This window comes from Strigops habroptila, chromosome 4 (genome assembly GCF_004027225.2).
Source record: "Strigops habroptila isolate Jane chromosome 4, bStrHab1.2.pri, whole genome shotgun sequence".
Taxonomy (NCBI): domain Eukaryota; kingdom Metazoa; phylum Chordata; class Aves; order Psittaciformes; family Psittacidae; genus Strigops; species Strigops habroptila.
The window spans coordinates 25926086-25998174 of NC_046358.1; the positions used below are offsets into that span (position 1 = coordinate 25926086).

At 38.0% G+C, this 72089-nt stretch overlaps 1 long non-coding RNA gene across 1 annotated transcript; it reads right to left on the minus strand.

The window, feature by feature from the left end:
- Positions 1 to 4742: 4742 nt before the first annotated feature.
- LOC115607248 lies at positions 4743 to 48265 on the minus strand. The gene is made up of 4 exons (XR_003991151.1): positions 48075 to 48265; positions 7188 to 7404; positions 6011 to 6180; positions 4743 to 4811 (listed from the first exon to the last, which is right to left on the minus strand). It is a non-coding gene; the product is annotated as an uncharacterized LOC115607248 (long non-coding RNA).
- Positions 48266 to 72089: the final 23824 nt, after the last annotated feature.

Here is a 72089-nt window from a genome sequence, read left to right on the forward strand (position 1 = left end):
CAATAATTATAATGCTAGATCATGATTGAGTAAGACATCAGGTGGACTGCAAAATATAGCATGACACTGCCCGACTGTTAAGCTTTAATTAGTTAAGGCAGCATGGAGCCTCCCTGGAACAAGATGCTCATATTTCTTAGAAACGCAGATACTCTTTTATAGACATATGAATTAAGAATAACTGGTTTTTATATGCAAGGTGAAGGCAGGGGAGGGAATTAGGGCATGAAATCCTCACAGGACAGTTCATGAGCTTTTTCTTCTGGGTGGTATTTGAAACATAAATACTCCCTGAAGAACAGCAAGAAGTAATAGTGTAGATACAAAAGTATAAGTACCAGGAAGTACTGTACCCTATATAACACAAGTGCAGTGTGCACAACAGGAAATAGGAGAAAGATTAAAATTGCTTGAGTTTTACTCTTTCCTGCCTCTGCCACTGACGATCTGTGAGACCTTTAGTGATGCATTTCACTTGTTACCAAAACTGAAAATAAAATATGTGTGCCATAAAGGTACTGCAGGTTTTAACTATCAGCAAAAGCATTCTGATATGTGGATTAAAAAGCCATAAAAGAAATTGAATCTCAGGGCTGAATACAGGAGAAACACTGGGGGGAGGAAGGGGAGGGGAAACCAACCCCAAAACAAAACACATAAACATTGACTTGCCTAATTATGAGAATGTCTCCTGCAGCAAACTGGCAGTGGCGACATGGCCCTGCCTCAGACAACAAGGAGCACTGCATAAAAATTATTGACCAATAATGTTATGGCAAGAAGTGTTAATACATTCTTACAGCAAAATGTTGTATCAAGTTTCTGTATGGAATTTGAAGTCTATGGATTTGCAGAAACGAACAATTTCCAATGAACAGCGGAGTTTATCCTAAGTATAGTCACTTCAGTTAAAAAATGAATGGGTTTGCAGGCATATGGTGGAGAATAGTTAAAAATGACTGGAGTGCTCTTCAGATTATTGAAGCAATCTAGGAAATCTAAATTGATCTGCAGTGCCCATGCCCAGAGCACCCTATTCACTTCCAAAATGAAGTGCTCTTAAAAAAAAAAAAAAAAAAGAAAAAGTGAAACATTGCATTTGGAAAGGATGGAGCACTTCAGTTTCTTTCAGACACTTCTTTTTGGAAGCAAATCAAAAAGCATTCTATCATTGTAGGCAAACTCGTGAATGATTTAAAAATTGTGAAAATTGAACCCTATTTAAAACAAAAGAAGGAGAAATATTGAAAATAATAACACTAAGCCACTCCTACCCTGAAACCCACTGAAAGTGAAAGGGAGATGGAGAAAAAAGTAGGCAAGAGAAGAAAAAATCCATACCTTCAAGTGATTAAAAAGAATTGTAGGGATATTTCTGACCTGGTCTGTATGCTTTGCAGAGATACACAAATCAATACACTGCTGGAGCAGTAGAAGAGTCTTGGGAATAGATGATGGTGACCCTATCTCCTCACCTTTGGCTACATGAACTTCCTCCACATCACAGAAAATGCTTCTCCTCCTTCCTGGTTGTAACTGAGTGCTTGCTCCCTTAACAGTCGCATTTGCACAGGACTCCTTAACAACTTTTTTTGTATGGATTTTTCTTTGTCTGTTAAGAGACATCTTGCACAGGCCGATTCTACAGATTTTGTTGCTATTTAGTCAGGGTTAAAGCTCCAGATCTTCAGTGTGTAGAACTAGGGAGAATTTCAGCTTTCATTTAACATAAGAGTGTGTTTTCTAGCCCCTATAGTTGATGATAAAAACTTGGAAATGTGTCCCCAGGAAACTATAGACTCCAAATCTCAGCAGGCAAATAGAAAGATCTCCCCTTTCTCATCCTTCCCCACGCAAACCATATTATTTTTAAAGCTCAGTATTTAGAAACTATCTTTGCAACTATGGAACATTTGGGTCTGGCAATCTCCCTTCGCTTTGCCTTCCTCCTGGTATGCAAAAGTTTCCTTGTGAGCTAAGATTAAACCAAGAACCAGGAGAGGGTCCCAGTTTGACCTACACTGCATTGAAGGCAGTGAGACAAGCCTGGAGCTGGGAACTCAGCCTCCTCGAGCATCAAGGCAGAGGCGTTGCCCCTCCTGGAGTGGCTGCCAGAGCGAACGTACAAGCTGGCAGCACTCCGCCACACTGGGAGAAATCCAGGGAGGGCTTATGTCTGTGGGACCAAGGAAGGCTGCAGGCCCCGCTCCGAGGAAAGAAGGAGAGTCAGGTTTGCTGCCAACAAAATTAGGGCTCTATTCCAGCATTCAGAAACGTACATACATTTATATATTTGCCACATGGTTTTTCTGTGCAGCAGCACATGTGTTGTGGCTGCGCAACGCTGAGTGAAAAGAGCACCCAAACTGAGGATCATTGCGGGTGGGGAGGTGGCACTGGGTGGCACTGGGCGGATGGTTGTACCTGAGGTTGGGGGTGACACCAAGAAACGCTCATCTTCTGCCTGCCAAAGAAAAGGTTTACACCTGCTCACCTTTGTGCAAGAGCAGGAGACCCATTACTGATCAAAGGTTCTTGGGAAGCTCTAGTCTTTCTTTCCCTGATTTTGTTATTGTCCGTATGTGCCCGGTGTTGCTGTCTGCAGCACAAAAACCTTAATGGCGACCAGGCCCCATTGAACCCAGCAACAAAACTGTAGGAGATAATTGTAAAGAGCTTACATTGAAATCTGAAAAGAGGGGCAAAGGGCAGAGGGAATGAAACATTATTATTCCAATCTCAGGTCCTCTAAGTCCCACACCAGTGTCTTAACTATAAAAGATATCCCTCCTCCTATGACTTCAGTCAACAGGGGAGCAACCATTAAAAAATCAGACCCTGTTTTCCCACTGCTCTCCTGAAAACAATCCACAGTATAATTTCCTGCATACATCTGTGCTTAGAAAGAAAAATTCTATAAAAGGGGACATTCTTGACAAACATGCCTATGGTTCATCAGTAGCCTTGGAAAAAAAGGAGGCAGTTTAGATAGAACCAGTTATGAATGCAAAAGAAGGTTTTCCTTGCTATGACCACAGCCAGTATTTGCTCAGTAGAGAAGCAGGTGACACGAGATAATCTGCATGCAGCCGAAGGCTGATGGAAAGCTTGTTTGTGCTCAGTGTGCTAGAGAAGTTGTTCGGGAACAGTTACGTAAAGATTAGCCCTGTAACACTGCCAAATAGTTTGTGTTATTATGTGCTGTGTTTGTGCCAGGCAGCCCCACATGTCAGAGCTGCCTCATAGGGCAGTTTTAACATGCACACCCACATTTTCAGAGCTCTCAGAAGAATAAAAAAGCCACAGAGGAACCAACTCTGACCTCATTCGCATGGTTGCTGCTGCCTATTCCCGTCAGCTTGTACCTGCCTGAGTGCAACCAGCGTAGAGCTGGAAAGGCACGTCCACCACATTTTGGAGATGGCTGTCCTCACCTCCCCTCCTCCCCCTGACCCATCATGTTCCCTCAGAGAATCCCAGCTGTATGGATAAAAAAAAGTAGCAACTCAGTCATGTGGGAGCATACAAATTTAATGTTGGCTAAATAGGAAGGCTGTCTAAATAACACAATGATTGGAGTTATGCAGGTCATAAGTCTAGGGAGTAAGGAGCTCACAGTGTTCCTTTTCTTTTCTCCCTTGCTCTGTTTTCTTCACAAAAGTTCATTAAACAATGATTCTTTCTCCCTTAAAAATTTGTGAATGAATGTTGTTTTCACGAAAATGAGAGAGCAAAAAGCGCTGGCCATAGGCACGCACAGCATAGTCTGGCACTCTGCAACCTCCCCCATGTGCCCTCCTCTCCCAATGTACACCCAGCCTGACCCAAAATGCTGCTCCCCATGATGCCCACAACCTCATGGAGGGAGACACTTCCCAATGAAGCGTACGGGTATTACATGTGTGGGACCTACCTGTCCTGGCAGGGAGTGGACATGGAGCCCAAGACCCAGAGGAAAATGGTATTTCATCAGTCCAGAAAACTCTTTTCATTTGTACTACACAGGTCTCAGTTACAAGGATGTCACAGCCACAAAGGAAAATAAGTCTGTCTGCAAGCATAAATATAGACCTCTTTATCTAAAATGGTATCAAAAGTGGCACCATCCTCTTCCAAGGCCTGGACATCAGTGTAGCTTGCCTGATGAGAAAGGGGCAACAAATAACCAACAGTAATGACAGGTTTTAATGTAGCCCTTTGTATGGGAAGATTACCAGTACTTTACAAGATAGAAAACTGCCCTTAGTTTCCCTCTCATATTCTCTCTCCATCTCCATAGAATAGCTTTCTCTTTTTTTTTTAATTTTTTTTATTTTTAATATATTTTCTACACTTATTGGGCCTTCCTTTTAGTTTTTTACTTTTCTTTTTCATCCTCTTTATTCTCACTTATCTTCAGTTTTGGACTTCTTCATTTTAAGTATCTCTCCAGTTTTTCTAATTTTCTACATCTTTTCACTACTTTGCATTTCTGTGTCTCCTCCTCTCTATTCTTTGCCTATCTGCTTGCCTTTTCCCTACATCTCTTTCTCTTTATCCATTGCCTTTTCAGAATCACCGTCACAGGGGATTGAGATAGGGCCTGGCTGGCAATGGAAATGTTAGGATTAGCTTGTCATTGCAGTAAACTGGGAAAACAGCTTTTGGCTCCAAGGGCAGTCTGTCCTGGAGTCTGCAGAGAAGGGTCCACACAACAACATGATCCTATGGAGAAAGCCAACTCATTTATTATAAAGGTACTTGCCAGTAGCTTGAAAGGGCACAAACTCCTCCAACAGCAATAATTCTTCCACAGTAAGGTTGTCAGGTGACTGTAGAGAGAAAACAAGCATACTCTAGCAGGACTCTTCCTTAGCATTGTTCTCAAGATGAAAACTATAAGTGAATATATATGGGCATGCCTGGCACAGAAGACTCTACCACAATAAGGATAATCCACACTGGGACAGGGGACAAAATTATTCAGAACACCTCATGCCTGAAGAATGGCAGATTTTTTTGAGTACTTTTAACAGAGTAAGTCTGGGTTGCGATGAGAGTATTTCTAGCCACTTCTCGTCTGTGGTTAGGTACAGTTGTATGGAAACCCTCTAACCCTCTACTTGCTTCCACTTGCCTTGTACTGAATTATCTGAGCGTATTCAGATAGCAAACTTTGGCCTTAGAAGGCTTAACTTTTTTGTGGATTTTTATATCTTTGAGAAACTGAGCCACAGAGCTTTGCTGGATGGGAATAGTATCCAGGACCTCAACAGAAGGGACAGCACCTGCTTCTTTCTAGAAGGGTAAAATGTAGACAATGATTAGTTGTACCACTGCCAAAGGAACCCCAGGTAACCAGGGCAGGTTGAACTTCCCTTACTCTGACAGACTGCATTGTGTGCCGTAACTAAGAGAGGTCTTCAATCTAGAGGGCTGTGAAAGCCAGAGGAACGAAACGAAAAAAGGAAGAGGTTGTAGTGACATAAGGAAAAAAGTGGCTGCAGGAACACTGAAATAAGGCAGGAAGAGAGAGGGAAGAGAGAAGCAGAGAGCAGAATGAAATTGAGAGTAATACAGCTGTTTAAAAAAACGCTACTTATGGAAAAATTATCAAAAAGCTGGTGTACAGTTACTGGGCTTTTTCTCTTAATCTCTCCTTCTTCCCTTTTTGGAGGCAAATGGGTCTTAACCCATCAGTGTAAGCTTGTCAGGTCTCTGGCCATGTACACAGTTATGACATTTTGGACAGAAGAGCAAATAACTGATATATATTACACCAACTTTTATGTTTTCAGTCACCAATATCTCTCCCAGGCTTGTTCTATCTGCAGGTGCATGTTATATTTGCTTGGCTTCTTCCACATGCTTCCATTCTTTTTTGTAACGAATCATGGACATTTAAACCCTTTCCACACAAATCTGGGAGGATAAATCAGAGGCTTCAGCCAAATCTACACTGTCTGGCCAGTAGCAAAGAAAGTTTTTTTGATATCGCAATTTTCTTTCCTGCAGCATGTGTGAGTTTTACCTGGGAATTTTGAAGGTCATAAACATCTTGGGGAGCAGATCCACAGTCATCCCACAAACCAGAACAATAGGAAGACTGTTTGTTTTGTTTGTGAGGAGAAAGATTTTATACTGATGCAACAGTGTTTGATGCCACTAGCAGGGATATGTATTCATGCTGCGCATCCTTAGCTGTATAAAAAATAGATCAAGAGGGGCTATTTTATTATTTTGGAAAGAGAAGAGAGAAAAAGAATGAAATTTAATATGTTTGAAATGTTTCTAAATTTTTAAACATAAAACCCATTTAAAAAAAAAACCCAACATTTTAAACATAAAAATCCCTATCAGCCTGTAGCTCAAATTATTAACTTAGCATACAAAATTAAAAGAACAGTTATTATTTCACCCAGGAAATAGGGACACATGGGAAAAGTGAAGGAAATTAAAGGGGAAAGACTATTATTTTCATGTATTCAAGTTCTTACATAAAAATGGGGATTTTTTTCTGTTAAATGTTGATGTGCACAAAATCAGCCTGGTCTAAATGTCTTAGTCATGGCAGGGGGTTAAAAAAGAGAATATTTGAGAATAATGTGAATTAAAAAGGCAAGTTAGTCTAAATTTCTCTGTGGTAGGGCCTGAGGCCTACAACTCCAATGGGAATACACTGTAGCCGGAGGGCTGATGAATGCCCCTAATGAAGTTGGACAACCTGGAATACATGCATAAAATGACTTTAAATATTGATATGATGTCATTGTGTGTCTGAAGATATTGAAATGTTCATTTTCAGAGCCAGACAGGCTGTGTCTAATTTATTATGGGGAGGGGAATGAATATTTACATTTTTTAATGTAGCAATAAAACAATTATGGGATTTAGGGAGAGAAAATATTCATGCTTCTTGGAGAGCAAAAAAGCATGTAGCAATGGAAATTACTTAGAGGAGGTTATACCAGCAGATATTAAGAAATACCCTTTCCTTTTTTCCTTCCTGATAATTCAAGTAATACATTCATAAAGTATGTAAAGTAAAAGGACCCTTTGACCAATGTTAATTATATTTAACCTGTTATATGTACAGTAGAAGGAACAGTTTAAATATGTCAGCAAGGATGACTAACTTACCCATATATTCTGAATGTGCCTATTATAACATTTCCATGACATTGCCTGGTTTTCAGAGCAATTCTTACCATGAAGAAAAGGAGACGTGGTGTTATAATGGTACGTTCAGTTCCGTTGTGATATGAAAGTTTTTACGGAGAATGCCTCAGGGCACCTGTCTGCCTTGTGTGTTCAGTATTATGGATGTATAACACACAGGGGTGGAAGAGTATTAAAGGCAGAGCCATTGCAGTCTGCTGGAGGTTGTTGGTGCTAAGGTCCAATCCTGATGATCCCCAGACCAACCTAAAAAGAAAAAAAAAAAAAAAAATCCTTTGCAAAAATTGCCTAGGGTACTTCTTTCACTTGTTCTTTTGTTCCTGGCTGACACTCATCCCTACCTGCAAAGAAAAAACACTTAGATTACATTTCAGTTCTAGTGCAAATTGGAGCAGCTCCCTTATACATAGAGGTGTTTGGGGGGTGATTTTCTGTTTCTATAAAGCAGAAGTTTGACATTGTCTGCACTTATGATATGTACTAGCAAGCAGGAATGAAAACTTTCACATCTCTCTGGTCCCATGTGCACCTTTCAATCAGTGGTTTAAACCAATTTGGAAAGTTAAGCACATGCCTAACTCAAAGCATCTCACTGAGGCTGAAGATATGTAACTTCATGCTGAATCATGACCTGTATGATTACGGACACAGCTTAACATCAAACAGGTCCTTTAAAGGAGACACACACTGCACTGTATTGTTCTACTTAACATATCACAGACACTAGAAATACTGCCTATGATATGGGCAGAGCTCCTGCTCTGTCCAGTCTTGAGGTAAACTCCAGAATGGGCAAAATACTTTCAGGAATACAATGGCAAAATGGCCAGAGAAGCCCTCCTCCACTGAACACCCTTCCTCTTCCTGCAACATCTATATCGGCAATGACTGGATGGGAAAATGAGGCAGAGGGAGATAAACTTGAACAATATGCCTGGACCCAGTCATTAAATATATAAAAGGGATAGAAAAGTTGGAGGGAAGGGCAGCATGGCTGAGAACAAAGGATATGTGAGAAATTCACATTTTTTTTTAGTGAGCAAGATAGATAACTGAGAAGGACTGGACAGAGATGTGTAAGGTCACACACTGCCCAGCAGAAGCATGCACGCATTGATTACTCCTCTTCCCACAATATCAGAAGGAAGGGGCACCCAATGTAATGAGCAAGCACCACCTTTACAATGGAAGCCAGTTTTTGCACAGAACACATAATTGTGCAAATTTTCTGCTGCAAGATGATTATAAGAGACAAAAAAATACTAATAGATTTGAAAGATTAGACAAATTCATAAAGGATAGCTTCTTACATCTGGATATAACCTCTGATTCAGGAAATTGCTAAACCATTGATTGTCAGGAAAAAAAATCACTTTATATGTCTCCTGTTTCCTCTGCTTTTCCCCTGTTAATGCCAGATAGTAAACAGTGCTAGAAACTCATATGAACAAGGTACATACAACCTGTGGATGCGTATTAGTTCATCTCCACTGGCTAACCACCGGAAAGCGAGCTGATTCCTGTCATTCTTGACCCATTTCATCCAAACAGAAACAACTGTCAATAGAGAATGAGTTACCGACCAAGAACACCACAGACAGGGAAGTCTCTACCGGCCCGCTTTTGGTGCATGTGTGTGTGAACCCCCACGTGCACGAGTTTAGCCCAATGCCCAGTTCTTGTTCGTGCATCCTCGGCTTTCCTGAACTACCATATTTCACACCATGTCTCAGCAACTATTTTTTTGTTGGGTTTTACATCATACGTGTTACAGATATTTAAAACTAATTTCAATTAAGGAATGGATCAGACCTCATGATGATTCCAGCTACCCTCTTTTCTGAAGTGATTGCCCTGGAAGGAGAGTGTCTGGATCTCAATTTGGTAATCAAATAGCCAAACTATGTGATTAGACTATATTAAATTAGTGACCGTCCACCAGCTGACACCCCCAGCTAATGCCTCCTGCCACTAATTGACTTTATTTCCACTTCCTTTAATGTGGGCTACCTGTTTTGAAGCTGTTAACTGGATTTACATGCCTTACAGCCTGGTCTTTCTGATAAACATCCTGCCTCTTTCCTGCTCTTCACCTATCCCCACCAGCATCAGCCCTCTCACCTTCCAACCCTTTTTTCTCTTTTTTGTTTCATACACTTCTCTTTTTAAGCTGCAGGTCTCAAATAAACAAGCAGCATCGTTATGGCCGGTATACAGTGACACACTGTGAAAATTCAGTGTCAGAAGGCAGGTCAGCGCTGCCTTTGAGTACAAAGCTGTCCCCAAAACAAAGAAAGAAACGTGGACTGGCTGAATGGTCTTAGCATAAGGTCAGGATTCTTTGACTGCAGGGAGCTTCCTAAACTTTACCCACTCAGGCTTGACGGGCAGAGCATGGCCAGCAACAGGAAATCATGCCTGAGCCTTGCACATCCTCAATTCAGCCTCATTTAACGTGGCCGCTCAAAAATACCACCTCTCCTATGCCTGCCCCTTGCACTGCCTATGCACATGGGGCAGGTGCAAGGCAACGCAGAGAAGGCAACCTCAGCGGGCACACAGCACTCCTGCCCCATGGGGTGCTGGCAGCACTTTCCTCTGTGGGAACATACAATACGCTACAGCTTTGCCCAGCTTCCATGGTATATGCTCCGGGTTATACAGCACAAACCAGAGCAACCCCCTGGCAGCTGTAAATGGTGAGAGCAGAGCTGAGAGTGCTACACTCTTCTCCAAGTTGTGCTGAGTACAGAACAGCCTTTGACCTCTCTGCTTGTAAGTGACAGATTGGCCACATACACAGTCTCTATCAGGCTGCCCCCCCAGATTTGGCTTAAGACTATTTAGGTTAATGAATATCACTTACCATTCATAGGAAGTTTGACTATACAATACAGATTGCCAAGAAAAACAACTGTATGTTAGCATCATTCACTGCTAATATGGGTCACAAAGGAATTTTAAAAGACCTTCATCCATGACAGCTTTTCCTGGGAAAAGCATAAGCATGGTAAGAAGCCAGTTTAAAAAAAAAACAAAAACAAAACACCTTTAATATGTTCCTAAATATCAATATTATTTTAAAATACTGTAACACTCCTAGAATAGAAATGTGATCTTAGCTGTGTAAAATTGCATTCACGAAACAGAAAGTAGCATTATTTTAATGCTCTTAAAATTGAAGTACTAAACTTTAATTCATTTTTTCAGCTGAAAAAATTATCTGAATATAATTATCAATTGTAATTCAAAGTGAAAACATGTTTCAATTCATGTTTAAATTTTTGACACTTTTGTATTGTAACATATACAATTCCAAAATCATTTAGTGTATTCTTCTTTTACAAGACAACTGAAAAGCTTTCTACAATATGGGTCAAAGCAAAATTCTCATTCCTAAAGGATTGTGTTCACTCAGCTTATCTTTTTTATGCGTGTAAAAATCACCACTTTGTTTTCTGCTAATCAGCAATCATCATTAGAAATGATGGACAATAGGATTTGTCTGAAGATCTGTAAAATTTTTAGAATACATTTGCAAGGCTGATTTAAAAATCACATAGTAGAATACATATTACAACATATTGCCTTGGCCACCTTAGAAGAAATCATTGATACAACTGAGTAAGCCAGCACTGGCCTTGATAGAATAGCATTGGCACAAAAGAAATAATGCAGTATTGCACTCCCAAGAATTGAGAGCTAATAGAGAGCAACATAATGGATATTGCCCAGGATGTAATACACTTATTCTCATACATACCACTTCATTTTAAGCTCAGAAGAGAACCTGTGGAAGAAAAAGGGGAGGATGAGGGACAAGGGTTTGTCTGTGAACAGAGGAATCTGATTCACCTATAAAACCTCTGAAGCCTAAGCACAAGGCGCAGGTTCAGTGACACTAGGTGTGAATTTTAAGGAACTCTCTCAAGCTAACCAGTTTTCCAGCATTCCAGACCTGCCCTTGAGTTTTGTTCCTCCTCTATGACTACCTTCTCATCTTGAGCAGGAAAGTCGCATACTGGTAAATGTCTGAGGGCAGTAACCCTAGAGACGGATCTGAATTGTTTCAAACAACTGTTGTTCACTCCTGAGAAATTTGGCTGGATCTGGATAATTTAGCAAAAGAATCTTTGGGGAGTTTTTAGTCACATTTGTTACTTACTTGTGTTGCTCTTGCGCAGCAGCCCCACCATGCTATAATTTCATGGGAGCGTGATAGTCCCTACCCCAGAGCTTGCAGCAAGTGCTCCTGGCCAAGAAATGCAACTGAAAGAGGGAAAGGCAGGTTTCTTGGCCTCTGTAAATTCCTACATTTTGCTTAGTGTTTTGCCTCCCAACATCCGTCCCGTAAAAAACTCAGATTTCTGAATCAATGACTCCAGAATCTTAATTTAAAATTGTCAGTCATTTACCACCCTTTCACAGCAACAGTTCCTTTGTGTGGGTGTGGGTGTGAGTGCTCATATCCCCCACTTGCTATGATCTGAATCTCTTTACATTGTAGGACAGAGGTCTGCATCTCTGTTGTCCTGCATCTTCAGGCAGGCATTTACATCACCAGGATGCACATGCTAAACATTACTATTGTTATCAGGCACTGCCCACACTGCATTCACCTAAACAGCTACATAAGACACACAGCAAAGGGCAATCAGCCTCCAGGTTTCTGGGCAAAGTACATAACTCTTGATTCTGCCATTGATTTGTCAGGAGATGTATACTCAAGCAGATGGTTCAGAAGAGGATCCTTTAGGAAGAGTGTGGTCAGATTGACCTCACTTTCACTGAGCTGACAGCCTGGTGGAGAAAGTTAAACTGAATATCAAAATCATCAGCAAAAAACTCTTCTTTCTTTGATTGTACAGTTTAAGAGGAGCCATTCGAGCTCAATTTATTCTCTACACAGGAACTTCATTGATTATCTCAGACATTCATGCAGGAAGGAAGATGAGATAAGAAGAAAGTTCTATTTTTTTTTTTAAGTGATTGCAAGATGGAGAAAACTGCTTTGTGAGTGTAATATATACCATAAAGTTCCCTTTGTGTAATCTGCTACTGAAAAGTGAGAAGAGTTTACCTTTTCTGAACAAAAGAAACATTAGAGATGGGCTGATGATTACTGAGGGCAGAGATATGAATACTAAGATTAGGGTATATATTCAGATATAAGATTATCATACAAAAAAAAAAAGTTTTCTTGGGTAAAACATTGTGGAGGTTCTCCCATTGTCTTGTACTGTCAATCAGGAGCACTGAGAAGAGAGACTAATCACTATTCATTTTTTTCCACAGGATATTCTGGTTTGATCTCAGGCTATCAACCATAATGGGGATTTCCACTGAATTTGAGAGGAATCAATCCTGATTCAAGACTGCTGCCATGAATGGAGATAGGTGTTCAGCTATGTTCTACCAAAGACAAACGGACACTCCACCAGTCTTGCTCTGGTGGGAAATGTGGGACTGCAAGCCCAAACTCCGGAAACACACAGAGGCACCACATCACTGCTTCACATGCTTGCGGGTTATTGGAAAGGATGAGAAAGCAGTGTATGTTTTATCTGAACTTTGGCGGTTGTAGTAGGAATTGAATGGATTACTTATAAACATACCCTGGGAGGGGCTCTGCTCTCAAATGAGTTGCTTGAATGCAGTTATCCCCTTCACTGAAAACATTGTACTTCCTAAGGAATCAGGCAAGCACTTTCACATGAGGGTAGTTCTTGTGTGTTGACTGATGCAGAAACTTTAAGTTTATAAATTTCTCAGGTCCATTTACACAGTACTAAAAAATCTTCAAAGGCAACCTCTTATGCAGGCAACGTTTTATAGGCACACGCTTTGAAACAGTTGCTTCAACCGAGGACAACTAGTCATCATATGGGAAGAAACTGGAGGGGACAGCAAGGCTCAGTCAGAATGCTTTTGCGCTTTTTTGATCTTGGGATTGCTCTGTGTCAGTCCAGTCCTCTGGCACAAGCCAAAGTGACATGTGAAATGTATCAGTTGTGAGTGGCACTAAAAAGATGTTATGATTTGTGCTTTTATTCATAACACTCTGCTGACAGCAGCTGAGTACTGGAATGGGAGCCCCTAGAATAGCTGCACCAGCAAAACAGCTACACAACAGCCCTCCTAGCTCAGCCCTAGCTGAGCAACCTTTCAATCTCCTTTACAAAACACCTGGAAAGAGAGATTAATCTCACCCATATCTTTAAACAAAGAGCATCTCTACTGTCCCAGCTAGACAAATATGAACTAAACCAGCAAAAATATTCTTACTTCACAGGTCGCTTCAACAGGGTCACAGCAGAGCTGGCTGTAGGTACTTCAAGAATTAAGAGCTGCAAAAGCAACTGGAAGCATGCCTCACGGAGGAGCTAAGCAGATCAGTATGCATACTATCTCTTCTATATCTGCTTATACTGGTGTTAGATTTTGGTGTAAGTATAGGCTATAGAGCACAGGAGTGACTCTTGAATTCTAAAATCCTCTCTTACATCAATCCCCTTGGCCTTGGGCAAATCTAAGTTTTTTGACTCCTATCATTTATCTTCGCAAATGCAAATAAAACTATATAGCCTATGTTATATTAGTGCTGAATGTTAGTATACTACTACTGATTTTAACCACATATTTATGCAGAAAAGTAGTATTTACCAGAAAGAGCTTGTAGAGAAGCTGTATCATGACACACCTTTTGAAAGCTCAGTACAAGGCAGAATATTCACGTTTTGTATTTCTCTGGCACATGCATGCAGGGTGGGATGTTTTCTAATATTTATTGTCTCCCAAACACTCTGAAGCTGGCAAATCAAGCATTATTAAGTAGACACTTAAAAAAAATTACTCAGCTGCTAAACCAATCACTGTAGGTTGTAGCTCAAAATGAAGTTGGAAATCTGCACCTTTTAATAAAACAATCTGCTTGAGAGCTGATGATATTTGGTTATGGAATTTATCTGTAAATATAATTAAAAATTCAACGAGAGAGTGCTCTGAACTGAGGGGTAAATATTCAGCACGATGCAGAGTGCTCAAGCTACATGATTCCCATTATCGTTAATGGGAGTCCTACAGCTAAATCCCTAAGCATGACGCTAAAAATTTACCCCCTAGTGTTTGCAGATGGAACAAAAGGATTATTGTACATACCAGCAGAAAATAAAGTTACCACTGACATTTTGACCAGAAAGCTTCCATCAGGATTGATCAGAGAAAGATTTAGCCTACTAATTCCCCTGCAGACTGTTTCTTCGGGGTTTCTTCCATCTGAACAGGCACTCTGGATTTTTATTTAATTCATTTCTATTTACTGGCTTTCATGTCATTATATCTCTCAAATTTCTTTCCTTCTGGCTTTCTACCAGAACACTTCTCTCTGCTTCACATCAGGCTTCCTGGCTTCAGTGTGCACAATTTCAGGTTCCTGAACCTTAAACATAATGGAAGTAAGGACAGAAGAAAAGTACATATGCCAATGACCTTTCAGCTGAGTTGGCCAAGTGTGCAAATTTACTCAGCAATAAAATGCTGCAGGGAACTTTGGGGTGATTAAAAAGTTGAGGGGGAGGGGAACACACACAAGCAACTTCATTCTTTCCTGTTTTATACCTTCTGCTCTTCTTGGGTCCGGGCTACCAGCTGTCAGGTGTCCCTACCCCTCTTGAAATCAATGACAATTCACGAGTTTAAGCCTGATCGTGCGAGAAGATTTAACAAGCATCCTCGATTAGGTATGGGCTAGTGCTAAAAAATGCAATCCATTAACTTTTCTATGTGCTTTTTCATAACACTTTCTTAGATAATGGAAACAATGTTTCTGACCCATTTTTTAAAATGTAAATGTATATATATACACACACACATACAAATACCAAAATGAGAGAAAACCTCTAAAAATCTAATTTCCTTTCTTGATTTCACTTATTCTAACTCAAAAATAGCCAAAGGGATTTGTTTATCCTTTGTAGACCTTGCTGCAGTCCTAAGTGAATTTTTATGGGTGAGTTTTAAAGCCCTCAACAATAGGGGCTTATAATGGAAACACTGATAGACCGTTACTATAGTGCTGGTCATAAATACAATGCAATTTCATTTTATACAACATTCTTCATACAAAATATCACAAAATGGTTTACAGTAAACATCAACTTCCAGCTAAAGCAAAGGGAAAAAGAATTTAAATGTGAAATTTCATTGACTTCAGCAAGGGGGAAAGAATTCCTTACAGGGTAACACAAATAAAAGTGCAAGATTTCTCCAGCCAGGCTTTTCTGTAGAAAGCTCTTAAGAGGCTGAGAATACATATATAAAATGTACCTTCTCTCCAAAATTCAAGATTTCAGCTCCTTGTTCCTCTCTTTAACTTTGTATACTCGTGAGGCTCTATTACATACCTCAGCTGGGACATTCGTTAAATATTCCGGCAGGATCAGGCCTAAACTCCTGAAATGTCGTCAATTTCAACAGGGCTAAGGGCACCTGACAGCTTGTAGCCTTGTAGCCCCGACCCAGGAAGAGCAGAAGGTGCAAATCAGTAAAGAATGAAGTTGCTTATGTGAGTTCCCCTCCCCCTCAACTTTTTAATCACCCCCAAAGTCCCCTGCAGCATTTTATTGCTGGGTAAATAATATAATGAAAAAGTGCCCACATAACACAAGCCACATGGGCACAGACAGCTATTAAAACTGAAATGATTTATTTCGTAACAATCCAAGGTAGCACACTTTAACTCTAGGTATAGCAACCCCTCCATTTCTGCTTGCCTCATTTGCATAGGTAATTGACAGCTTGTTAACAGCTCATTAGGAACACTGAAAACCATGTGACAGATACAAACCTAGTGCTAGAGGGGAGAAAATCTGCGAATTACAGTATATTGAAAACTCAATCAGATTCAGAATTACAGGTCACAAAACAAGTTGGTTATTTTATTAGGTTAAAAAAATTAAAAGGTTAACATACCGTTTTTCAACCTGTATTTTTAAGATAGCAGGTCTTACAAGGTAATTAATTAAGAATCTGATTGCGATGTGAGCTATTCTTTGCTGCCATGGGTAGGTTTAGGAACGATACTAGGTTGATACAGAAGGACAAGTAATCATTGCTAAGAATTTTTAAAAACATTGAAAAGACTTGATGTCGTATTCAATTTTGGGTTTGGAATATACCTTTCTGAAAAAAAGTAAGTAACGTACAGGCACTGCAATCTAATATTCTGTAACTGAGAAAAATGTGAAGAATAATTTTATTTTAGTCTATAAAAAGAAGATAAGTGTTCTGATTTGCACACTCTTACTATCCGTAAATTTTGATGACGCTTTTTTTTTTAAAGGACATTTGAATATAAACAGTGCAAATAACAGTTATATCAGCAAATCTACTTTTTGTATTAAAGACACACTATAATCTTGTTTTTCTAGCACTGCTAGCAGAAATACAGGAACCTGTAGAATTACAATCATTTTCTTACATAAACTCTCTCTTTCCTTAAAACATGATATGGATTCTCTGTAACTCATGTGACATTTGCTGTTGAGGACAGAGCTGGCCAACTGCATCTTAATCTGTAGAGGAAACCAGTAAGATGTGTGATTTCAGATCTTGTTTCAGACACCAGTGGTTTATAGATTCTTCCCTCTTCCCTCTGAAAAAACATCAACAAAATATGATCAGATCTAAAACCCTGACTATTTAGCAAAAGGAACAACAATGTTAAAATGAAGGACTATTAAAAACCGTTAGTGTTTGTTCACAAGGAGGATTGTGCTGTTTCAGTTCAAGAGGTACAACTGCGGCAATATGGATGCATAGGTTATTTAGATACGTCCCATGGAAATAATTTCTGATAGAGTTTCTTATTTGAAACCATGGATCTACTTCTGTACTACAAATATAGCCATATGACTACAGCGGTCTGGATGGTGGGGATAAAATCTCCTTGTGTACATGGTTTAAGAATGATTAATGAATCTGTGACCTGCGATACAATGAAAGTCGTACTTGTAAGTCACTTCAGTACTTTTGAAAGCTCCATCTTTAGTCTTCATTATGAATAACGCCAATAGGGCTGTTGTGCCCCCTCTTTTAATTACATTGACTCCTGCACCAGTGAAGTTACGCTGCTGTAACCACAGCAATATAAACTTCTAATGCAGACACGCTCCAACAGTATAAAGAGAGCTTTACACCCAGCACAACTGACCCCAGATTTATACTGAGCTTAGACAAAGCACGATCCACCTACACTGAAGAAAAATTAGCTCATTTTTTGCCCTTGAGCCCATAACAACTGAGGCATTTTGTCCAAAGAAAAAGTCAGTGCATAACTGGTGAGAAACAATCGTGATAGAAGCTCAAGAAGTTCAAGATCATAATCAACCAAGCCATCATATCATAGCAAATAAAAGAGATGATAAATTCACCACAGGTGAGAGTAAGAAATAGATAAAACCTAGGCTCCCAAAGTCAAAATCAATTAATTTTACTTACATGCCCTTGTCTTTGACCATACCAGTACAAACAACAATGCAAATGCTGTGTTTGCCATTAGGTCTTACATCTGAGTACTGAGCCAAAGGTCTCAGGAAAAAGGGCTTGATCTTGGGACTTTCCCCATGCCATATTTCAATCGTGTATATGACTTCACTGGCAATGTTCAATGTTCTTTGAGGCCTGGGCTTTGTTTTTAGCTTTCCCCTCCCCCCCCTTGTTTTTTTACAAGTAAGAATCCCACTTTGATGTGCTTCCTGTAGGGCAAAGATAGATAAACACTGAAAATCAGTAACGAAGCTTTTGTAAGAGGCAGATAACTTTCCAGTTAGCCTGGACTGAATTACAGCTGAAATTCTGGGAATATATTCTTTTTCTGCATTAACCACTCAGTCAACCCTTGTAAGCAGATGACATGATTAAAATGAAGTTTGAACATTTTCTGTAGATTAATTCTCTGACTTATGACAAGAGTCTTCTAGTTTTCATTAACTTAAGTGCCATTTCCTTAGGACTCTTATTTTTACAGTTTCTAATCTACAGCTTTGTAATGACCTGGTCTCAGGAACATATTATGCTATTTCCCTTCCCTCAGTCTTCGAACAAGGAGCATATAGGTTTTCGAGAAAAGGACTGCTTCACTTTGCCTTGCAGCTTCTGAGCCCATAAGATGTTGGATTTTGCTACTGAGAGTGCTTGATGGTCAACCCATAGCTGCAGTCCTCTCACTGGCTTAATGAGCATTCAGGTTTCAGTGTTACCCACAAAAGGTCTCCAGCTTTTTAAAACTTTCCTATTCTTGTAGCACATTCCTACACCCTTCCTTACAGAGTATGCTGCCCATCACTTCACACTGCTATTAACTAAAGGTTCATTTCCAGAGTACCAACCCAATACAAAGAAGGTATTTTGGCATCCACGTGTCCAAGTGCAGTGCTTTATTTGAAGGAACAGAAACGCCTTGCAAGCCTCTTTAGGAAGCACAGGGTAGAGTTTGGGCTTTGCACCTGCGTGGCACAGTTGGTTTGAGCAAAACCAAGTCATTCTTCATCTGCTCACATCATAAGCTCATACAACAGCATCTGTCCTCTAGTATCTTTACATAGCCCTTGCCACAGCAGCAAGTACATTTGCTCACCAGCTTCCTTCTAGTTTTTTTCAATTTCCAACTGTGATCTTAGGATGACCTTACTACAGATAATAAGTATGAGATTAATTTGATTTTTTTATGTCTTTCCTATCAATATACATCCTTTATATGTTTGACTATTGACAGCAAAAATAATTAAAATATATCTGTAAACTTAACTCCTCCTAACTCTTCTAGTGCAGCACTAACCAACAAAAACACTTATATGTAGGCTTATAAAGGACAAAGCTCCCTGCTGCCAGTTTTACAGGATAGTTACTGAAGACACCTTTTTCTGTATGGCTGGAATGTACAAGTAAGAGACATAGTTTATTTTTAGCTCAATGCCCAAAACACTTCCACTTCCAGGTTGCTAAACTATGTCTAAGACAGGAAATCAGAGGAAGAAAAATGCACATTTAGAATAACTGAATTCAATCTTGCAACTCCATTTTTCAGGCACCCAACTTCTCTAAAGTTAGACAGCTTTAGACATCTCATGCTTTCCTAAATCTTCTTCCTGTTTAAACAAATGATGTAAATAGCTGTAATATGTTCAAAGGGTCTCTCGGGGAGTCTGGGTGACATAAAGAGCTTCTTCAAAGCTTGAGAAATAAGACCAGATTCCAATACTGACTGACAAATTGATAACAAACCAAATGAGCCCTTTCTAAGAAGACCTGACCCTCCAAATTTGCAAAAGCCATAAGATATCTTGCAATGTTAGAAGTCACTTTTTTTGGTTTGGGTTTTGTTTTAGGGAAGGGGGAATTCAACTGTGGCACAAGTTTTGCATATGTTCTTTCATAAATTATGACAACATCACATCAGCTTTACAGAGCGATGCCCTACAGGGGGTCCCCATTTCGACTCTGCACCCTGCAAAGTACAGCAATTCTTTCATTAAATCTGAAACGAAAGTGTAACTAGAAATGCTGTGTTCTAGGGATGAGAGCAGTATCTCTCCAATAAATCATTCAAAAACCCTCTTTGAGTTGCTATATTTATATAGGCAATCGGCAGCAGGTAAGTTAAAAACATAATCAAATCCACTAGTGACATTTTCTCTAAACTATTACCTTACTTTCTGCTGCACTTCTACTGGACATTGCTTCCTATTTAAGATTGTTTTACTTATAAGGCTCTGAGAACACAGCATAGGAAAGAACAACAAAAAAAGAAGCAGAAAAAATGCCAGGTTGCAAATAAGCTGCACACAGAGAAGGGCTGTGAAAGCAGATTTATGAAGCAGTCCACCTACAAATATTCGAACATGTTCCTGAAAACATAGATGCACCAGAAATGCCTCTGTTTATACTCACTAACGTAACTGGTTGCATAAATGTATATAAAGAAATAGCCAGGTGTTCAAACATCTTTCCACCCTTTGAAAACATTACCATTCCAGAGAAGCACATTTAGCACATTTAATATATACACAGATTTGGACAAATTTACACATTTTTAATTTTTTTAGTAACTTGCCCTATAGATGCACATTACCGTGTGCACCGTAAGTTAGAGCCAGAACATAATTTGCCTGGTTTTATCCACAAAACTTCTGAACCACTGCACTAAAGTGCCCCATGCCTCACTAAGCACCACAGGGGCATGTAAAACAAAAGCAGATGGAGCAGGCACCACATAGATTTTATATATATTAACACACACAAAAAGATATCCCAACAAGTTTTAGCCTTTTGTGCACTCAAGATGTAAATCAGAAAAGTAACGTAATTCCTGAGATAGATGACATCACTCAGGACAGGCTTCTGCATCTTTACTTCTGTTCTGATCCTAACATATTATCTTTTGTTTTAAGCTCCTTTCCTAACTGGAATTGCAATAACAGAGTGGAATTCACCTTACCAACCTTATCCACTAACTTGAAAAATTCAGAATACATGGATATAACAAAATATCTCAAAAGAACCCTATATTTTTACATTGCCCATGTGTGATGCAGTTATTTGTATGTCTGGCTCTCCCCACACAGACGATTTGATCTTAGGACTCCATTGGTAATAGTTTACTAGTTGCTTTCTTCTGTCAAATATAAGCTTTTATTTCAAGGTATGACTTGTTTACCCATACTAGCTTTAAATGTGTGCATATTTTTAGGAATGAGTATGTTTATGTGGATGCCTATATGAATGTGTGTCTGTATTTCCACACATAAATACACAAAATCTCTGCTTCAGGTACAAAGCTACAGAAAAACACCTTTTTTTGACATCATCTATCTGCACAGTAGGTACCAGACGCAGTTCTCTCAGTTACTTGAACAGCCACAAGCCCTGCCTTGTGACTATGCTGCTGATGGGCTGCCATTTTCTTTTAATTTCCTTCTTTGGCTCAGAAGAATCTGCAACAAAATTCCCAGGCAACCCCTAATGACATTAGTCTCTTTTTAGGCAGTGAATCAAAGGTGTTTCCATAAATGTCATAAATGCTTCTTTTCTCACTTTCCTCCCCTTCTTCCTAAGTCCCCCCAGCCCCCCACCCCCCTTCCTAAATGTTGTCATGCAGGCTTCAAAAGCCACTTATTTAATATGGCAGGTGTGGAAAATCTAAAGCTTCTTCAGTTTCTTGGACATAAAGTTTTTGTCTTGTCATCATTTTCTAATTCAGCTGCAGTGAAGGCGAGGTGTATTACAGAGACCGACCTAAAACTGGAGGATTAGGTCCTATGAACATTTCAGACAGCACAGATCACTGGACTGGGATATCTCCATCAGAATTATTCTTAGCTCCACATATCACAGTTGAAAGTCATAATAGTGCTGTAATAAGGAGTTAGTGCTCATTAATTTTTTTTTTTAATCTCTGCTTTCATTAGGAATATGTCTAATTACAGGCCATTTACCTCCACCTGGAAACCGCTTGTGAATGCCTGAATGAAACAGTTCAAAACTCTATCCTTTTCCGCTTCCATTTCATTCAAGTAACGACAGGGTTAAATTGCTAATAGAGGTTTCATGAGGTCTGCCAGAGCCCACTCTCCAACACTTACATCTGTTCAACAATTATTACAGCATTTTTGTCATAAAAAATTCAACACCCTGAGTGTCGTGCTAGCAAAACCTGAAAATTTATGCAGTGAATAGAATAGCTAATTTCTCTGAGGAAATGCAGGGGGAAAAATTACAGATTTAACTTAAATTCTCAAGTACTGTAGAGCACACATCTGACTCCCTCTTTAGGTTTTGTCACCATGAAGCATAAGTAGGAATACCGTCTATAGTAGATCAAGAAACCTTTGCAAAGCAAATTTATGCCTTCGAAGAAACAACGTTTAAAACTCAGAAGGGGGCTGTACTGGATTCATTGTTTTACCTCACAAAATCTCATTTAAATAATAAATTATTCAGTTTATTCTCAGGATAGGGTTATTCTCTCACTACCTCTTGCTGTTACAGAGTGAACCGCACCCTTCGCAGGGTACAGGTAAACGACACAGATGCATAGGCAAAAAGCCGACAGAAAAACATTCTTTAATCTCATGAACTTTGTGTTGAGCTGCTTGATGTTTTCGATAAAAGGAAAAAGAAAGCAGAACCTGCCTTCCTTCTCCATAAGGTTAGGAATATGGATTTTATGCTAAAACTAACCCTGTCTAGTTAAGACGCCAGTGGACTGGAACAACATGCTAGAGGCTATAGCTTTCTATTCTCAAGGGCCAAACTCTTACTTCCAGTGCTGGTGGTTCAGCCATAACGATAATTGCAGCCACAATGAATGGGGAGCTCTTGCAGTGTCACAAGAGCAACAAATAAGACAAATGATTTGGGAGTTAGGGGGGGTCATTTTCAAAATGTAAGGTGCAAAGAAGACGCTGGCTTAGAAGAGGATGACTACTGCATATTCCCTTTTTTTCAGGCCGTATCCCGCTGCGATGACAAGAGCTGGACAAATGTTGCTGCTGCAGGGGCATTCATATGTAAGTTCAGATAAAACCTGCAGATCAGATCAAAGGATATTTACAGGCATTTTTGTTGTTTTTCACAAACAATATTAGCACAACGAGCTTATGAAATTATATGCTCAACCAAAACTCTGTAGGAGTTGGACCTGCTAGACCAGTCTTTCACTCTATCAGAAACCATGGCCACAACACCCAGTCCTGTCCCTCAGGGAGTTCATAGGGTGCCATTCAGCAGCAGTAGAAAAACTATCCAGAAAAATTTTGATACTGGAATTAAGTGCTGGACCAAGATTTCAAATAGCCAACATACTCAAAAACAAAGTTTGCAATTTTCAAACTGCCAGGTGATCAGATTTCCAATGGTTTTGGGGTATTGCTTGTAAGTAAGTGAAGTTTTACAGAATACTGAGCAGTGTCCAAGCTTCAACTGTTTGCAGCGCCTCAGCTGAAAAGCCACTTCTCAAAATGGATATTGCTTCTAATCCTGCCTGTTTCCCAAATACCAATGAAGTCTGCATAGGAACTGCCAGATTTAGTTCTTACTTACTACTATGTTTTGTCTGATGTCCAGGTTATCGATCTGACCGCAAACAGGAAAAACGTGTATGAAAACCAAACACTTTGCTTAAATAATAATTTTCACCCTGGAAACTAGCAACTAGTGATAGCACAGGATCAGGTCACGTATGCTTTGTGAAGCCTGGGACCTGCAAAAATACCATTTCAATGATTATTGCCACTTACTATGTTATACCTATAAAATCATATGTTCCCAGAATATTATTCAAATACACATTTTGATACTTCCTTATTTTGTAAATAAAAATTGCAAATATGCGTAGCCAAAACAGTTTGCATTTTCAAGTTTCAATTTTAAATTTCTGTGAAAAGTAGCAGTTCATATGAGAAATGATAATTCTCTGCTATCACTCTCCCTTTCCTCCTTTTTTCAGCAGTGGAGTCAGTACCCATGGAGGATGGTTGGACATCACAGGACACAGATGCCAAGTGTTGGCAGATATTATTCCAGTGTCAGAATCTTTTTCCTTGTCAAACTCCCCAAGCACTTGTGTTAATGGCTCTGGAGCTGCCTCTGGGTCTGTCACATGGGGCAGCAACTCATGAGTTGTTTTCTACAGTATCCTCCTGCATGACATCTTCCTTTAACTCATCTTTGGTCCTAAGGAATTTGTCCACTATTACCTACTTGTAAAGAAGCTCCTATAAATTTTGCATTAGGACTATGATTTCTTCACAGATTTGCTTACTGCCCTGGGAGCTTACATGCACACGTTTTCTTCTGTAGCACAGCCTCTCTATGACTCTGAATGCCATGCAGATAATTACACCCGAACCACAAAGAAATATTTGAGCAAATGAAACTATTTACTAAGAATTTGTTTCTCCACACCCTCATAGCCACCCTGTACTCCTTTGCCCCCATTTTGTTAACAACTAGTGAATCATTCTTTGTGAACTGAAGCCAGTCTTCTTCTGTGTTTGTTACATCATTCCATAGGCTAGGAGCAAGAGCTTTCATCTATTAGGTTGCTTATGGACTGGTTATATAGATTATTTGCCATTCATGCTGCATGAGTTAGTCACTTAAATTTCAGGATCTTAATCCTGCAAAGATTAGTTTGAACTCAGATAGGGTGTTCAGAACACATGTAAATCTTTGCTGCACTGCAGCCTTTGAGGACCAGCTCCTATAAAGTCTCTCAGGTATGGAGTCCCAGACCTGAGCTGCCAGATCACCTGAGCTCCCATCCAGCAGAGAACCCCAAGTGTGAGAGTAGCTCTGCTGCAAGAACCAAATCAGGACAAAAGCCCTCAGCAATTTGCACTGGAGGCAGTGAATAGATATCAGTCTCTGAGGAGAGCTTCTACGCTTGACTGCAATACAAATTCTAAATGTAAACAAATATGTAAAGCTAATCCACGTCATACTGTCATTGCTGTTACTCGACTGAAATATTTTAAGAAGGAAAATAACGATTAACAAGAGGCAAATTACACACTCTCATGCAAATTCTGAGAAACATTCATTGCAAAATCTGTGAATCTTTCCATTTTTGCAGGCATTTCAGAAACGCAAGGCAGTTGCCCTACACATTCACAGATAGCAAATTGTGTCTCCTACAAAACAGAATCACCAATTTTATTCACAGTTGATTTGGGGAATATACAGTATAAAATCTGTGTGGTTTGGGGTTTTTCTGGTTGTTGTTGTTTTTCTTTTCCCATTGTTTTTGTTTTGATAACAATCTGTGTAAGCTGGTTTGGGTTCTAATACCTTTCTTTGTAAATTGCAAAGGAAATCCCAGGGAGTCTATAGGAGTAAAGGAATAACCCAGCCTTATAGGAACAGCCTTTGGAAGTCTTTTATTCCTGTTTGTCAGAAAAATCCTGCAACAATCTTTCTGTTTTTCTATTTAAGGGGTGGGGGAGCTTACTTTGATTGCTTACAGGCTTCTCTGATGTGAGCAAGAAGCAGGCTGTGATGATATGCTCTTTTCTTTGGTGGCAAACATGGATTAAAAACAGGCTATGAAAAGAGTCACTTCACAGGGCATTTTCACAATTGGTCTTGCTCAACCTAGAGTGCACTTGCCCTTTTAGCTGTAGATTTATTCTTCATCTGCTAAGAAAAAATCCTAGGTAAGTTAAGTTTTTAAAACACTCTTGTAATGCTCTGGATGAAAAAAAAAAATGCAGTACAGATGAAATACCTGATATGTTCCTGCAAATGAAAACAACAGGGAACTGGCAGATCCTACTTCTACATGCTATCTGCCTTCAACAGTACACCTCTCCAAACCCATGCATAGAACGCCAGTCAGTCAGTTTTCATTCTTTAGTCACATAGCGAAGAAAGTTTTGAGGAAATACCTACAGAGACAGCTAGTAAGGCCATAGGGTCAAGGCTCTTTTGCCCTGAGTTCTCCCTCTTTTTGCATTTCCATCCTTCAGTCCTGCCTGAGCTCTGGAGAATTATACACAACCTATATAGCCAAGATCACTAAGAGGAAATCTATGTTCCTCTTAGTGAAAGTCAGAGAGCAAATAACTACAGTAAAATATAGATTTGAATAAAGCGTATGTATTTTGTATTATTTGAGCTATTCTTCACATCCTTACTCCTCATACTAAATCAGATTTTTAATATTTTTTTTCTTTTTAATTTAATAAAACTCAGTCTTCCTCACTATTACTTGTGATCTAGGAACAGAGAGGCTTGAGTTGTGAGTAAGTGGTTAACAAATTTCTCTCCTTCTACATAGGCCAAAGACAGACTCAGCACTTCCTGTGATAAAGCCATTCCTTAACGCAACAACACAGACCGTCTTAAGAGTAGGACTTCACCAGTTTGACCTCCTGAAACAAAGCCTCAGAAAGGTCATGTTTCCCCAGATACCTTCTGGAGGCTTAAATGCTTCTTTTCTTCTTACTGTTTCAGTAAGTATCCTGAAACTGAAACTATTTAGGCCTGATTCTCAGGTGTATGTCCAGACATGCATGCAGATGTAACAGCACAGATTTCAGTGGGATAACTTCTGCTGCACATCTGCACAAGTGACAGCAGAAACAGGACCATTGTTGGTTTTAAGTTTACCTGGCTTCCCTTCATACTGATGAGTCAGTACAAAGTCACAGCTATCTCTTATCCTCCCAGAGTATGGCTTCGTTTCAAAAACCCAAAATAGCAAAGTCTGCTGCACTGCCAAACAGGAGACCCAGACTAAAGAATTTCAGACAGCAGTCTATCACAAGCCCGTCAAAACCATGTATATCGTGCAAATAGTAATCGGAGAGACAGATCAGGTGACTGAACCAATATAGCAGCGCAATATGTTCGCTACCTTAATTATCCCGACTTTTTTTTTTTGGTGAGAAACCAAAACTATTTGCTTCTTCCCTCCTTATAATGAATTTAGTGTTACTATGCCTATGGTTGTGCAGCTATTTTTTACATATGATTAGGAAAGGAGATTTTTTTTTTTTTTTAAATAGAGCTTTTGCTTAAAAATGTGTATTATTATTGAGTTGGTACTCAAAACTAATCATTTATCCAAAAATAGCCTCTCTCCACTGTTCCTTCTGCTGTCCCCTTTCCTCCCTCTCCCCTGCAGCCCATGAGGCTGTCTTCTACCTTTCACTGAAGAATTAGCAACCAAGACAAACCAGTATACACAAGCAGAAAAACAGTAGTTCAGAACAATCTATTATTCTTTGAAAAATAGTCCTGGCATTATTTTTAATTCTGAGCACAAACAGAAATTTGTAGGTGAATTTGGTTTCAGTTTATAAAATGGTCATTAAGTCCATATCAAACATGTGTGTTTTAGAGTTAAATCCTCTAAGAAAATGAGATGAAATAAGTAATCATATGATAGAAGTAATTATGATGAATTAGATTTGAAAATGTTGGAAAGTCATTCAAGGAAAATCCTTCTTTCACCTTACACTGAAAACATATCATTAGCCTTAATTTAAGTCAAGGTGAGGAGGGGAAGGGGGGCAAGGGGGAGGGAACAGACATTGCAGGAAACTCTTGGGTGACTATTGTTTAATCCCATTTAGGGACACTTTGAACAATGACATATATAATGAGATATTTAAAATTCTTTGGTCAATCTCTAGCTAAAGGCTTTTACTGTGGAAAGAATGAGTAATTCAATATGGACTACACAGCCTTTCACATGCTTTTATTCTTGATTTGTTGGACATGTGCAACATAAATTTCAAAACCAATCTATTAATGACTTAAATTGGAAACTGGTTTCCTTTGCTTTACATACAGCATTTCAGTAACGAGCATAATAACAGGTGGATCAATAGATACTATTTGGTGCAGTATTTGCAGTATGTTAACATTAGTCCTGTATCTCTATTATTGAACATTGTGTCAACAAATTCCTGTTTCAAGGAGGATGGCAAAAATATTTTCCAGTGTCAAGGTTATTTAACCACATGAAATGGTAAGAGTTTTTTGTGCATTTTGTTTCCTACTAACCTTGCCTCTTCCTCCTTCTTCTCCAGATATATCTCCAAACTATTTTTCCATTGAATCTGTCTGCTGTCAACTCAAATTATGTTTTTTCAAATGGACAGTGGTTCTGGGAAGAAAATCAATTTTATTTTTTTTTTCTTTTAGAGAAACAAATGGAAAGAGAAAGACATTAATGTAAACACAAATTTAGAAAGAAACAGAGAGAGAGCACAAATGGTTGAGTTTACCATTTGAAGAAATTTAGCTAGGGAATTATTCCCAACATATAGTTCTCAAGTGCAGCATGAAAAGACAGAAAAATAAAATTTTAGTCATTAGTATTTGACAGCTCCCAGTCATAATATGCTGACATGTGTAACAGGAATTAAGGGGTTCTGCAGGCAGAATGAGCACTAATAATTTTTTAGGCAAATCATTTCTTTCAGCTCCATGAATCATGCAATGTTGGAGGATCACTGGACACTTAGAAATGACAGGTATAACGTAACTGTAGTCTGCTTTGTATTCTTTGTTAAACAGATTTAATCCAGAAGCATTAATTACCACGTAACTGGAACAAAATTTCTATGTCACAAATAACTAAGGCTGCTATGCGATGACCACAGCCACAGCAGGGAACAGCTTGATGGCTGCAAAATCAAGTCTGCAACTTCTTGACACTCACTTATAAACTGAAGGTGTATTTTTTCATCAGCGAAAGAAAACCTCACCTCAGTACGCAATGGATATTTCATGTTTGTCTAGTGACACCCAGGGTATGACTGCACCAGAGTTTCTCAAACTTTGAAGGTGTGAACCTTTCTTGGTTCACTTGATCTTTAAGCAATCCACCAAATACACAACAGTGTTGTAGTCTTACAATGTTGGGTGTACAAGGAAGACAAACACACTTTAGCTACCTAGTGCTACAGATGTGTGTATTATAAAAGGCTACTGAAATTATTTTACTTTTTAAAATAAATATTAAAGATGCCTACTGGCTTTCCGGACACTTTACAATCCTTTCAGAAGAGTGCTTGGAGGTTCTAATCCACAGACTCATAACTCAAAGCCCAAATCCAAACACATATGGCATTCACTTTAACTATATGTTGGGCAACATCTTGGAACACATTTAAAGGGCTCAGGCAGCTGATGAGAGCTGGCTCAAACTGGGAAGGTGAGCTCAATTGGCTTGAGCTATGTGGTATGGCAGCAGCTGAGCAACGGGTAACAACGGCAGAGATACAGCATTGCTTTCACACTTCAACATATGACTCATGCAGAATACGAGTGACTCACATGCAGTATGTCATACCCAACAAAACTGAGCATACTCTGGGAAAACTTGGCTATAGTATGGAGCCTCATGCTCAGGCCCTAATCACCTTGTAGAATTAGCTGGGATATATTCCTGCTGCCTCCTGCTATATTGCTATTAGCTACAAAGAGAAACAAGGATGAACTCAACATGCTGATTTCAGGACATTTCTCTACTAGAATCACTGGCATTTTATGAGCAGTACATCATAAGGCTTGTTTCCAGCAGGTGTAACTTTATAACATCCAGGTCAGGTCTATTAAGCAACAGGGGATGCATTTCTTTGGCAGTAATCTGCCACCGTGGCACCATCAGGGATGAGTATCTGACTCAACAAACAGCTGCTGAAATTCTCCCTTGCCTTTTCTTTCTAAGCAGATGGCACAACCCACCTAGCCTGTACCCTCTGCACTGCACAAGTTCAACAAGCTCTTCAGCCAGTGCAGGACTGGTTTCTAACTCAGAAACATAAAACTGCTAACTTCTCTTTGCATATCCTTGAATCCTGCAGAGATGATAAAAATATCTCTGGAGCTGACAGTCTTTATGTTTCTCCAGTTCTGTGTTGCATAAACCCTGTGAAGTCCAAAAGCCTTGGTTGCCAAGTGTTTCCAGGTAGTAAGGGATGGGCAAGGGCAAAGCAGTACTATTAGAAATGTTTCTGGCACAGTGTCATTTGCTGTTGAGGGCTTCATAACTGTCTGTTAAGACAATCAGAGAGGTTAGTTATACTTCATCTGGAAAGAACTTCTCTTTGCTTCTTGCTTAATATTGAACTCTGTTGACCATAAATAAAATCCTTTGTAAAATCTATTAAAATTTCAAAAGGAGAAGACAGAAGTAGTTCAGAGAAATGAAAAACCACACATCTTGGATCCTGAATTCAGTTACTTTTCCTTCAACCTTCCAAACTTCCTATACTTTTCCGAAGCTTATGTGTATCAAGAATTTGTCCTCCTATCTTTTCTCTTCATTCATATGTTAGCATTCTTTCTTCCAATCTGAATTTTGCCTTCTCAAAATCCATTCCCTTCCTTGGGAGGAGAATTTGCATTCTGTGCTTGGACCTGAGGAATTGCTATGCTCCCTTCTGAAACTTTCAGTTTTTATTTCCATGAGTTCAGTACTAACTCTAAATACAGAACTTAGATGATAATTTAACACATCAAATCTATCTTTTGCCATGCCCTACATGTCTTCCTTTGGATTAACACTTGGAGATGTGCTCACCTCAAAACATACTCCAGACTATCTGCAGTGAGAGAATGAAAAGAATTAATGAATTCTGCTTGAAGTGGCAGTATGTATTATGAAAGAAGTTTTCATTTCAGACAATAAAAGACTGAACCCTATCCTCTAGAGGCCTGTGATAATGAACAGACTCTAATGGTGGCAAACCCCACCTCTCAAAGATACTGCACTGTGTTCATGGGCTCAGCATTGAACCAGCAGTGCCCTTTATATCTTCCTCTTTGGATCTGGCATCCATGTGTCAGTTGAGGTACCCAGAGACAGCACAGATGCCCAAACGTGGGCAGGAAGCCAGGCTGCAGGGCTTACAGTATAAATATATATTTTTTATCTTCATACAGACCCTTTTTCCCAGTAAGTGTGTTAATCGGGCTTAGATGCTCTGTGTTCTTAGCTATTTTAAGAAACCTGAAGGGTGAGAGATGGAGAAGCAGCAGACATGTTGGCAACAAAGATCTCTCCATGAACAGAATGCCAAGAGTAAAAACACCCAGAAAAGAAAAAGAGGAATACCTTTGACTTTTTCTTGCTCTTCTATCTCAGAAAATTGGCTCATCTGAAACTGTTGGATTTTGGCAAAGATTTAATATAAAATGAGAGAAATAGCATGTTCCTGAAGCAAGGTGATTTCCAAAGTGAGGCTAGATGTGCATTCAGCTCCTTCTACTTAGCAGCTATCATGAAGGGCAAAAAGATTTACCAGTTCTCCAAGGGTATTTAACAGGGTTGCCCCAATCTGTCAGGAAGTGTTAGAACTGAGTAAGACTTGAAGTGGGACTTAAAGTTACTGAAGCTCAGATGCTCACAATGTCAGGTGTGGATCCACCCCAATCAAAAAAGAAATAAGAAAAGGAAAAAATGCAGGGAATCCTAAATTGACACAGCCAAGCTTAGCAAGAACACTAAATAAAGAGGGCAAACGAAGAAGTCCTTGCAGTTGCTGTATATCAGCTAGTCTATTGGACGTATCCATAGGAATGACATTTGCCCGCAACAAATATGAAGTAAAGCTGAGTTAGGTTGGCCTGTCATCAAATGGAAGTTACGCATTTTATATATACAGATAGAGAGAGAGAAAGAAAGAAAGGGAATGTTATCCGTAATACCAAGCTTAATGATTTTGGACACTAGCTCACAGTTTATATGAGGAGATGAGGATGAGATACTGGTGGAGGCTTTACATAGTGCTTTTGCATTTGTAACAAAAAGAAAGCTAAGAAATAGCACTGCATAACCTCTACAAAATGGGTCACAACTGGACTAGAAGTAATTGCAGAAGTCTCATTTTGTATAACAACATTTTTCCAACGGATTGTCCAGATTTATGTCTAATCTAATCTATCCATACGCCCATCACTTTGAAAATGACTTGTCATTTTTCACATTTTATTAATCCACATTTGAAATTTCAAAATATTATTCAGAAGCAGGAAATGGCCCTGGGAAGCAAAAATAATAATAATAATAATTAAAAGCACATGCTTAAATCCGCACACTGTCTTACTATGCAAGAGTTAAAATGCATACAGCATCTCAAAGATCTTTTTATTCTTTCAAAGCAAGAACTAATGGAATAAGGGAAGGAAAAGTTTCCACGGCCCAGATATGTCTTTGCTGAATCACTTTGTAAGGTGTGGACAATTGAGTCATAAACTTTCACACTACAGATGGCTGTGTTTCTTTCATAGTGAACCAAGCTCTAAAAGATCTGTGACACTTTATGTTATATGTTAACTAGAGAGGCATATTATGTAAAAAGCACATAGGGTTTCACATGCACTAGGGCTCTCTACACAAGAGAGCATCATTTCCAATATTCACTCAAAGAAACAGCTTCCATTTTTATTTACTAACTTTCTTGTGCAATTGACTGAAGTACATTTGGGTTCGTACATTCATACTGCTATTATACTTATTGGAAATCCTGCTGTGTAGAGCTTCACAGATTCACTAAATGCATCTTTTTATATCCCACACAATTTAAATTTTTTTAACATTAAAAAAATTATCAAATAATATCTTTCTGGATTGTCAGCCAATCGAATGCCACTTTAAGAAATTAAAGACAAGAAACTTGATATATATATATGTGTGTGTTCACACATTATAAAAATGTCCAAATATTTTAGACACATTTTAGAATTTCGGATATAATATGACAATGCAAAAATACTAGCTGCTTATTTTAAACCAAATCTGTCTTCAGTAGAAGGCCTCACAGCAGAAAGGCCAACACCTGTAACTACAGGTGCATAGTTTACAGTTACTGTACACTGACACTGTAAGAGGTTTAAGAGCTCCAGTAAAATTCCTATTTACATTTTGAGTGCAAGCACGCTTCCTATAAACATTAATTTTAAAACCAGATAAAAAAGCTCAAAATGATGCCTCCGCAGCTGACAGGCAGTTCTGTGGCAACGCACCAAAGTGCGATCACTGAAGACAATCAATAGCTGGAATAAGCATTAACACTTTGTTTGTTTGAACAAAGAACATTTTGTTCTCATTTTTCTGAACCAGTGGTACATTGTTAAACACCGTACAAATAGTCTCTAAGGCAATTATGTCCAACTGTATTTTTAAAACTAATTAAAATTAGAGGCAAAAATATTACTACAGTCCACCTCTCAAGATATATCCTCTCCTTTGGACAGGACTGCTTCACACAAACCTATAATTTGTTGTTCAAGAGGAAATCATTTTAATTATAAAAAGGACTGTATTCACTACCACACTTCAAGCCAGACAGGGACTAATGCTGGGGATCAGTCCCTGTATTTTCTGGAATTTTTTCTTCAAAGAGTATGCCGTCTGAGCTTTTCTGGAGATGTAACAGTGTTTCAGGCTGAATTACAAACTACTTATTTCTTAGACCAAGCTGGCTAATCATCTTGACCCAGCAGATAAAAATTTCTTAGAGTTACTGAAGGACCACATTTCAGTCACGTCTTGAGTTGCATGAACTAACGGAAACAGTAAAAATAGGTAGTGGAAAGCAAAGAAAAGACAGATACAATGAAACCAGAAATTTTCAACTAACTTTCACTGTACTTGCAATTAAAGATAACTTCAAACAAACTAAATGCTTCCTCCATGCAGAAGATTGGCTTGATCACTGGTCTAAGGTCTAATGATGTAAAGTTTGCTATTAATACTTTTTCAGTTTGAGGTAAGAATCAGATTTCCTAGTATATAATCTGTAAGGTACTTAATTTTAATATTTTTACAACCATTCCATCACCTTCCTTCTTCTTTCACCAATGTATGAATATATAGTACCATGAGAAAGATTTTTGGTATTCCTTTCAATATCCTGTCATGCTTCTGAAGTGCCAAAACCAGAACAATATCTGTTTTAAGCTAGCTTGGGCTAAATAAACACTGAAAAACTAATTTAACCTGATCCCCAGCATGCCTTCTCAGAGTGGCTGGATTACACAGGGTCCTACTACTTAAACTAGCTGAAAAAAACATTGGTGGTAATCTACCACTATCAATAGGGATAGCAAAGGGTACATAAAACCTACTTCACCACTTTCCCAATTATTTCCAAAAGACAACAAGTATAAACTTGTGATTCAGGCAGCATTGTGTCCCTCCCAGGTTCTGCACAATGGCTGCAGACCTTCGACTCTGGCTCTGTGAAGCAACCATCATCTCACAGCTCTTTTTTCTACTCTTCTACATTTCTTGACAGCAAAAAGACAAACAGTATTGTGAAGGTCCCTGCTAAGTCTGTCTCACAGACACCTTTATTCCCATCCAACTGAAATTTCTCACAAAAGACAAGCTATTGATTTTGCTTATGATCCACTTGTCGTGCCAGTTGGTTCCCAACTAAAGGGTACCATTGCAGGTATGGTGTCTGTTTATACTGCTCTTAGATCTCAGTTCTGCTGTGGTCTTGTAAACATCTTGCAGTATTTAGAGGTAACAGATGAGCCATCTAAGCAATGGAAAATGTATTTTATTATGATGATATAGAATTTGCTGATTATTCTTTCTTAAACTATAAGTCTATAATGCTTGCCACCAGTCTTCACATACATTTGAGCACATTTTGCCCAAATGAACCACCACTGAACTCTTTCCTCTTATCTCCCTTCTGTCACTATGCTGTTTCAGGTATGCACTAAGATCTCCAGCAGTTTTCTGTTTATTGCACATAAGCTCTTTTACGTGTGGCACAACTGGAATTTCAGACACTCACTCATAATAACCTGCTCATTAACTTACTACTACAACCACATCTTTAGACAGATTATGAAGGTCTTGCAGATTAATTTGTCCCACATAATTAGGTCCTGTGAGCTTTGCAATCTACTTTCTTACTATGCTTAAAATTCCAAAGAACCTCTTTGGAGGTAATTTGACACATAAAATGCATGCAGTCCTCAGTATGCTTGCCACATGTTCTGCTGTTTCCTGCTATGTTATTATGGCCTTTCATCATTTCCTCTCACCACATCCTCTTGACTGTGCTTCTTTCACCCCCTCCTCCTTATACTTTCCCTGAGCTATCACTACTCCTCAGAGAGTTTCACTTACAGTGGGAAATACCATCTGTAATAGAACCAGTTGGTTATAATTTAGAGAAGATATTATGGCAAATAATCACAATTTTCAGTTTCATATCTGCATATTTTTAGGGCAACTTTCAGCTTCTGTTTTTACTCTTTTTTCTAGCCACCAGTAACTATTCTCTTGGATGTGTTCATACCAAATTGAACAAGCCCATTGAAATATATTTTACTGGCAAGTTTAGAAAGATTGAAAATGAGTGTTAACAAAATAACACATTTTCAGAGCAAGGGCAGGTTTTGATAGACTTACTCAAGTAGGAAACAATATAATTTCTCAAGGAATAGAGTAACAAAAGGTAGATGTTATATTGGTCCCAGTAGAATCCTTAAGTCCCTTGCCAAAAGACATTTAACATGCAACCATCTCTACTGTAAAACAAATGCTGCAGAGGTGCTGTCAGTGATATTTGCACAGATTCATTCTCATTAAAGGCTTTCATAATAGCATTCACTCTGGTGTAAACTTTTAAAAATTGACTCCTAGATCCATTAATCCCTTTCATCTGCTGCTCATGAGTTTAATGTGTGACATTGTAGCTAAAAGGACTAGCTTGGTCCTTAGATGAATAAACAAGGGAACACACAGTAGAAAAGTTGCGTGTGTTTCTAATAGCAGTGAGACCAGTTCTAGAATTGTTCAAAAGACTTTGGAGCAGGAAAGATTTTAGAGCAACTAAGGGATTGGAGAACAGGACTTAGAGTGAAAGACATAAACAACTATTCAGTTTAGAGAAATGGAAGAGATAACTTGATTATGGTTTAGACATGTCTTTAGAGATAATAGGAACTTAATACTTGGGGAATCTTTATCCATTGTTAAAAAAAAAAAAAATTGCAAAAATCAATAGCTAAAGACTAAAGCTATAAATCAGATGCACAGTTTTAACAGCATTGAAACAGTTCAGTAAGGTTTAAGATGGATTCTCCCCCACTACAACTAGTAAAAGTGTTACTGGACAATTGAATAAGATGATACATATCTTATTCAACTTATCCAACCACAGCTGTTAGTTTTGAAGCAAGAATTCATCCAAGGAAGCTCTATAGCCTGGGATATGTAGATGAAATTTTAGATTTGGTCTCCCCAGCTTCCGAAAAGAATTCTTTAAGTTCCTCCCACACCTGTGGAGAGCACACTTGTGCCCTGTGGCTTTGACACTCTCAACCGAGTCACTGCATAGCCAACATCCCCAGTGCCAGCTTTCTACTTTCTATTAAGAGAAAGAAAGGGAGGGACTCTGAGAGGAATGTAGTCATTGAAGGCCTGCCCAGTAAGACACTACTTCCACTGTTGTTCACCTTCTGGCAGTGTCGAGGATTCCTACATATTCAGTAGAGCTTCCGTAGTATAATTCGGAACACCAGCATTAAAACCTGCACCTTTCTGCGGACTGGTTGAGAAGTCTGGGATCCTGATCATACATGGTGTGATGGCATGAACAGCCATCAAAAAGCACCTAACTTTCAGCCCCTATTCTTTTCCTATAACTATAATGGAAATTTTATGTGAAAGAATGAGAGGAATGCTGCTTCTCTGTTTTCTCCTTATGAAAAAAAAAATCCGCTATGATGTCCTTCCTTTTATTTGTTGTTTCACTTCTCTTGTTTATTCCTCTCCCTCCACATCGTTTGCAGAGTAGACGACTGGACTGTGCGAGGATTTGCTAGGGCCTCTGCCCTCCACTCCTGGGACTATTCTCTACCCTGATGGAGCTGCCCGTAGCTCTGCCTCTGCTGTGGATGTTTCCCAGGGTCTGTACTGGTGCAGCTTGTTCAGGTTTCAGCACTACATGTGATGTTATACATTGGGATAATGCTTCTGTGATGAATGTATACATTGGCCTTGCTGTGTGGGCAAACCAGACAGGATTAAAAGTGTTTTCTAAGGTTCAGCACTGAGCATATAATGACTGTCACAGGGGAGAGCCACTTCCCAAGGTGATGAAAGAGCAACACGCCATTACGCATTATTTAAACACTCTCTGACATCTCCTGCAAATGCAAGGCCATAGTGTAGTGGCAAACTGTGTCTTACAGCACAGCTAAAAAACCACGAGAGTTTACTGCACTGGGGACAAGCATCCTCCAACCACGTCAGGCTGAACTTCATCATTACAGAGATTATGGTTTACCTCCTTGTTTGTCATTAAAACTGCCTTCCTCACTAGATTGCCAGAGGTAAGAACATAAACTGTTCTTCAATACTGAGGAGCTGGAAAGACCACCGTTTTCCTCCCCGGTTTTCAGCAATAATTAGCATACGGGACGTGATTAGCTCAGCACTAGAGGGTGTATTTTTACCAAAAGTGAATTAATTTTGCTCTGCCAAAAGCAGAGGACCTGTTGATAAGAACTGCAAGAGTCTGATGAAGTGGGATGCACCCTGGCACTGTGCCCTAGTACAGAGGTAGACTTTGGTGGGACTTTCCTGAGTTGGTCATCACAAAATTCTATGTGAAGCTGGTAAAGCTGAGTGAAACTTAATGAGGGTAAAAATATCCTCTTGCTTGGAGATTGTGTCTAAGATATTATGAAAATAGCATTTAAGTATGTGGCTCTGATCCCTCTTGTGCACGTACACACAGACCCACCATAAAGACCTGGTTTAGGATATGAGTGTATCTTGACTTGTGGGGCAAAAGATCCCTGAAATCAGCAGGTGCCAGAAAAATACTTATTTAACAGTAGAAACATTCTGTATTTCCCTTCATAGTTAACTCTGAAAATAAGTGGGATTTCAGACTGAAAGGGAAAGTTACACCAGCCAGATATGGATTGTTTTTTCTTAAAAATCATACTTAATTTTTCTAAATGTCAATCTATTTATATACAACATAAATGAGTCATTCTTATTTCACATTAATAAGGAAACTTCTTAATGGCTTATATATAAATATCTTGAAGAACACAGCAATATACAATAAACGCTTCTGTTAAAATTCATGCATAATCAAAACAAATTGAATATCCACTTTTATTTCCATAAATAACTATAAAGATTAATGTGAGACAATGATATTTAATTAAAGCTTATTTACTTTATAAGTACTTCCATGTTTTCAAGAGTAGTCTCCTCTTTTGGAACAGGAAGCTGAAATGCATTTCTGAGCCATCTAACAGTCATAGATGGAGGAAACTAGTTATGATCACAGCACAGTGCTTACAGCAGTACTGACAAACTGTCTAGCAAAAATTTTCACGTTAAAGAATTCTGGTGTTAAAGAGTTTAAATGCATTTTAATTGACTTTTCAAAATTCCATTTTTTATTCACAAACACACCTGAACACAATAACAGGAATTCACTTTTATATGCATTATTCTCTCTGATGACATGTTGTTGTACTGTACACATACTCCTCTCTTCATTTTTGAGACACAAAATAAAAGGTTATGCTCTTATGAGTAATAACTAAATAAGTTTCCTTCCCTTGGGCACTAGTCTACTGCTAATAATCCAGATAGATACTTTTTCTTAATAAACCGTTAACTAGAAGAACTAGTTTGTTTTGAAATGCAGATATTAACATGAGAAACTAAAGGGAGTACAGAACAAAATTGCACAGAATGGCACTCTCATTCTGCTTATTGAGGTTAAAAATTGCAATGGGACTTCAGAACACTGATTTCTAAGTCCAGGTTTAGTTTTAAAATGCAAGAATTGTTGGGATATATGTGGCTGATGATTGTTTCTCATCAGCATGAACACACAACCTCCAAACACAACACTTTCAATAACAGTTGTATTAGTCATCTACAGCTACAAGACTGTTTAAGATACACAAATAAAATAGCTTTATTTGGATTGTAATTAACATGGCAAATATCACAATCTTCTACAAGAAACAAACATTCCAAATCTATGTATTTTATTTCTTCTGACAACTGGAAAACTATATTTTACTGCAGAATGCTATATTGCTTCTTAACTATTCACCCTACACGGTATACATAAAAGCTTAATGAGTGTAGCTGCATAAAAAATAATTTTAATGCTTTTAAAATCAATGGTGAACAAAATGTTGTTTAGATTGTTTTTCAAACAACTATACCACATCTGATCCTTTGAGGAAAAGCAATTACTTCTTGTCATAGCCAATACATTTCTGCATTCTCCTATTTCAGTTGTACCATTCTTAGGGGCCTTTACACCAGTTACCATGCAAACAGTTAAATATTTGAGCAAATATAGAAGAATATTTTTATTAAATATCTAATCGATAAAATGCCACTTCAACTAATAGGCTAACAGTGAGAAGGGCAAGATCAGGAAAACTAAAAGGGTTTTTTGTTCCAAATTAACAAACAATATATGCAAGTTTGGCTAATGAAATACGTCTTCAAGGAAAATTTGCAGAATATAATTTCTACAAAAGGTATACAAAGATCTCTACAACATAGCTGCTATAATCTGAGTTTAGCTCCTGATCCTTTTATCCATTCTGTGAATAAGCATCAGCTTTTTTGTATTTTCTAAGGAAACATCAAATGTAATCATTTTTTGTAAGTTTCAAGTGCTATAAATCATTGGGAACTTATGCACACCTAATTTATGCAATCGTACTGGTAGTGAGGAAATCATCATTCTTTAGTGTTTTGTATCTCTGCCATTCTCTCCCAGAGAATTTTATCATAGCAGGCACCACAATAGTTGAGAGTTTCTGAGCATATATATTAGTGAGACCAATTTTTTAAGGTATGTAACTCAGTCATAAAAACTGAGACCATAGCCTCAAACTGTTTGTGAATTTCCTAAAGGGGGTACACACACATGCACAAAGACATGCACAACACACACACATTTTCTGATTTAAAATGCTTGCTTTTTCTTTCCCCTCACCTGCACTCCTGAAATCTAAAAACACATTCCTCCTTTTTAGCGATTTTGCAGGCCATCAGGCCAGAATACAGACTATCTCTGCTGTACAGTCAAAGGAAAAAATAACAACTAACTACAAACCAAATGGCTGAGGCATTCAGATTCATAAAGCATTCTTAACACACACATAAAAGCCACTTTTCATATGGAGTTGCGATGCATTCTGGAATATATTTCAGAAAAACAAAAATGTACACAATACGCAAATGTGTACTATTGTCATAGACATTGGCTATACACATCTATGAAGTGTGTGCTGAATCCATATTAAGAGTCATACAGAAACATCACTAAACATGCTTCTTCTATACAGCCCACATTCTCCTTTTACTGCAACACAGCCCCTGTTGGCAATGTTAGAAAGAGGCGTTTCTTTAAAAAGTCACGGTTCTGTCAGAAGTTTTGCCTGAGCAAGGACTGCAGTTTCAAGCTCTGCCTTCACCACAATAGAGCAACTGGTTTCAGGGCAGCTTGCTCTTACCGCTGTGAATTAACTCAGGCACTTGGAAAAAGGCTTTTGGGGGACATGTGCTTAACCTCTGTCTATAGCTGCCTGCTCCAGTAAAAATCGACATTACAGGTCTTGTAATTTCTAAGCATAGTTATTTAAGTACCTCTATTGTAATATTTTTTTTTCCTTGGATATGTAAATAATGAGACAGCAATAGAAGCAACAGAACCTGAGCACAAAAATACAGCCCCAGTCATTTCAGTAAGGAATTAAGTAAAAATCAGGAAAAAAAATGAGATTAAATTTAAACTTTGAGGTAATAAAATATGGAGTTGGAGATGCCAATGAAATCTGCCGAAACTAAATTTCAGAAGCATGGCTTTCTCATCTCGAAATGTTACACCCATAAAAGCAGCCTATAAAATTAATCTACCTGGAGATTTTCCATGTTAAATCAGCTCAGAAATAACTTTTAAGCACTTATGGCATTATATCTAAAATACATATTCTCCTGTTGTCCATATATCAAAATCATGTGTATTTTGAAAAATAAGATCTGAGCTGCACTGAAATGTTTGTATTACAAGAAAGAACGGTAATAAAGTATATCACTTTCAGAGAGATTTTACATTTGAAGCATTCTCTAAAAATTTGCATCAGGTTGCAGTATTGGGAGAGCATGCAGTTTAAAGGTTCCCAAATTCACTTTTTTTAAGAGAAGTACATAGAACAGTAAAAGGCAGCAAAAGGAGGCAAAAAGCCAGTGTATCTTTTCAACCTGGATCTGAAAATGAGATTCCTAAAATGTTACCGTTTTCTGTTATCTGGAGTGCAATATGGCCCATTCATACAAACTCTTTTATTCCATTTGCTCAAGGGAAAGAGACGTTCAATATGAGAAAGAGAAAATCAGTGGGGTAATTTCCAGAAATTACTGGAAAGAAAACAAACCTTTACTTGTCTCAGGAAAATAATGTGCTGCTTCAGTTTGCCAGATGTGGAAATAAAGAGCATTTAGGTAACGATCCTTATAGTCTAATAAATTTTTCCAAATTATATTCTTGTAAAATTTAGCATGAACTATATAATAACTTCTGCAAATTCAGGAGTGGATTTTTTTGTTGTGGTTCCTCTTCCCCTCCACCCCCACCCCGCAAAAGCTGTAATAGGCAAAGTAGCTGATACAAGTGGAAAAGGAAAAAAAAAAAAAGAAATAAAAAGATTTGGGTTCTTTCCAAGAACTTTGCCACATTTTGCAGATTCTCATTTTTCAAATAAAGGTGTCTTAGCCCTTGAAATTGTGGAGATATTCCTGCTTCTGTAAATCAATGTATTGTTGCTAGCCAGCCTTGCAGAAATCTGTCTACAGCCAGTCAGACAGAAACAATAGGAGCGACAATTATATGTATTCTTTTCCCTCCCTCCAAAATTAACATGGTTTTGCCTTAAAATTGCAAGGCAATTTTAGTAAAGGATGTGTTAGTGTTCAAAACACTAAGCTGGAATCAAGCAGAGGTTGCATTGTAAAAGCGCATGTAGTTAAAGTGTACAGACTCCTTTTTTTGCTTATACAGTGTCGGTTTGGGTTACTTTTATCAACTCAGCATTGCAGATTAGGCAAGGAGACAAATGAACTCTGTAAGGAAATAAATTTGGGATCAGTATTTGGATTTTATCAGGTCTGGATGTTTGGTCAAATGTGATGTTTCAGGCAAAGTTGTTGAAGAATGGGAGAAAAAAGCCAGTTACAGACTGAATTGTGCCAGCCCGAACCACTGTTAAAGCGCTTTGTGCCAGAAAGAGAGCAACTTCAGAAAATCTCAATTAATGTCATAAAAAAATGTGTTGGTGAAATATCTCTGCATTTCTACCAACACAGCTGAATTCAGGACCTGGTCCAATCCAGGGGTTTTTTTATTTATTCACCTGGAAGTTTCATTAAAATCTATTTTGCCCTCCTGTTTCAGCTGTTTGTAACTTCTCTTACTTCTCCAAAAATCCACCTGAACTTGAATGAAACATTAGGTTCCATAATTTAACAACTGTACAAAGGTGGTGTGGTATAGCATGTTGTTAATGTGCTTTATATTTTTTAGTCTGGAAGCTCTCAGCAAGTTAAACGTGTTCACTCACATTTCTGACACATTTATCTGCAGAATGGGTTCAGAGGTGGACACTCTCTGATGTGAAATCAAGGTGCTCCAGAATTCTGCAGAATCTATAGAAATACCTCCACAGATTTTGCCAAAAAACCTCAGCAGATTTATATTGGCCCTGCCAATGACTTTCTGTTTAACTTGTAATCAAAACAACTCAAACCCAGTTACTGTTTGCATATCTGCCAAGCCTCTCAATTTCAGCAGTAGGCAGCAGACTCTCAGTATGACAGCCTGTCTTTCAGATTCAAGCTGAATCTGCCAAGGCTCCACTACAGAGGCAACTGGTAAATTAAATGCCAACAAGCAAGGACATTCATGTACCTTTACACTCCGCACATGAAGAGACATCACAGGCCTCTTCATTCTAATGGGTGCTTTGTGTGTTTTGGGCTGCAAAGTAAAGAGTGCCTGCTCTTATGCGTAATGAAGCCATTGCATATATATTAGTTTAGCTGTATTGCTTTAATTCTGTGGTCACAAATTACCTAACAGGTTTTCTTGTTACAGAAAAACAGAAAATCCTTTTGAAAATCCACAGAAAACAAGCAGTGAAAGAAAAATCAACTTTTAAGCCCTCTTCTACCTAAAGAGAGCAGATAACATTATCTAGCCAGGTTACAGAAGATTCATTGCCAAGGATACCTTAAAATAGGAAACATCCAAAATTATACTGTCAAATCTTTAATTCTCTTGTTCACAATATAGGCACGCTGTCTGATTCTGAAAAGGGGGATCTTTTTAAAGCCATCAGCACCACTGGTGATTCTTTATAGCAAGCAGAAGACGTTAATTATATTTAGGCAATTATTGACTCTTATTAATACTTACAAGTTGCATGAGACTTTTTGGTTATTGATAGCTGATGCAGTCACTATTGCCAAGTTTAGATTGTATTAACAATTTTGAGTGCACAACCATAATACAACCAGAGATATTAATACAACTGAGCATAAACAACAGTACTTGACAGACTCAAGTGAGGGGAAAAGCAGTAACACTGGTTACTCTAATGGACAGAATAAATGATAGAATCATATAATGAGTTTATGGCAGCCAGGTTTAGTGAAATCTATTTCTGAAGTAAGAATGGGGGAAAGGTATCGGTTTTGGTAACAGAATGAGGGTACAAACACATTAAAAATTAACAGGGTGTTTTCAGATAATTGAAAGAAAAAGCACCGGCATGGGAAACTTAACGGTTGTAACTCACACCGCTCTACAGTGGGCATTATTACTGTTTCCTGCCATGGATCTAATTTGCCATCACACCTATAAATGAAAGAAAGAACTAAGAGCTTCCCAGGAGATCCTACAATAACATGAGAGGGTTGGGGTTTTTTGTTTCTTATTTCTTTTTTTGTTTGTTTGTGGTTTCTTTATTTTATTTTTTTTTTAATAGAGGAAGAGAAATATTCCAATATAAAAGAGGTTACTATTGTGCAAGTATCTTTTTTATATACTGTAATTTGGCAGACACAGCTCTGCAAGACTTCAGAACTAAGAAAGTGGAAACTTTGACGTTCCTTTGACATGAGCTGGTTGAGATGCAGCTTCTTTGTAATTGTAGAGAAATATTATATTCTTGCAGCTGCCTGGTGCTAGCAGTGAACTATGCTTCATTTTATAGCACCGGTTCCTCCCTTCTCCACTTCCCCCCAGCATCAGCAGTACTTACCTTTATCACATCAAGATTTACTTTGGAACTATGTCAGGTGTCCCCAGAAAAATGACAAACTAAAATTAACCTGTAATTGTAATATGAGCCTGAAGGCATGTGCTTAGTGGGAAAGAATTCACCTTTTACAGACACACACACATGGGGCAATGTTAGAGGGATATTTGAAATTCCAGACATCACAATTTCATTAATCAATGAGTAAATCAGTTAGCAACCAGTCATGCTTTTTTGCAATGTGACCTAATCCTTAGCTTGAACTTGCCATTGCCTGGTTGTATGTTATTTCCAGGGCCTGATGCGGTGATTGCTGAAGATACTGGCAAAGCTCCCGTGAACCACGGCAGTGATAGCATCAGGTCCCTGAATCACTCCTTCCCCTTCCACTTATTAACAGAATTTTATAGATATGTAAGTGAAATGTGTCAATATACGAAGTGCCTAAGTGTGGAAGTATAGTCATGAGTCCTTCAAGGTTAAAAAACCACAGCTTCAGAAATCCTTGTAGTTTTCAAGTTCCCTTTTTCTCTACTCCTTTATTTTAGTCACCTGTCTATAGGCTGGATGTCAGTTGCTGCCTAGCCTGAGATAGGGATATTGCAGTTGGTAGGACAGACAGCTAAAAATGTTGTGTAACTATGGTATATAAAGACACGCTATCCCCTCCCTGAGGCCTACCTAAGTTAGAACATAAAGTGCAAGCACATACAAGTTAAAAATAATGAAACTTCTCCACTCTCCAGGAGCTACTGAATTTGACTTCTGCAAACAGATATTTCCATGTAAATATTGTCCCAACCCTAACTTGAAGCAACCCAGTTCTCTCTGTCTCTGCTAGACCTGTTTTCTTAAAGCATTTTTTTAAGGTAAAAAAATCTCATTGAAAAATGATTAGTAGAGGTAGTTTAAAAAAATAAAATAAACCCAAACAATAACAACAAAAAAAACCCCTACAGCACACTTTGCAATAATAATAGGGCAATAATTTACTGGTTTGTGTTCTGACCCATTCGACGGCAACTGATTTGGGGCTGGGGAGGGGGAGGGGAGCAGGGTGATTAAGGGTTAATATTCAAATGAGAAATTTGCAAGGCCTGCATAATGGAACTGCCACCCTGATAACAATAGGAATTTTTAACAATATCGAGCCTTGTTAGCAAGAGAGTTACAAGCATTGAGGGCAATCAGTGTGTCTTGTCAGTTTCTTTTTATCTACCATCTCCAACCGCCAAGGAACCGAAATGAAGCACTTTGGAATTATCAATTTCAGCCACATTTGCATAACAAAGCCCCCGAGGAAGAGGCATGATAAATGTGAAGGACCCCTCTTGGAAAAGGAACTGTCAACCGCGCCCCGAAAGATTCTCCGACCGAGCGCATTCTTGGGGATTGTAGTCAGCGAAAATAAAATGAAAGCATTAAAGAAAGTCATTCTCTCAGAGAGAAAAATCTCCCCCTCTGCACAGAGAGAACTGGATGAAATGACATTATGCATATGAAAATGTCCAGAAAGATGTTTGATTTATGTATGCATTAGATGCAAATTCCATTACCGCACGCGCGCTGTTGTGTGATTTGGCTCTGAACACATCACTGCCCTGATCAAATCTGATCTCATTAATTCCGACAAGGGGAGAGAGAGAGGGAATTGAGAAGAATTTATGGCCTGGACACTTGAAAGAAGTAAATTGTAATTCTGTTTAAAGCTGTAGCGAACCTTTTAAACACCTTTTATTATAGAAAAAAGCACTTACTTTTATAACACTGTTAGAACTTACTTAATCTTGTACTTGGAACTTCTAGTCCTCATTTAAAAAAATCTATGACCTTGTGGGGGGGGGGGGAGAGAGAGGCAGAGAGACGGAGAAAGAGAGAGACAGGAAAAAATATGCCTGTCTTAGACTGAAATCCAGCAGAAGCATCATGATAATATGATCAAAGAGGACCTATTGACTATCTGAATAATCATATGAAAATTCTGCTCTGCTGTTATATGTTTATTTTTAAACAATCTTTTAATATTCTCAAATAAAATATCAAATACTTTACAAGTGTTTTTATGGGACTAGATAGACATTGCCTGCTTAAAAATGTTATTAATTGTGATCTAGATAAAAATGAGCACATTTATTATAACAATATTCTCAAGCAGTGCAGTGGTGTCAGCTAAAACTGATGTGTGTTCAATTCTGAGCTATAGACAATTTAAAGACAAAAACCCCTAGATGTTTGCTAAAAAGGAAGTACATTACTGCAGGGAAAATTAAAAAAAAAAAAAAATCAAAACCCAAAACAAAAAACAAAAACAAACCAGATTGTTTCTTACATTAATAAAGATTCTTATCCTTGTTTTGCTCCTGAGAAAGACCTTAATAACTCATTTCCTCCCTTTATGAAAGATAATCACCCTTCATGGGTGAGATATCCTGTATTTACTTGATACCAAGTGTAAAACTGAAATAGTGTCTCAATATGTTATTGCATTGTATAATCAGTGTTCCTCCCCCAACATTCATGAACCCCTAGGGTGCTTCATAGCCTAGAATAGTTTCTTTTCTGTTATGCATCTTCCGTTTTAGTGAGATATGATGAACTACCTCCCCAGTAAAAAAGAGAGAGGAAGAGAGTGAAAAAAAAACACCCCCCCTTGATTCCTAAATTCTTAGTTGCCTATCGTGATTCATTTATAGAGAAATGAAGTGATCTCTACAAACAGTTTCCCCAATGAAGCCTGCAGCTTTCTTTGATAATCTGCTCCAGCTGAAGTAATTGTTGAGCAAATGTTACACAGAGAGGTACAGGTAACTTATAAGTTATTGTATATATAAACACAAAATAATAACTTGTAGGTAAACCATGTGAATATATTTTCAACATCATTCACAATTTCAATACGTAATATTGATTTCTTGTGGAGTGGGCTTTTTTATCTTTCCACATGCAGAAAGTATGTGTTTACAATTTCCAGTATTCAAATATAGAAAAATGTTACCTTTTGAAGAGTTATTTTAATATATTTGGCTACCAAATTCAGTTTATAAAAAACAGTTACCAAATAGTTTAAAAAAACAGAGCATAGTCCTGATTTACATAGAAATTTCAATGGAGTCCTAAGTATGCATTCAAAAAACACTTTACAGAAACATGCAGACATTACAATATATAAATGAGTACAGATATGTCCTGTCATTTTCTTATTTTGTCATCAGTATGCACACAGTTCTGTAAAAGTATTTCAATGCGTATATGTATACATGAAAAATAGCAGAGAGAGATATTTCGTAAGTTTATAACAGAGCAGGCATTTGTTAGCATGAATATAACACAGAATGCTGCTTTTTGACTGTACTAAATCGAGTACACTGAAACGTGCATTGTGTATTGTGCTGAGTGTATGAAACAACTTAGCAATGTGGATATCTAAAATATATATGGTGCAATATTTGAAAGTGCTGAAGAATACCTTTTGTTCTAAATAAATATTCTTTCCATTATTAACTTGAGCGTGGCTTACTTTATGTTATGTCTAAGGGGAAAAAAAAAACCCACCCAGAATTTTCCTTGCATATAGACTTAAGAAAATTAGCACAGTGTGAGAGAAACTGTAATTGCAAAATTTGGTTTGGTGTTTTACATCAGGTTATCTCCCTCCTCCTGCATACCCTTTAGCATATAACTGAATGCATTCTATTAAAATATTCAAGCCACCTGTCCATTTGAGCCTTTTTCAGTTACCACCCCAAAACAAAAGCAATTTTGTACTTCAGAATACAGGCATCCAGAACTAAGTTTCCATTACTGGTGGCTAATTAAGCAAACTGGGCTTGCTGTCCCTTTAAAAATAAAAAAATAAAAAAAAAAAAAAATCCTAAGCCAAAACACAACAACAACAAAAGAAACCACATCCTTTTTGCCACCCTAATCCCTCCTCCTGTCCCCCCAGTACATACACAGACACACATACTTCCCTTCAATGAGTGGTTCAGGCTCCCTGATTAAGGTCATGCCGTTTGTTCATTACTGGCCTGGCTAATGTGATTGAATTGGAACAATACCTTTGAACTCCTTGGCTCTGATCTGCATACTAATTGACTCTCTTGTCCTTGGCAGTGACCTTGACAGGCTTTCCACCACTCTCAGAATGGCTGACCAGTTTCTCATCAAAAGTTCCTAGCAAAAAAGCCTCAGTCCCGAAATAAGAATTAGTCATTTATACTACTTTTCTCTGTATTCGTATTTCCTTATATACCATTAGAAAAAGCAAAATTGCTACTCCCTAGCTCCCCCTGGATGCTTATTAATACTTGAAAATCACTGTGTCACTTTAAAGTACTGAAACAGTGACAGCATTGTTTTGAAAGAGTTCATTGTTGCAGGCTAAAACACATTTTACACATATTTTCAGGTGGCTTTTTTTTCTTCTTACATAAAAGGTTGCACTTTAACTCATGGGTCTTTACATCATTGTAATCTTTTTTTTTTTTCCCCCAAATGAAAAAAAAATCTTGGTTGTATCCTAAGAAAACATCACAAATTAGGGTTTTTTTCACAATTTACATTAGCATGCTAACAGCCTGTGTTCCAACAGGTTCTATAGTAATACTATGATTTCAAACAAAACAAAACCAAGCCATGCAGAACACTGAACTAGAAAATGCCAGGTTTAAGGTAATGAGCTAAGGATTTTCTTTGTGTATCTCTGATGGCAAAATAGATCAACATATTACTCACTAGGTGTGATTTCTATATAGAAGACGTTATTAAATTACTACACCACTACTTATGAAAAAAAAAAAAAATCCAAAACATTACAGAAGAATATTATTCCGAGTGGAAAGGAGAGGTTTACTTCACATTTACCGGAGTGGAGATTTACCTCATGAAACAAGTGTCAGCCTCCGTGAAGTTTTGCTATTAAAGTAATGAGCTAAAAACTAAACCAAGCTAAACTTAAGTATCACCAAGAAAAAAAGATGGACAGCATAACGAAAAATGTACTTTTATCAGGCTGACAGCAAAGATCCACTTTTTAAAAAAAGTTCTGTTTTTTTCTTTAATATTCATTCTTACTTTAGGCAAAATCTATTATGAGGAAAACAGCTGGAATTTTAAACTCATTTAATGACACTTTGGACTTTTCTAGCAGTTCTTTACTAAGTTCTCAAAGAGCTTTAGAAACATGAAGGAATGAATATGTATTACAACCAGGTGAAGTATTATTATGGAACATTAATAATGACCTGTGAATCTATAAATAGTCAACCAAACTACAAAATTTCTAACATATATTCTTTGATGCAATTCTCATTTTTATTCTGCTGTGGTTACCAGACCAGCTGTTTTGAAAAAAAGTCTCAAAACAGAGATTTTCACTATTAAGAAAATAATTTTTAGTTTTTAAGGCAGTAATAGCCCAGCATCTGGCCAATATCTAAGTACTTAGGCAAGGCAGACCTCACAAATTTGGCATCCAGTTCAAGACTACTATAGAAATAAGTCACAAACTTTAGATCTTGGTCCAAACTTTCCTAAAAATTCAAGGATGGCCTCGATCCAGAATTTTAGTATGAATTCCAAAATTTTAGTACAAAAGAACATGTGGGGCTCCACTGAGTCTCTATGACCACTTTTATTCGAGACCTAGTCCAGAAAGAGGCTTCTCATCATCACATTTGAGCCTGCACATACGCCTTATGCCTTTCTCCTGGTGAAATCCTCAGGTTTGCTCCACAAATCAAAAAGCTGATGCTGAAACAGTGAAAGCCAGAGAGGACAAGGTACAGACCAGCATCGCAGAGACCTGCAGCAGCAATGCTGGCTAAGCCTGCAAGCAGGATATCTGCCAGAGCACTGTGGCTGAGAAGAGGCACATGTAGGTAATTGGATCTGTGAACAAATTCAAGCTCCACAGAGCCACACAAGCGACACAGGACTGAAGAACACATCTTGAAGGTATTTTGGTGCCTAAACCACATACAGACAGCTAAAGCAGTTTTCAAAAGCATTTGAGCCATATTCTTATTGATTTCACTTTGTTCTGAGGTTCTAGAAGCAGTAGCTAAACAGGTGAAGTTAGTGCTTATATAAATTACCAATCAATTTTTTCACCAAAAATAGCAGTGCTTATACAACAATTAAACGTTTCTTGTATTCTGAGACCTTCCTAAAGTGTACTGAAATACATGCAGTATTTCACAAACCACTGAAAAGCAGCCAGCACTGCAATAAAATATACCAGGTGTCCCTGCAACACCACAGAATACAGAAGAGTTTTAGAAAGAGTATTTTTAAGCGAAACTGCAAAAGGAAAAATTAGGGAGACAGAATGCACCCTATGAAACAAGGCTCTGCTCTCCCATAGATACGGTGTTTTTCATTACAAATTGTCCATCCCTGGTTTTAGGACTCAGACAAAAGCTGGTATGCCCATCACTGTCACTACTTAATTTTATTTACGCAATGAGCACCACCTACTGCAGGGGAAGACTGTGAAACCTACTTAGTCAGTACATCAATCACTTCCTATAATAATTTGTTTTCCTAAAGTTGCTGCTGCTGAAGTTCTGACCAGAACTATGTACAGCTTTCATTTTGACTGCTGCTCAAAATGGAGTGTTTCTGAGCTATGTGTAACATGTATAGGCCTTAGATATTAATCAGCTGAAGGAAATTTAAAAAGAAGATCTAATCAATTAACCTAGTATATAATACCAGAACTCAAACAAAATTGGTTTATCCTACCCTCTATACTTGATCTGTGACTAGCACATTAGAGAAATTTTTCACTGACCAGGGTAAGAGCTTTTTCACTCTTTAAAATAATAAATTTTATTATTTAAATAATAAATAAGTTCTGGTACTGAGTTTGATGCACTTCTATATAAGAGGTAGTCTTGGTTTAGGAAAAAGGATGGAAAGGCACAGAAAATCTCTCCCCTTTCCCATCTCAGAAGACCAGCAGGGGTTCTGACACCACTTATGGAGTACTCAGGCACCCTCTTCCCACTGCAGATGAAACCCCCTCACCTGCTCACCTCTTATCTGCTCCCTCACAGCTGCCACTGCCTGCTCACCTGGTTGCTCCCTAAGCTGATTCAATAAAAACTATTTCCTTAACGTGCATCAGTTTGACTGCTTTGGACTAAAAAGCAGTTCTGTGGCTCATGCCAGTAGACCTGAGGAGGCAGTAACTTTCAGTGGAGCCTGGGTGTGAGCTGAGGGGATGCTTAAGCAGGGAGAAATCAGGGTACCATCTGCAGCCAGAACAGGCTGTCTGACTGCAGCACTGAGCTGTTGCCAAGCTATGCTAAGTTGCACTGGTCATATAGGTTTCTCAACGGCTTCTGTCTGAGACAGAAAGATAGAGAAAATCTGAGCTCTGTCAGCCCTGGTCCTGCCATCACAGTCAGGATAAAGGTAAATATCCTCGGCAAACATGCTTCTGAGGATGAGGCAAATAAGTTGCTCAGTTACATGCCCTACTGGGCGTTTACAGTAAGATTGCACACGCCTGCGCAGTGCAACGAAGCTGCAATGCATAAGACAATATGTCAGAGAACTGTTAAAAGAAAAAATACTAATATAACCTAAAAACCTGCAAAGAAATATAGACTCTGAGCACTTACTGTTTTTTACTTGCAGCTGACATGCTGTTGGCAGAGTAAGGCAGAGAAAGCCATCCTCCCAGTCCCATGATAAAGACCATGATCTTGCTTTCTTTAAAAACATTTAGCAATATATATGTAGAGATCTGTAGATTATAAAAAATAATTAAAAATTTTCTGTGCACTTTTCTGCCCAAGAAGAGCACAAGAAAACAAACATGTGACAGCTGTGGAAATGCACAGAACAAGACACGCAGCGAATATGGTGATGAACAAGGTGTAGTAACTAGAAAGAACAGAATGCAAGTGAAAAGTATTAATTATTGATAAGATAAGGGACAAGTAATTACCACACTTAATATCTACCTACCTGCTATAAGGAAAAGACAATGTTTCCTAGCTGTCTAATGAGTGGTGGGTTGCAGTTTGCTCTTTTGGCTCCATAGGCAGGTTCTCTTCTTCCATGCTGGCTGGCACTTTTGTGCACATGCTACATTATTCCAGGTTACTGTTAGTAGTCTATTCAAATCACTTAATAACAACCAGGGTAATTATTACAGTCAGATCTGATCAGAATACAGATTATAACAGAAGTCCAGTACTAAAACGCATCCCTCATTGGCTCAGAAGGAAGACAGATAACACATGAAAAGAGCCCATTATTTTACCTCAGGTGAAAACTACAGTGAGAGATTTATACTCAGCAGCAAACTTTAAGCTATGTCCTTTTGAAGCCAGTAAGAGAGTAAATACGTAACATTTTGCATGTGAATATTCACATGCAGAACTTAGGACACACATTACCTCTAACATGCAAAATGGATAAAAAAGCTTAAGTAAATTCTGAACATTTACCTGCTAAACAGAGAGCTGGGGCAGCTTTCAGCATTCCTTTTGCTATTTACTGGTTTTATTCTGTCATTTACTGTGTGTTCACTCTTACGCAGTAATTTCACATTTAATAGGATACAGAACTTATATTTCTCACCATTTTATTTCAATCAATCACCATCTCTTAATGACTACTTCTTTGTTAATTGAATAAAGACTTCTATATTTACCATTTAATCTAAAAGATTAACATAAAAATGTGACAATATAACAACAGCAAAGCTGAACCTCAAGGCACAGACTGTATGCTGTTAGTTATCCATGACACACTGTAATGAGAACATTCATAACAAAATCCTTCTTAGTGGTAATGCACCTGTCTTCAGGCTTACAACATATTTGTTGTATCAGAGCAATCTTGCTAAATGTCAAACTGGTTTGCGCTTCCTTTTGTTTAAACCTGGTGTTAAGTTGGTAGGTTGATGGAGAAAGCATCATCATAGGTTTCTGCGCTCTTTTTTTCTGATATGGTAGGAGATGAGCTGTCAGTTGGTAGAGTCAAGAGATTCTGGACTTCTAACGACAGTCTTCCAACATGTCCTGGCATCTAGGTAGAGGTGAATCTGCTGATGCCTAAACTCATGGAAAAGCCATATTCACACCTGAGAAACAAGTAAGCCGCTCTGGTACTGGACAGATATGTGGCTGACAAAGCAGTTCATTGGTGTTGTCCTCCAAAGCTTTTCTTGCCTACCATGAATTCAGACAACCCAGAAGGGCTCTTACTAGTTGCATGAGAGGACTCCGTCACTGGAGCCATGTAAGCACGTACTGAGACTCCTCTCAGGAGCCACAGCTTGGCTGCACCTGACTCATTCAAACAGCTGAGAAGCACCAAGCCTACATTTGGTTTGAAGCATAGGCTGGATCACCATTACGGATCTGTGTTTACTTGCTTCAGAAAGTCCCTCTCTCTTTTTACTACGTTTGTGATTCCCTTTCACTGAGTGAAGGCACTGGTTAGCAGTGCAAGAAAATCTCTAACTTCACAGGTTATAAAAGGCACCATTTTTCTAACATTTCTCGCTCCTGTTAGTTCACAAAGTAGGAGACTTAAAGGACCTTACGCCATGAGGCATCTCTGTGGAGATTCAATGCTTGCCAGTTTGCAAGATCGCCCTCATGAGCGAGTTCAGTGATTCCCAGACAAGGGATCATAACCTCTGGTGACATGAAAGAGCCTCAGAAATGCAAGATGCAGCAGCTTTCATCTGACAGACTGCAGCTGAACAGGGAAGTAGACTATCATCTTTGCCAGCTTTCAGGTGCCAGAAAATGGGTCCTGGCAGCTTAATCACTTGCCTACCTGCAACAATTGTGTTTTCCCTGAAGCACCTTCTGTGAATATAACTGCCTAAAGATACACCCTATAGACTGAAGACTTGACCTTTTAGTCACCTATTTAAATCTGAATTTGGAGGAAAAAGCAAGCAACCTCAAAAATAGCCCCAATATGGGGACAATGAAAATAGAGAGCACACAGAGAAACAACTATCAGATGGAGACACCGCTGTGACAATCCAAACCAGATTCTCTGACTAGGGCTAGATTATGGCATCTCTGTTCTATTAACCAAATTCTTTTTCTAGGGATCCCCAGCCTTAAGCTTGGATGGCCAGGATGGTCCACAGACAGTCTCTTAATGGCACACAGCAGGGATTACACAGGCTCAGGAACTGGGAGACAAAGCATGTCTTTAGAGGGGCACTTGTGAGAGGCAGAGGCTCCCTCACCTTCCAAGCTCCACAGGGGCTGAGAAACTACAGCTTTGTGCAGAGAGATGATACCTCCAATAAGGTGATTGGCAGCATCTTGCTTCTGTGAAAGGCAGTATCTCCCAGCTCTTGCTGAGTTTCTAACAGCACGCTTAACTTCTAATTTGGGAAAGAAAAATACCATCTGGCACCTCAACTTTGAAAAGTTGCCAAATCTTGACTTACTCTCTGAATCCTCCCCAGGAAATCATGGGAACTACCTACCAAGAAAAGCATTACAAAGTGTGAAAAAGGCTCACGTGAGCTAGCTGCATGTAATCTACTACAACACGTCTTTAAACAGAAAAATAACTGATTTGGGGCAGTTTAGTCATGCAGTCACCTTAAGAACTTGCTTGAGTTTCCAACTGGAAGTTAATGAACCACAACTGGTTCATTAAATTCTTGGTGGATTTTCAGAATAAGGAAACAAGATGTCTTTTCCAAATTAAGAAATTGCAGGTGACTTAGTTTTAGAAGGAGAGCTAACAATAAGCCTGCAGTATCATGCTGGAAAACACATGAGCATTTGGTTCATGTTTGTGCTCATTACAGTCTTATTTGTGCACACTGTTAAGAATAATCTTTTTTTGATATAAAATTATTTTAAAATAAAAAGTGTCAGAAGAGTCATTTTGTCAGAGGAAAATGCATTCATGTCAGGGAAAAGATTTTTAAATTACACCCAAGAAAGAATGAAGAAGAGAAATTTAAGGAAAGGGAAAATCTGGAAGGAGAAATACAATTGTTGTTCTTCACCACCTCATTATTTGTCACCAGTAGTACGTAAACTTCATATTATAATAAGATGCAAATATCTGCATCTGCACCTTAATTCTATATATAGAAGAAAGAAAACAGTGAAAATGTTCAAGCATGCTTTATTGTGCTATTTCTGTGTCCTTCAACACATACATTCAAAGTTCAAGCAGTAACACATCACCTGGGTAGATTTCTTCTAAAATAAGCTAATAAATGTCATTATAAATATTATGTGGAAACTGAAAACTACAGCAAGATGCACTGTACTATATCCAAATAACAATTCTCCAATATTATTAGTTCAAATTATTTCAGATGAAATGTATTATATAATAATCTTATATATCAAAGTCACTAAGGCATCAAACTCATCCCCATGTTGCTTTATTCAAGTAAAATTTCTTCTGAATTCAAACATACAAATTCAAGCCATTTATGTTTTTAAGACTCATATATGTATCTGTAGAGAGAAGATGAAGAATATATCTATTTAGTCTTTAACAATATGCTGAATAAAGATCAAGTGTACCAATTTTAGAACAATCCTTTTCTTTAGTCTAATAGTTAAGTTGCTATTCCATAGGGACAGATCTCCTTCTGCTCAAGTCTGTTCCCTCTGTGATTCAATATATGCACAGTTCTCATTATGCTAACTGGAGCTGTGCATGTAGCTGGATACAAAATTCACATCCCTCATGCAAAGCTAGATATCACTGTGTTTGCAACACTGAGTCCTGACATGAGGATTTACAGACATGGAATGCCTTTCCACCATCTGCCAAAGTACCAAAATCCCACATCCCTGTGTCTCAGTTCATTATATTCCCATCCCTCCTGTTTCTTCAATCAGGCCATATAGTTTGCATTTATAATGCAGGCTCAGGCCAAAGCTCTCCTAAAGTTAATGGAAAGATTCCCTATGTCTTTGACAGTCTCTGGAATGTGCTGTATTTCCCTTAGCCCTTCCCAGCTCACATTCCTGCAATGCCATGGGAGGCAGTATTATGAAAATCGACCCCATTGTGTAAACAGTGGTACAGAATTTCCTTCTGTGAAGTTTTTTCCTTCCTTGCTTTGTGCGCAATTATTTGAATCTCAGCATCATTTCAGCATGTATATGGCATGGGTGGCAGCTCAGTTTCACCCACATTTTATCCATGGCAAAAGAAAAGTCTGTCACTCAGGCTGTATTTCATTCCATAAATTCAGTTTCATTTACTAGCAATGTATATATAAGAATCACAGGCATACTCAAGATATTTATATATTTAAGGAATATGTTATACACTTTAAAGGCCAGGCTATATAAAGGCATACATGCTTACGTTCTAACTTGGGAAGGTCTTACTGAAGACAGTATGCCCAAAGTGAGTCAATCTTCCAGCTATGGTGACAGCAAAAGGTCAGGAAGTTTTCTAGCTGGACTAGTGAGTACAGAGGAGCTTAAGGTGATTACTTCGTTCCAACCCATCCCATCTTCCTTCAGTAGAATATTTCTGCAGTAAGAAGGAGCCTGGTGCTCGCTCTGTGCACAAGCGAACTGAAATGGTGCTTGACCACAGAGGTAGAGAACTCAAAGCCAGGCCTACTCCTGTCTACAGCACCTCTGAAAAAACACATGTTTTCACACTAATCCAACAGTGTTCAATTTACCAGCGCACTTGCTGCAATACATCATTAAACTGACACATATCCAACATGGGCAGAAAAATATTGATGCAGATGAAAGCCTTTAAGAACATAACGTGTCCTGCAGCAGCATTATGAAAGGTAACATACACACAAATGTGCAGAAGATTAAATAACTGAACTGTTTTTTGACTTCCCACATGTACAGGATGCTTTTATCAAAAGAAAAAAAGGGGGGTGAAAAAAAAAAGAGCAAAAAGTTTCTGACTTTCGTTAACCTTCTCTTGTAGTTCAGGTTATTTCTTTAATGCATTTATCTGCTTTAAAATTGTCTCCTTAGCCTCTCAAGGGAAACCAATATAATACACCATCACATTTCTCACAGGAGAAAAAAGAACACTTACTCTTAATAGGTGGCAATTTTGCCAGATGTTATTGACATAGTAAGTGCGAAATTTCAGTGATACTAAATGCAAAGTGCAGCAGATTAAAGAACAATGGAACAAAGTGCAAAATGAAGTTTAAAAAGCAGCAGTGTCAAAGTCAGAGAAAGTGTGAAAAAATTACATTTTAACAACACTATTAAGAACAAGTTTACTAATTACTGTAACTGGCACAAATTTAAAAGTACCTTCCTTCAACTCAGAAAAGTTTTTTAAAGTGTGATTTTTTTTTCTTGTCAGCATTTCTTCTTTATGCACTGTAGCAGAGACATAACATAACTGGTACTAAAACAATGGCACTTGGAGCTCTTTATTTTTCACTTCTTAACCCTTACCAAGCTATATTGCTGTGAATCCTGCTGTTTAAACAGGGTAGTGAACTACAGAAAATGCTTTGATGACTAATACTGAACAGTTTAAAATAGACTATGAGATTGATTCAGTCATGCTTTATACATTCACCCACTGACAATAATGGAATTTACACACTAAGAATGACTTCTCATTAAAACCTGGGCAAAATCCTGTCTTACAAAAAAATCTATACAATGTGCACAGTTTCTTCATATTCAATTATCCACTAAAATGCAATAATAAAATATTACAGTTGAGATGTTCATCTTCTATAAATCAGGGAGGCTCCATTGCTTTCAGTGGCATTACACCAAACTTAAAGAACCGGATTTTCCAGATTTCATTTGTATTCTTCATATTGTATTGACAAATAGCACTCGTTTCTCAACTGGCAGCTATACATGGTCCTCTGCCGATTCCACTGCAACTACTCTTTGACCCCCAGACCTGGGACTGTAGCCCATACGGTCTTCAGTGAGACTACAGCCAGCAGCAGCACAGCTAAGACCTACGTACATACACATTAAAAAAAACCCAAAAACCAACACAAACACAAATTGAATGCTTTAATGTTCTAGAAGTGAATCCTTATTTCAGCAGTGCTTCAAGGAGTTCAGAAGTCCTTGCCCTGACTGAGGATGCAGCCGTCCACACATCAATTACAGAGGAGAGCAGCTCTGTGTGGAAGACAATATCCTCACTCTAAACTGATCTTTTTCTATTTTTTTTTTTTTATTGTCCTGGGCCAAAATCTAACACCAAAGTCCTATGACTGAAGAAAAAAATCCTTTTCCAGGATAAATTATCAACATCTCTCATTTTCTATATTTTTACTGTATTTTCATTGTTCTGTGGGTACATCCAGATTGCACTGACTTCATGGTGAAGTACCCAAGATACTTTGGTGAAGCTAATTCAGACAGAAACACAGTCAAACCTGTAGTCCATGGTACTAGCTGCTCAGGTAGCAGTCCAGGGTCCTTGAACAATCCATACTACTGCACATCAAAACTTAATTTCAGCATCAGGTAAGATACCTATATAGCAAGCACAATTTCAAATACAGCTCTAGTAGGTAATTCCAATCTTCAGTTATTGTCTGAGAAAGGGTTTAATTTAAAGACCATTTGGAAATAAAAGTAGCAAAGCATCAAGCTTTACTAAAATACTACTACTTTCTTATCTGTGACAAGGGAAAGCTGACTTTGCACAGGGTGCAAATAGCTTGCACTAATTATGATTCCATTAGTGGGAGTTCTTCTAGCATATCAATGGCTACCCTTTTCATGGAAATCTGATATTATGCAGCTGAATACATCTGTGCACTTCTTGGGGCACTTTTCTTTAAAGTGCATTTATCATAGTCATCTATCACCACTTTTACACCTCATGACTGCACTTGACTCAATCAAATAATTTGTGAACTAGAAATAAAATTGGTTCAACTTCAAAAATTGTGTACTGTAAAATTTGATGCAAGGCCTAAGGCTCTACCCACTTAAGGAAGAAAAGATGTGGCATGGTAGATGATTCATTTGCCAAAGGATCTAATAAACAAAACTCAATGTATATGAAGTTATACCATCTAGATCTTCCTAAGAGTATAAAGAAGGATACCAGGATTTCTTTTTTTGGAGAGGCGGGAGAAGGATGCAGAAGTGGCATTATTTCCCATAAATGCACTTTTTAAAGCCTCAGAAGCCAAGTATAGATCCCGAACCCTGATGTCCAGTTAATATCATGCATTTTAGTACTGTAAGCATTGAAAAATTGTCTATAGCAGATTTAGATGGAAATGTGCTTTTTTTCTTGTATTGTGCGTGCAGTTCGCTCCTTCTACTGTGAGCTAAACATGGTTGATGGTGTTCACCCTTTTCAATGCCTTTAATCAGAGATTATCATCAGTGAACTGTACCAATGATGTGTGTTGGCATCCCGCAGCTCAGTGTGCTTGGTGCAGAGGAGGCAGTCTGGCTCTCAAGACTTAAGCAAAACACAGGAACACTTTTTTAAGCACTCTCAAAAGTGCATTGTGACTCAAGGTGAGTTTCTTTGGCTCTTCAGCCCTCTTGTTTTCCTTTCATCTTCAGGCAAGGAGAATGGCACATTCTGTGCTCTGTTCTGAGGTGGTCTGAGATTTCACGAACAATCATGAAAGCAAAAAAGTATAGCTTTTTAATTATTTCTATAGATTTAGCATGGTAGTTTGTGGTGTAGATCTATGACCTCAGCTAGACTCTTTACCTAGACTCTCCATTATTTCCAGTATTTTAGAAGTGTGATAATATTATCTCTTCTTTGTCATTCAATGGTTACATTAAGGATGCACCTCTAGAAGTCCTCCCAACCACAACTACTGGAAAAATGAGACAGTTTTCACCATTTTCCCATTGTGGCTTTTTTTTTTAATTTTGTTTCAGTGAGTTCAGGGTAAGTTTGCCAACCATGACTAATGTTGAACCATGATGTCAGGAAGGGGGTGGAGGGTCTTTAAGTGACTTGATATTTTTGCCTTGACATGTTTGTGCTAAAAGAAAGTTCACTGTCTAGGATTTTATCACATTCAATTATTGCTATCAGCTTTTGCATTCAAGATGTATTCCTAAAAACTACCATTAGAATAATTTGTTCTGCCTCCTCCTTCTAGACTGGCAATAATTGCCCACCCATCTCTCCCCTCCTTTATCTCCTTCTCACCTACTGAGTCTCTTCCAGTTCCCTAGGGGGGCCTCATCAGAGCTACATAAACCTTTGCTATAAATATATTTTACCTCCTACTGCACTGTTAATGGAACTCTTTGATCTCTTGCTAAACTATAGTGGACTTCTCTGAGATAATGTTTAATCTTTTTCTGGACTTACAGGTACCCTGTAAGTCAATAAAACTGCCTTTTAAAGTTACAACTCCATAAAGAGTCATCTCTCTATTAAGGATTCTATATGAGGGACACTATACAATTTCTTTCTACACTACACCCAGGTTATAGTCCATCTCCTCATTCTTCTAGAAGTGCTTTTCAAACCACTTTGGGAATAGCTGAGGTCACACATTTTGACTTTGACATATATTTCTTTTTTTTTTGTTGTTTTTGTGACTCTGCAAAGAAACTCTTGGAATACCATGAATATTGTTTTAGTTTGTGACTATTTTAGGCCATTTATAATCCAATTCAAGCACAGTTAGAGAGATTAATAATCATAAAATGTAGATGAAAGAGCCTAAACACTGAATTTCAAAGAAAGAGAGAAATCAGATATGGTAAACATCATTCAGTAATTCTACCATTTCAATTATATACAAATCTGTAAAAACATGTTTCTGGTTTTAGTTCAGCATAGCTAAAAACAGGCAATATCATTCATTCACATGCAATTGTAGCTGAAGGTGACAAACATCATGAATAAGATTAGCTTTCGAGATTTCTATAGTTTCATGCTGACACCACAGAGCAGCTTTGCAGCTTTTCCAAATCTGAACCAAGAGCCTCAAACAGTTGCCTAAATCTACCTGAAAAGAGTCAATCTCAGCTGTTAAAGTTCTAAGGGTGGTAAAATGCTCATACCACATATGAGCAGCTATCACTACCTGCCTTGTGAAAATTATATTAAGCTATCTATACTCTTTTGATAGTTTCGGTCTGGTTATTAGCATTCTCCAGTGGAAGCAGATGAGACTTCCAGAGACTGAATGAAATTTTGGGAATAGACACATCCAAATTCCAAAGTTTCTGCCCTTTTGAAGGATGCATGTTACATTTTTTCACCTCTTTCACTGATTACATGATAGCAGAGAAGTCAAGTAAATCACTGAAAATCTAAATAATCACAAAACCTATTCTGATTTTTCTCACCTTTATTTTATGTTCATTTCAAATTCAGCAGTAAAATATTCCTATCATTGGCTGAATGTGCTGCTTTCATACAACATGCTCTGCCCATGCCCCCATAAATCTCAGTGAGTAAAAAGAGAAGGAGCAATAACAGAAGGCTGATCCTCGTATAGTCTGTTCAACTAATCAACCACACTTATTTATTCACATGGGCTAGACATCTAAACTCAGAATGACCTTGATACTTCGAGGCTACTACAAGGAAGCAGAACTATTTGAGCCCCCAGAGAACTCAAAAGACACTGATTTAAGAATCCACTTTTAGACTGGTTTGGAAATTAATGTAAAGCTGCATTTCATCATACATGGAGTAAAACATCACGTTTCTGCATCTTGCCAGCATGATATGAGGCGATTAATATACACTAGTAAAAGAGTGTTGCTTTCATGATTATTAGGCTTGTATATCTTTTACAGTCATTACAGGTTTTATGCTTCCCAAGTAAAACCTTCCAATATACCTTTTTCCTTTGAATTTGCATGAAATTGGCACTTCTTCCTAGAACTCCCCATGAAATTAGCACTTTTCTCAAAAGGTCACATGAAATTTTATAATACTGGTTTTGCTGCAGTATTGTTTACTGCAACAAGTTGAAGAATACTCTTTTTCAGTACACTCTTTGACAGATATTTTCAATATGATGGGGAAGTGATAGGCCACAGAGTAGTTACAATTTGCCTTCAGTTATGTGCCTGATTTGACAGCTCCCTAGAAATCATCCAACAGGTCATTTCTACATTAACTACTCTGTGATGTCTTGGGGAGCTAAGGGCAATTTTGAGGCAGGAAAGAGAATAATCAGGAATTTTGTCACGGATGTATTGAAAATGTTCAATACTTGCAATTGACTTGTATGTAAAACTATGTCTGAATTACTAGTGGGATACTACTCTTTAATGAAAGAGATGGATAAAAGTTACCTCTCTAAGCTCTCTTCATCCATTCTTCAAAACATAATGCAAGACAAAGACACTGAGACGAGAACAGGAAAATTATATATGTGTTACAACCAAAACTCCTCCTTTTTGCCATTTTTTGTATCTTTATATGTAAACTCAAACACTTGTTCTTTTTTTTCTTGTTCTCATTCCTTACCAGAAAGAGAGCAATAAATGTTCATTCTACCTACAGTCTTCTCAGAAAGCTGTCATTCTTTAGTGACTGCACCAAGAATACTAGCAAAACAACTTCTTCTACCCTCTTCTACTTCTTCAACCAATTTCTCCTTAGGGAAATGAAGACCTGACTAAAATAACGTGCCTAAAGCTCACCTGCAGAGGCTGTTCTCAAGGCTTTCCTGGTAAGCTCCTGCTCTCAATTCTCCATCATCCTGATTCTTGAAGAAATGTCACTGTAACCACAGGAGGTAATCCAAGATTTCTACTGGCCATGTAAGTTGATGCATTGCCAACAAGTTCTGCTAAACACCAACCTTCCCAGAGACATGCAGGATGCACAATCACGTAAAAAAACGGAAGAAAATTCCTCAAAAGCAATAATGAATGCATTGACATAATGGCTGAGATGAGCTGCAATCTACTTACACTCTCTCCAAAACCACATAGCAACTCACAGACTTACAAAAATTAAAAGCAAGAAACAGAGAGAAGTTCCAACCCTGAGAGAAAATAATAAAATATATCTCCCACTTTCCTGGTCCCAGAAGCTCAGGAGAGAAAATACAAAGTCATTAGGCTCCAGAAAAGTCACAAAATTACAGAATTCATTTGTTTTACAGGAACCATTCCAATTTAAATAATACAGCAGCAGCAGAATTCCAAGTTATATTCTTAGAAAAAAGGATCCTTAGAAAAAGCCCTCAATAGTAAAAAATAAGATCTTACATAGTAGGAATGAAAGAAATATAAAATGGGCAAGGCAAGCAGCGTTACTTTCCAAAAGAAAGAGTCAAATGTGTTTAGATTCCTGGAATGTGCTTTTCTGCAATTTCAAATATTTCAAAATGTAAACTTCACTCCTAATTTTTCTTTTTATAATTACAGAATTATAAAAACTGTTGCATACTCCTAATCTTCATGCCACTTGAAAATTGTTTTAAGTATTTGCACAATGCTTCGGAACATTATAATATACAACTAACTCTGGACTGGATAATTTCTGTGAAATCCTTTGTTAGTAATGACATGTTCTTTCAATGACTGGGGAAAAAAAATCAACTTAACTTCAATACTCACCTTCTTGAATGATTTTCTGGTCTCCTCTGAAAATTTTCAAAGTACTTTTCCCTCCAAATCAGGAGATGAAAATACTGTCAGATCAAACTTCTTGACTGTCATTTTTGTCAAGACAAATCTTACTCTAACTAGCTTTTTTTCAGAGTCTGTCCTGCAACGCTGCTATCCATCGAAACAGGCTGCTATTAGGAGAATGCTGAAGCCTTCAAAACTAAAGATTAATGGAATGAAAAAGACAAAGCCTTATAGGTATGAAAGGAGACTCAGGCCAAGACAGTATAACCAGCATAGTTGGAAGGTGCAATTTTTAAACTTGTGGTTTATGTTCTGAGTTTTAAAATGAAACAGGATGGCATACATGGGAAATAAATATATGAAAAGGGATGACAGAAGGAAAAATAGGAAGACAGGGCAAAAATGAAAAGGAAGGGATTGTATTTAAGGGTAATTAAGGAAAAAGTACAGTGCAATGAGCAATAGACTAGAGGCAGGGTTAGTACAGAAAGCTAACAGAATTTGCTAAACCAATTGACATAGTTAGAAAAGAACAGACAAGCTTTCAGGCATGCAAGCCCTTCTTCAGATCTAAACCAGCAGGGAGCACAATGAAACTTTTCAGGTACTGGGTCTCTTATTACCCACCCACAGATGTCAGAATCCTGACTGGTGAAGGAGGCATAGATTAATGACAGGTGACACCATCTGAATTATTCAAATACTGACACCCAGAAAGTATTAAGATACCACCAAATTAAGATATGCTACTCTTACTATGTAGAAGGCAAATCTGGGGGTCTGTTCTCATCCCATTGTTAACTCCTCACATTCCCTGTGATCTTTTTTAGGAGACAGGACCAATTCCAGGGTTCTTATGAGGCACTGAGAATGCAGCACAACCTGCCCTTAGACCCACAGCTGACCCCATAAGCAGGGCAGCACTGCTCTGGTCTTTCATTTTGGAGAAATAAGAGGCCTATCCAGTCCGTGAAGGACAGAGTAGAGGTTGTATAGAAAAGCACAGAACAACATTTAGTGTGCCACAACATTCTCAGCTTCAGTTAAGTATTATTGTTTAACTATTGTCCCTCTTTAGAGCGTTGGTATTATCAGAGAGTTCAGGTATTAATATTGTTTCACACAGATGATAAGTGTTGTGCCCAGTATACAGTAGGGGTATGTGTGTATGTGTGTATGACTGTATTTGAATTGGGGTTGATCGCGAAGGATGCCAACCACCTGAAGCACACCTGTATTCATTAGAAGTTTGGGGTTTTCAGCAACTGCCAGGGTTAGGGCTTGTCACAACATCTTTTACTGAATTTACTGTAATAAGGACAATATCAACCACCAAGAACCAGAACGAGTAAGCACTGTCAAGATGATCCTTCCATTTCACTTTAAACTACAACAGTAACAGCAACATGTTAGAATGACAGACTGTTCCCCAACTAATATTATTTATTGCAGCAGCTCCTGAAGAACTAGTAGGTCGAGGCCCTCTTGTACTTGGTGTTTTTTGTGATATACAGTAAATAATAGTCCCTGTCCCCAAAGTGCCAAAACTAGTAAACTGACACACAACCTTAAATATTTAACACACTTTCCATACCAACATAATACCTCACTCAGATCAACATACTACAAGACACAAACAAATGTTTCATAGTGTAGTAATCTGAACAGATTAATTAATATTTCTTGGAGTTTTCCTTCTGTGTTCAAGAGAACTGGACATTAAGGGGCTAAGAGAAGCATCTGCCATTCATCTATTTCTAGCACAAAAGGTTATACCAAAAAGTAAACACGCTTACTAATGGCGAAGTGAATAAACCTAGTGACACACGCAGGGTATAATTCTGTACTTACATATACCTATACAAAAGAGATATGCTGACTTCTGGAGAGTCTTAGCGAAAGGAAGATTTTTCTTTAGAGAAAACAAATACCATGCCTGAAAGGCTAATTCTTAAAGAATTCCGTGGCAGCGAGGATGGTATTTCTGTCAGGTAGGTAAGTCCATCCTCTTTCAAAAAAAAAAAAAAAAAAAAAAGCGGCCAACTTCTCTGAGTCACAAATCTGCAAAGCCATTAGCACTGTTGCATTTCAGAAACGCTACTGTGAGTGCCTCTCGCACTGACATCATTCACTGTGTATAATAAAACCACAATCTTTTCTCTTGGGCAGACCCACAGCTTTGATAGGTTCTTTGGTTTCTTCTCAAATTTTCCTTGTATAAGCAGGCTGTATCCAAATTCTACCCTTTCTCCTTGAATTTTGTCTTCAATGGTGAGATATTTCTTTATGGCCGTATCTCTAAACACTTGTTCAGGCCCTTATCTTCTGTTTTACCCTAACTACCTCGTTCACTACAACTCTTCCTTTCTAGTCTCCCACATGCTCATATCACATTCTTCTCTGTACAATCCTGTAAAACTGAGGAACTTTTGCCTTGCCTTTCAGTCTGACCTGATATATCTTTCCCACACCTTGAATCCATCAATCCCCTGATTTTGACATTTAAGCTCCTTCCCCCCATTTCAGAGCTTTCTTCTGCTTATTTATTCAAGTTGGCCCTTACTGCACCTCCTCCCCACCACTCTGGCAGCAATTCCAGCTCTGACAGCTGACTCCCTATTTCTCTGTCAAACTAATAATGGTCTCTTCCTTGCTACCCCTTTTTAGCCAAATAGCAAGGCCACTGCCCTATTTTTCTTTTAAATTCCTTGTCAGTACATTCTTCTGATGAAATGCCTACATAAAAAAGTGCAGCAAAGGCTGGTAAGAACACTGGGGTAGGAATGGAGTGAAACTACTTTTGCCTAAAGAATTCAGAGCAAAAGCTGCAAGTGCTTCCCCTCCTGTCTGTCCACTCAGGATTTGCAGGAACAAGGCCTGTGCTTGACCACTGCCCCATTCTAACCAAGCTCATTGCCTGCTGTTTTACAAAATCTATTAGCTAGGACAAATCCCACCTCAGTCTCCATCTCCACATTGCCCATCAAGTTTGAAGCAGAGAATAGGTTTTAACTGAACACAGAATTTGGCCTGTTTCCTTAATTAAATATGGTCCTGTCAGAATGCTCTTACATTAGCTGGAGACAAAAAGAAAAGGAGAAGAAAAATTAAATTATGGAGAAAGGGTTTAAATCAGGAAAAGTCATTAAAAAGACATCATTAAATATATGGGAATTTAAGCAGCTTTTAACAAAGAATGCAGCTGGAAAGAAAGCCTAACTGTATTTTAAAATCTGACAATTATGGTCTGCTTTATAAATCCTAATCTTTAAAAGACAACACTGCTATACATTGAGGAAGGATAGGGAGAATTTTTCATGCAAAGTCAATGACAATCCTAAAATTCAAGGACAGATAAGAGGTATGGTTCAGTCTTATGTTTATAAAGTGCTATCCATCCACACTTGCATAATATATTTTTGCAGAATCCTAAATCACCTAATAGTGTGATAAAATGCATGTTGGCCCAAGTGCCAGCATCAGAATGTTGCAATAAATTAAGTTCTAATACAGGAGCATAGGTCTACTTATTTATGTATGCACAACTATGCATTTTCATGCATTTAGCAAACATGTGACCAAAATCACAAAACAAAAGCCCTGATTCTACATGTCTGTAAGATGACAAAACTTCCAGCAATGTAAATGCTAAATGAACTGCATAGTGCAAAACCAGAGTCCTGCATAATTGCATGCTACATCCTGCAAGATTCATAGTGAGTTTAATTAGAATAAGTACTTACTTAAGCACTAAGTGAATATCGCATAAAAAATAGATTAATATCCAGAATCAGAAATTGACTGCTGCCAGCTTTACCTAAATATTGGCATGACAGAATTGAAATTATATGGGCATAACCTTATATATACGTCATCAGACTTTCTAACCACTCACAATTTGTTAAGAGTGGTCACCATTAAAAAATTTACAGCTTAATTTTTACAAATAGTTAGCATTACTCTGGCTTTTAAGGTATTTTCTACAGTTAGTGTATAGAATACCTAAAGATTATTAAGATGAAGTTACTGACTTGCAATGCTATTTATAAGAATGCTAATGGAAGCTGCTGTATTCTGTCTGTTATGAAATTTTAAGTGTAATAATTTTTCCTGGTTTTCTGTTTTAAACAGACTGTTTCCGCATATCTCTAGTAGCTGTAAAGAGTCTATTACTGTGGGAACTGAATATCACCTCAGTGTACTCTATATGTAATAGCAATGTATGCTTTTATAAGAAAAATACCTGGTGAAAGTCAGCACTTTTTCCGCATTTGCTTTATATTGATATATGACAATCCTGATAAGAAAGAGATAGACCTGCCATATTTATAATGAATCATTTTATAATCAAATACTGTATATTAAGCTGGTCTCCGGCCAATCTAGCACCTGGCTAACAAGTTCATAATTACACTGTTCTACAGTGAAGTGTATGAAATAAATTAATTTCATGCTATTTTTGGTCTTACTCTGAAGTACCTTTATTAGCTGGCGAGTATCGACAACAATTAAAGTTTGCTAATTCAGGTCTTGATTTTTCCTATTGAAATTCTTTTTGATGTCTCTTTGCTCCATATTCTCAAGTCCAATCCATTTTTTTATACTTATTTTACATCTTCTTTCTTTGCTCAGTGATTTTATACTTTACAGGCTTGTTCCAACTTGTTCTCTAGTGAGAACTTCAAAATATATATTTTTACCCAAACCCCAACAAGTATAAAGCTAAAGTCATGAACATGCTTAATATAAAATTACATTTGGATTGCTGACTTCTATGGCACATCCAGCTGTAATGATACATTACTTATCAATCCCTCATTTTTAATGTCAGACATGTTATGTTAAGCTAGTTTGTTCAAGTAATGGATTTACTGATTAGTTCCTGTTTTGGTCTATAATTGTTCGATGATTTCCTCAATATTAGCTTAACCAAAAAGCTTATATATAATTCTTTGCAATATGCTTGACAAAAATACAGAAACATTCATGAAAGAATCACAGTTTAAGTTAATCAATAAAGGTTTTATCAAGAGTTTTTATTTATAGCTAATGCAAATGTTAAAAAAATGTTACAGCCATTAATTATTAGCAGTTTTTTTAAAGCACAAAGTAAGAGTTGAATAAATGTACTTTAAGACACTTAAAGCCCAGGCATTCTTTTTAAAATGACTAGCTAAAGAGCCCCTTGGGCTGTCTTTTTACTGCTTTTCAAAGCTCTAATAGCACTTTTTCACCAAAGACACACCCCTTGAATCCTCTGAGAGATACAATAGCATAATTGTTCTTTTAGGTTTTAAGGCCTTGACATATCTGTCAGTGAAAGAACAGTGAATAATAATACCAGAACTATTTTATGCAAATTCCACTTAGAGGTTTCAAGATTTTTGTGAGACTGATCTTGCCTCCTTGTTGACAGTTTTATTGTCACATTAGCTTTACATGAGAAAGTGGTAAAGTTTTCTTCTTTGTTAAATAATACCCCATTTTAAAATCTTTTAGATAAAGTTAAAAACAAACACAAAAACAATGAGATGGAAACATCAATTTGGAAAGGTATCAAAGGAGAAAAGAGTAGTCACTTGTAAGAATTTTTCCCACTGGCTTTCGTTTTTCAAATTATAAGTCGCACTCATTATAATGTGTAATATGTACAAAATTAATATTTACTTGCATATATGTGTATATTTACACACACATATAGGGTTATGAATAAAACATACCAGGATGTGTATTCTTAGGCTAGTCAATGATGAATGGCTCATATCTCAAGGTCGCAAAGCTACCAAATACTTTCTGTGTATATATATGTTCATAGGCAGCTGACTGTATACAAACAAAATACATGCTAATATGTTGCAACTACTTGATTCAGCTGGCAGAGAGGGGAGGAGAGAAATATATGCATACATCATAGAAGATGCTTTTAGGTCAGTTTTGCAAAATTTCCTGAGATGCAGAGATCTGAAGAAGATGCAGTCACAAATACATCTATTGTGGTTTAACCCCAGCAGACAACAAAACCCCACACAGCCACTCACTCATTCCTCCCCCGGTGGGATGGGGGAGAGAATTGGAAGGGTAAAAGTGAGGAAACTTGTGAGTTGAGATAAGAACAGCACTGCTCAGCAACAATGGAAATATCAGTGTGCTATCAACATTATTGTCATCCTAAATCCAAAACACAGCTCTGTATCAGCTACTAGGAAGAAAATTAACTTTATCCCAGCTGAAACCAGAATATCTAAGATACATTTGCAAATACTCATAAACACAGGATCTGTGACCGGATCTTAGATGGAGCCTGGAGCCTGTCTACGCCAGTGCCAAACAGTATAGTATAGGTTTCTACAGAATTTACAATTAAATCATTCTGTAAAAAGGATTTTTTTCTTTCTACTAGACTGAAAACAATTCTGCACTTTGCCCTACTATCCTGTTCACTAAAGGAAGAAACAGCTTTAATCAGAACCAGAAGAGTCTTTTGACTTATGTTTAAAAATATCCTCAGAATTCTCAGACCATGGCTCTAGAGCCAGTCCAGTCCAGAGTCAATTCTTGTGACTCAGGTCAGAGCAAGAATGACTACAGCAAACACATGTTTAAAGAACAAGAGTGCAGCAGGGGTCACACCCCCCTTTTTGAGGAATGCCTATAGGATATAACAAGGGGAGACCATTTTCCTTTCCTCTGTATACTTGCATATGAAGCTGGAAATTCAGCCAGCTCCCAGGTCAAAATCTGTTACAGTAAAAAAAAAAAAATTGTACAGCAGAAAAATTTTATAGACTGAAAGAACAGGGCTCCCTGTTAGCCCAGCTTCTATGGAAAGCAACCCCAAAATGAAATCCAAACTTCTTGCAAAACAAGGAAAGGGAGAAGATCCCAGAAAATCCCAATATTTAACCCTTGAATTTTTCAGTTATCTAACCCCAGAGGCACAGATAATCCTTCCTGGGAATGGGAGAGGAGATAGGAATTATGCTATAAGGTTCCATATCCTGTTCATGAGCAGGGATGTGTCCAAGCATATAGAACTCCTCTGCATACAGACAGTAGGAAGAGAGGATTCACAGCATCCAAGACATTTATGCTGTGCAAGTGTTTTTGTGGTGGATTTTCCACTGTTCAAATGTATTCTTGTACATTTATATCATGTCTCTAATTTGGCTGTTTTCAAAGCATTGTCTCAATTTATAGACACCCGTTTGATTGCAGAGGCGTGCAGAACTACCCAGTACTGGTGGAAATGCAGCTCTGCTCAAGGGCATACTATGAATCTGTATGATTATGAAAATAATCCTGGGATATTTAATATTCATGAGGAGCAAACATGACCTCCAATTTTAAGCTCTTACCTGAAAGCACTATTACAGAGTAAACTGCACAGAACTGTAGTATAATAAAAAGTTATTTTGCATAAAGTTGTGCAAAAACTTCTACATTTAATGTAAAATGGATTAATACTATTTTTATACTGAATTCAATGGCATAAATTCTTAGTACTGAAAGTCAGGAAGCACAAGGTTCAAAAGTACTTTGTTTTCTCCTGAGTTAAACTCATTATATAGACACAAATCAGATTCAAATATACGATGTTATACCTCATTAGCAAAAAATGTGGAGATTCACAGGACTCTTCACTCTCAGAACTAAGTCAATAAATACCTCTGATCTGCAAAATTCCACACTCTCATTTGGAAAGCAAAGGATTGCCATTGACCAGACTCTGTATCACTTAGTCCTGGTGGTAAACAGCACCTCTACCAAGGACCTGTAGCATATCCAATAGAATTAATTGTAAGATTAACGGATCAGCACTGTGTGAGGAATTCAACACAGTGCTCAGTGAACCCAAAAGATAAAATGATAATGAGCCAACTCCCATTAAGTCACAGAATTATAACAATAACAACAACAAAAAAAGACAATGTGCTATACAGATTGCACAAATGCAAAGACTGCTTGAGATTTTTTTTTTCTCTCCCCTCACTAAGTTGTTCTTTAAGCAGTTCACATTATTCAAATGTCAGGTACTCAACCAGCCCTCCCCATTGGCTCAAGCTGGCCCAGATCTGTTGGATTCTCCATGACATATAGTCTTTTCGATAGAGATGATGGGGAAAGAAAAGCCCTTAGAACAGAAATCTGCCCAAAACTAATTTAAGAGGTGGTTTTCCAAGGCATGCAACCATCCCAACACAAGCTATTTGTTGATACGTATGAAAATATGCACATTTGCTCCTTTCGTTGAGTATGTAACCACAAATTACAGGTTACAAGCGTTCAACCTCCTTGAGTTGGCATTTCTTTCCAAGGTCAGTGGGTGAGCAGTGGGTGGATGCCAAAAATTTGGAGAGGAAGTATGCAGCCACTGGGTCTGCTGATAGGTAAAACAGAACAACTTTTTTTGTAGTGAGAAGAGACAGAGAGAAGGACATGTTTTTTTCTGGATGTGGTGGTACCAGAGTGCAGAATAGAAGGTGCCTGGACTTTCAGGTTGTTGGTTTCTGTCTAATGCTAGAAGCGACTGAG